The sequence below is a fragment of the Talpa occidentalis genome, unplaced genomic scaffold (genome assembly GCF_014898055.3).
Source record: "Talpa occidentalis isolate TD23 unplaced genomic scaffold, MPIMG_talOcc4v2.1 talOcc4.11, whole genome shotgun sequence".
Lineage (NCBI taxonomy): Eukaryota > Metazoa > Chordata > Mammalia > Eulipotyphla > Talpidae > Talpa > Talpa occidentalis.
Window position 1 is genome coordinate 42,415,244 of NW_023601104.1, and position 70,531 is coordinate 42,485,774.

A 70,531-nucleotide genomic window follows, 5' to 3' on the forward strand; every position below is an offset into this window, starting at 1 on the left:
ATAGTTGTGTGTGTGTTTTATTTCTGTGGACTTAGAATATAATTTGGAGAATGTATTGTAAACTTTTCTGGGGCTGACATCCCCCTCCCCATGCCAGGTCTAGCAGGCAGGAGGGAAGAGTCGAGTCCCAGTCTCCCGGGGTACAGGTTCTGACCCAGTGGGTTGTGTGGTGCCTGGGGCTCTGCATTTCTCATGGGGTCTGAGATGCTGCCTGGGCCTGGGCCCACGTCTGGGGGCAGAGGCATCATTACCTGTTGTGCAGGTGATGCGGCCATTCAGGGCCTTGAAGGGGGATTTTGTTAGGGGGAAAGGATGTCCTGCGCTAATCCCATACAGGCTTTGTGGACTCCACCCCCACTCCAGACCAAAGCCATCAGGACATTGGGAAAGACAAATCCCACCAAAGGGATCACCACCAAAGGGAAGGTGGCTGGGACCTGAGGGTGGAGTTAAGCAGCCAGGTTGGGTATAAAAACTAAACACGTGGGCCTTGGGGGCTCTCGCTTGCTATCGCTGGCCTCCTGGCTTCACGGCTCCTGGCTTGCGGCCAGTTCTCAGAGTGCCATTTGGGATTCCTGATCGGCGGATCGGGAAGGACGCATTTAAAACTTTTGTCTCCCACTTTTCTCCCTGAGCTGTACATTTCCTTATTTCCCCTTCCCTTGAAAATAAACCTTTTATTAACCTTTCGTGTGTGCCTGCAGTAGAGCATTGATAATGCCTTTAAAGTGCGCGAGTGAGGACCCACAGTCAGGCACCCCATTTTGTATCGGGGCTGCCCTATAACAGTTTGACCCTGGAAACTGCCTCATGAGGCGATTTCTGAATAACCCTTGAATAGAATCCAGACTTTCCTGAGCCTTGAGTGACCAGGAGCCACACGACCTGCCATACTCTGGCTACAAGTCTTTGGTTTTCTAAAATGGGTTATTATTGACTGATTCAGTGTATTGAAATCAGTGGCCCTCTGCATCACTGAAGGACCAACCTGAGAAACCTGCAGCTGTGACAGCTGGGCGCCATCACCAATCGGGGTGGAAAGTTTCTTCATGGGGAGTATGTGAGATGCTGAAGGGCCCTTTTCTAAGCTCTTGAGATCTTTTCGCTATAGATAGTGCTGAGAGGATTCCTCCTATTTTGGGGATTGTGTGAACCACAGTGACTCATGTGGGAACTGGACATTTTGGAGATAATCCACTTTATCTTTCTTTTTTAAAGCTTTTATTTTTTTCATAGAAGAACTGGTGTGCAGGCCAGAGGTGTGGGATGGTGAGATGATTCACCAGAGACACAGCAGGGAGTAAAACAGGCAGATCTACTGAGATACACTGCTGAGGGGAGCATCAGGCGAGATAGGAGAGGTCTGCTGCACTATGTGGGTAGCTCCCTGGCCAGGATTGAACTCAGACCATTTTGGTGACAGCACTGAGATTTAACCACTAAGCCACTTGGGGGTGGGGGGAGGCTGCACTTTAACTTTAATGTGTTAAACTGATGTTACCTCCTTCCTTGCCAATCCCTCTGTTATGCTCGCTTTGGAAAGAAGTTGAATTTCTCTGGAGAGGAGAAAGGAATCAGCATTTATTGAGCACCTGCTGGAGCAACAAGTTCATCACTTTAGGTACGTGATCTGCATTAATGGACGCTGTAGAGATATTATTCCTACCCTGTCGTCATGGACCCTGAGGTCCAAAAGGGATCAGTGACTTCTCTGAGATCCAAAAATAAGCACAAGGGCCAGATATATTTGGACTCCCAAATCTTTGTATTTTGTACTGAACCAGAGGTTTTAAAATGAAGGTAAATTGTAAACCTCTTGGAGGCCAGGGGGAGGGAAGGCGTGTGGGCATCCCCACCCATCCTCAGAACAGGTCCTTGGGTGCTGGGCATCCTCCTCCATGAGGAAGGAGCTTCGGCCTAAAACAAGACAGAACAAAACTTTCACGTTTCATTGTACCACGTGAAGATTCTGCCATTAACATTGAACTTGAATGACTTCATAGTTTTAGAATGGCTCTAATCCCAAACAGGATTGCTACTTGCAAGAGACCGCAGTTAAAAATAGCCTTTTTCTAATGATTCCCACGAAGCAGGCTTAATTGCTGCACCTACCAGAGAAAATTCCCAGAGATCTAGACAATTGGTGAGGAGGGGATGCCTCGGCAGTGCCTGCAGCATTGTTCAGGATGAGACCCCCTTTAGGAACATTTATTTATTTATATTGCCTTAGGGTCTACCCCTTCCTTAAAGACCATCTCTTTTCTTCTTCTTTTTTTTTTTTTTTTAAAAAAAGATAGATTTATTTATTTATTTATACAAGAATGGGGTATAGGCCAGAAGCGGGGGAGGGTGAGAGGAGTCACCAGAGACAGAGCGGGGAGCAGAACAGGCAGATTGACTGAAATACACTGATGAGGGGAGCAGTGAGGGAGACAGGAGAGGTCTGCTGTGCCATATGGGCATCTCTGTGGCCGGTGGGGATCGAACCGGCACTGCAGAGGCTGCGGACAGCTTCACAGCGCTGTGCTCCACCACCCATGCCACCAGGGAGGCCCTTCTCTTCTTTTCTTACATAGTTGTTCATTTTTGTCTAGTTGTTGGTTTCTCCCCTCAGGGGTGGTCCCCATAGTTCTCCCACCACCATAGCGCCCATGTGCTCTTCCCTCCCCTCTGTTCACCACCCTCCTTCCCCCTCCCTGCTAAATGCCTCAGGTCTTGGCCAGCCGGCTAGGGTTGTCTTTTTCTTTATCTTTTGTTGTTTCTCTATATTTCACACGTAAGTGAAACCATCTGATATTTACCTTTCTCCTGCCTTATTGTGGCTAGCCTCATCCCTTCCAGCTCCATCCATATCACCACAAGCGGCATGAATTTGTCTTTTTTGATTGCAGAGTAATATTCCCTGGTGTAACTATACCACAACATTTTGATCCGTTCATCTGTCTTCTGGCATTTGAGTTGTTTCCATGTCATGGCTATTGTAAATAGTGCTGCAATAAGCACAGGAGTTCAGGTTTCCTGTTTGTTTGTTTGTTTTTTTTTTAATATTTTTTGTATTTTGTTTTTGTTTTTTGTCCCTTAGGTAGATTCCTAGGAGTGGAATGCTGGATCATATGTAGATCTGTTTTCAGTGTTCTGTGGAACCTCCACACAGCTGCCCATAGTGGCTGGACCAGTTTGCACTCCCATCAGCGGTGTCAGAGGCTCCTTTCTCTCCGCCGCTTCTCCAGCATTTGTTGTTCCCAGTTTTCCTTTTTTAACGTGGAGCATTCTCACTGGAGTGAGGTGGTCGCTCATTGTGGTTTTGATTTGCATTTCCCTGATACTAGTGATGGTGAATGTTTTTTCTATGCCTGTTGGCCATTTGTATTTCTTCTTTGGAGAAGTGTCTTTCTACCTCTGCCCCTTTTTTGGACTGGGTTGCTTGTTTTTGTTGAGTCGTGTAAGCTCTTTGTAGATCTTTGATATCAGTCCCTTAGCTGTCATGCGGTGTGCTGATATTTCCCCCCATTCGGCAGGTGTCTCTGTGTTGACCGCCTGTGGCTGTAGCCCCAACTGTCTACATTCTCTCTGGTTTCCTTGCTTCTGGAGAAGAAGCCTCAAAGACGTTTCTGAGGATCATGTCATTGAGTGTTGGCCTGTGTTCACTTCTGTATATTCTATGGGGCCAGGTTTCACATGAAGTCTTTCATCCACTTGACTTGGTTTGTATATGGTGTGAGGTAGTGGTCTAGTTTCATTCTTTTGCATGTTGCAGTCCAGGTTCCCCCGCACCATTTATGGAAGAGGCTATTCTTGTTCCAATGTATATTCTTTGCTCCTGTGTCATTGGTTAGTTCGCCATTGGTCTCTGTGTCTGTTTTTGTTCCAATACTGTTTTCATTATATATCTTTGTAGTATTCTTTGATGTCTCAGAGTGTAATACCTCGTGGGTCTGCTGCTCCTAATGTTACAGGGCAGGGAGAGGGGCAGCCCAGAACCCCACAAACCTGCGTATTCTATATAGGGTTCTGCCATCCGCCACATTAACACAAAAATGAGACTTTAATGGGAAGGAACTTTAATAAAATTAGGAAACAATACAGGAAAGGCAAAGAATCTAAAAGTTTCTAAATCAAGTACCCAAAGTTACCGGTCCCCTCGTGGGTAAAACTCCATCCAAATGGGATTGGCCCAGAGCAAGGCCCCAAAGCATGCCACAAGTCTAAAGCTTCTTCCAGTGGGGATCCATAGAAAAGGGTCAGAAACAACCAGAACCACTGATACCATCAAGCCTAAACTGAAGCCTTAAACAGGAGAAAAACAACTCAGCTCCACCCAAAACAATTTTGTTCCACCTAAACCTGTCCCCCCTGCCAACCCAATTTTCCTGCCTAACCTCTCCTCACCCTATAAAAGGGACATCTCTCCTCACAACGGGTGTGGCTTCACGGACCCCCACGTTAGGTCTGTGAGGTCTGCCCGGGGCGCAATAAATTTTTCCTTTCTTTGAGAAATTTAGCCTGGCTCTCCTTTTCTTTACCGCGCCGAACCTTTCACACCCCATGGCAGGAAGGACCCCGTTCGTCTAACTCAACCACGGGCTAGCTAGAACACATCTCGGCACATACCAGAGGTTTCATGAGCCCATTGTTGTTTTGAAGGGTTGAGTGGATGAAAGATGGTCTTTAATACAATCAATTATTCCGTTTTATTTTCTTAAAGATTTATTTATCTATGGTTCTGGTGTCAGGGTCATCTTGTCTTTTTCTATGTGGGCTTCCTCATTCCTGGCCCCTGCATCGACCTTTCAGGGGGTTAATTCTAGAAGCTTCTTTAGAGGAGCTGGAATGTCAAAGCCCAGTGGCCACAGCTCCATGAGAACATAGAAAACCAGGGAAGAGCCTGATCGCAGCAGCTCAAATCACAGCCTCAGAGCGTCCTTCCCCTGCGGGATGTGAAAATCATCCTCTTTGGGGAGAAGGCTCAGCCATCCCAGCTGTCCCCTGCAATATATAGCACATAGTAGGCTGGTTATAAAAGTGTCTTGAGCGATGGGGACAGTTGTGACCAGATCTTTGAGAACAAACTTGTCCATTCTTTCATTCATTCATTCAACAACCCAAGAGTGGGCAGGTTTTATGCCAGGGGCTCACAAAAAGTGTCTTATCTAAAGCGATACTGGAAACAGCAAACCGCTTATAATTTACACAGCGGATTATATTTAAAAGCATGGCTTCTTGTCATTTAAAAAAATGTCACCCACAGCTCACTTTTCAAGTGTTTATAATTCCAATTAGTGTATAACACAGCCATTCTCTATTTGTGTGCATTTCTGTAATATCCTTCTTGTTACTCCACCTCACAACATAAAAGCCAGGGCCTGACAATTACATCCCCCTACCACCCCACATATACCTCTATGTCACCCCGCATCACCCCTGCTTCCCCCAGCCCGGGAGCCAGCTGGGGGGAGGGAGGGAGGTCCCTGCAGACTGTTCCAAGCAGCTCTCGGCCATTTTGTCAACGGAACCGACGTGCCCGGAACAGCCGTTTCAAGCAAAAGCGGCTGTTTCTCGCGGATCCGCGAGGCCGGGTGCCCCTCCGCCAACGTGACCCGCGACCCTCGATGGGCCCAGCCTTGGCCGAGTTTTCTTGGTCGCCTGGGGATGTTTTTCATGGCAGGTGAAAAAACCTGCTCGCGCATGCGCACCGCCCCCAACACCCCAGTGCCCCCTCTCCTCCCCCTTCCCCTCCCCTCCCCTCCCCTCCTTTCTCAGCTTGCTGATCCTGGAGCGCGTGACACTCCTAGGCGTCTGTGGGCGCCCCCGGAGGGGACTCCAGGAGAGCAGGGGGCCGCATCTCCGGCACCTGGAAGTGCCTGCCGCGGGGGCGCGGCGAGCGTTTGCCGAATGACTACATGTTGCTCCGTCCTCAGGTTTTGACCCGGCCCTGGGGCCAGGGAGGCGGCCTGGGCGCCCGCCTTGCAGAGCCTCGGGCCCGCCCACGCGCGCTGCTGGAGCCCGAGCGCCCAGACGCCGCCGCCCCGCGACGGCAGGGCCCGGAGAAGCTGGGCGCCCCGCCCGGGACTGGGGGGCCCTGGAGCGGCGGCCCCAGCGACGAAGGTGAGGAGAAAGGTGAGGAGGCCGCGGGGAGTGAAGATGGCGGCGTCCCCCCACGGTCCAGTGCGCGAACATTGTGGGGGCCGTCCGGGCGGCCTCGCTGTGGAGGGAGTCACCCCAGACCCAGTGGCTTCAAGCAGCGCCCTGCTCCTGCGTCTGCCGGCCTTGGGGGTGTTAGGGGGAAAGGATGTCCTGAGCTAATCCCATACAGGCTTTGTGGACTCCACCCCCACTCCAGACCAAAGCCATCAGGACATTGGGAAAGACAAATCCCATCACCACCAAAGGGAGGGTGGCTGGGACCTGAGGGTGGAGTTGGGCAGCCAGGTTGGGTATAAAAACCAAACACGTGGGCCTTGGGGTCTCTCTGGCTCGCGATCGCTCGCCTCCTGGCTTCACCGCTCCTGGCTGGCGGCCAACTCTGAGAGCGCCATTTTGGGATTCCTGATCGGCGGATCGGGTAGGACTCATTTAAAACTTTGTCTCCCACTTTTCTCCCAGAGCTGTACATTTCCTCATTTCCCCTTCCCTTGTAAATAAACCTTTTATTAACCTTTCACGTGTGCCTGCAGTAGAGCATTGATAACAACCTTTAAGCGCGCAGGTGAGGACCCACAGTCAGGCACCCCGTTTTGTATCGGGGTTGCTCTACAACGGGGGATGGGTCCGGGCCCTCGTGCTACCGGGCGCACGGCGGGGTTCCCGGCACCCCTGGCAGGTCCCGGCCGAGCTCACCTGCGGCTCCAGCCAGGACCGCCCCCCCCCACCCCGCGCCCTCCAGGCGGCCGGCCTGATGGGCCCACGGGGCTGCGCTCGCTGCTGCCTCGTGGGCGGGGCCCGAGGGGCGCTGGAGCCACGAGGCAGGGCGGGAGCCGGGCGGGCCCCGGTCCAGGCCGCGGCGCGGGGGACTGGGTCGGAGGGGGGGGCGGGGGGGGCCGCCGGGCGTCCGCGGGCAGCGAGGTGCAGGCCGAGTCCCCGACCCACCGACACCGCGGAGTCCCGAGCAGTCGGCGGGGTGGGGGGGGGGCGCGGGGTGGGGGGGGGCGGAGGGGCGGGGTCTGCGGCCGCCCGAGGTCGTGGTTTGCGCTGGGCACCCGGGGCGTCTGAGGGAGGAACGGGCTCCCCTGTTTCAGACTCTGGCTGGGCGGCCCGCTGGGCCCACTGCAGCCTCCCCGAAACTTGGGCGATGTCTGGGGAGTTTGGGGGTTTTGCGGGCGGGGGTGCCCGCGTCTCTGCGGGACGCTGCTGCCCTCTGGCGGTCGGGGGCGGCAGAGCGCGGGCGTCCTCGTGGGCTGCGGCTCGGGCTCCAGAGGGAGGCGGGTAAGTGAACCCGAGAAGCAGGGTCCCCCCCCCATCTGCTGATGGATGTGCTGGCTGAGGCCGCTAGCGGGGCGCCGACCCCCACGAGGGCAGCGCCATTTGCGCCGCGCGGGGCCCATCAGCCGCGGGGGCGGCGGGGTCCATCAGGCGGGGCGTGAGCGTGGGGTGTCCCCATGGCCTGACCCTGTCCCGCGCAGGCCTGCGTGGTCACAGGCTCTGGCTGTGGGGCGTCTCCGGGAGCCGGGAGGCCCCCGCATCGCCGAGGTGTCCCGAGGCCTCCTTCTGCCCGTGGGTGTGCTGGGGGCGCGGCGCGGCAGGGAGGGGCTGTCCCCGGAGGTGAGGGGCATACACGAGGGCACCCAGGTCCCCCGCGCTCCTCCCAGCCTGCTCTGGACGCCGCGTTCCCCCAGGCCCGGAGCTCCGTGGAGGAAGACCCAGGCCCTGTCCTGAGGACTCCCAGGTAAGGTGGCTCCCTCCTCTCTGCCCAGGGCTGGTCCAGGAGGCCCCCATGGGACGGGACGCCGGCTCCGGTCACCCGTGACTGATGCAGCGGCCTCTTCCGTCCCCGCAGCCCTCACGCACGAGGGCACCGCACAGTAGCCCCCCAACCCCCCAGCCCATCATTTCTGCACCCGGCCATCCCTCGCCCATCACCACTACCCGGCTGTCCACTTCCCCGTCCCCTCACCCCAACCTCGTGCTCCCCGCGCGCCCCCCCCCCAGTGTGGATGCAGTTTGTTCTTCCTCAGACGCCCACTCAAGGGCTCTCAGCCCGCCCACTGCCCGCTCACCCACTCACCCGGGCACCCTTGCTGACTGGTGAGGCGCTGCCAAGCCCGACCTCAAGACTGTCTTGGGGCCACAAGCCCTGGGCACGAGGCAGGGACGGGCTGCCCTCAGGCGTGTGTCCACCCCGTGCACCTCAGGCCCTGTCCGCTGGCCCAGAGCAGGTGTTCCTTGCCTCTTGCTGGACCAGACTTTCATGGTTCAAGTCAGAAAGGGACTTGGGGGCAGGGAAAGGCCAGCTCCGGTGCAAACGTAGATGACTCCAGGGGGCAGCTCCAGGCCATAGGCTTGTTTTGGGGGGGGGGAGTGCAGGCAGAAGTGTGGGTGCTGCGGGTTGGAGGGGGGAGGGTGTGGGGGGCTGATGGGTGTGGGTCTCCTTGGCGCTGAAAATATGGCCTTTGCTGCAGGAGGGCCGCGGGGATGGGGCGAGGAGGGTTGTCCTGGCTGCTGCTTCCAAAGGCCCCTCGCTGCCTCCTGTGCATGCCGGGGCCCAGGGGAGCAGAAGGGGGCTGAGGTGGCTCGGGTGAGGAGCGAGGGCTGGAGGAGGTGGAGGGAGAGGGCTGGGGCTATTACCTGAGCTCTGAGGGATGAGCAGCCCCAGCACACCCCACCCCGCACAGGAGGGTGCGGCAGGGGCAGTGCTGGCCCTGTGAGGTTGGGTCACCAGTTCCGTCCACCAGCCCAAGGTGCAGCCACCCCCTGCAGGCAGCCTCCTTCCAAGAAATGGGGGGGGGGGGGAATCTGTGGCCATCCCAGGCAGGGTGGGTTCTTTGAGGGTTCAAACAGCTGGAGACTCGGAGCCCATTGTCACTTTATCTGTCACCCAGTCGTGTCATTCTACAGCTGAAATCGCAACAGCTAGGCACGTGCCAGGCCGAGCCATCCCTGGGCCTAAAACCCTCCTCCTGCAAGCGCCCCCCTCCCCCCCATTGTCACTCCCTCTTGTGTCTCAGGGCTTCCTGGAGTTGCCCAGAGCGCCCCAGCAGATGACCATCATTCTGGTGGTGTGTGTGCTCTCCGTTTCTGGTGTTGACCGGGATGCCCATGGTACTGTTCCCCTCACCACAGTGCTGCCGCCACCGAGGGTTCTGGGCTAGCAGCAGGAGAGGCCACTGAGGCTGACCAAGCACCCTCCCAATATCCATCGGGACATTTGTTGCATTTAACCTTTTGGTGAGGCTTTGTGCCTGTGTCCCTGAATGAAGCCCCCGTCTGATGCAAATGTTTTTGATTGGGGGGAGGGCAGAGATTCGCCAGTGCCCCCTGCTGGAGGTGCCGCCTGACCTCGCAGAAGGTGGATGGAGGTAGCTCTGGGGGTGGACAGTGCTAGTAGCTTCCTGACCTGTGTCCTTGGGGTATAGGATACGTCCCCAGATACTGAACCCCATCATGATAGTTTCCGGAGGAGTCTCGGTGTTTGTTGAGTTTGGTGTCAGGGCTGAGGACTCACTCACCCTTTTATCAGCTTGTAAAGAATTGGTTCATTTGTAAGCGTTTGACCAGTTTACTCTTGCTTTTTCCAAAGAAACAGCATCAGGATGGATTTATATCCATTTCTCTTCAGCTTTGTGATGTGTTTCCCATTAGGTCTTGGGTTTGAAAAAATTTTCTACTCCTCCTGTCAATGTTGAAGTTGAGTCCTTTGTGTTCTCTGACTACAAATTATCCAGTGGTAGAACCAGCCTTAAGTTGGATGACCCTTTTTTATGTCACACTGTCTTGTAACTCGCAGTGACTGGACTTAAAAATCATTTTCTTGATTTCCGGCTCTGTGAACGCACTGTGGCCTCTAAGCTGCTTTCCCAAGCTTTCTGGAAGCCTTGGCTGCAACCTGCCTACTTCACGACCAGTGTGTGTGTGTGTCTTGTGGACATTTTAGGCTGATTTTCCACTTGTAGAATTCCAAATTCAGCTTATTACAGTGTGTGTGCCTATTTTTTGGCCCGCCCCTATCCGGACCCCATGAGGGTTATGGGAAAACCTGCGAGAATGAGTATTTTTCTAATCATGCGAGAAAACCCCAGATAAATGGTAAAACAGAGTCCCTTCATGTCGCTTGACCAGGATTCCAAAGCCTTTTCCTGGTTTGCCAGAAGAGCACATGCAAATCTGAAATGGGTTCTCTCCCCCTGGCTCTCCTGGGGAGTGCACCCCAACAAGAAGAGGCATCTAAAGGGAAAGGACAGAAATCTGAATGGGGGCGCTGTATTCCTGTCCCGTCCCCGTAGTGCCACCTGCTGGCGAGTGAGAACGGGCCATCTGGTCGACCCGGCTAAGCGGATGCGGTCTGGTCGTCGCCTTGTGGACTGGGGTGGTATCGTGGGGAAATCGAGGCCAGAAACGCGAGCTGGACCAGAAGTGGCCACGCCAAGAGCGGCTCCCGGCAGCAAAATAAAGCGGCGAGAGGAGTGAGTGTCGCCGCCTTGTGGACAGGGGTGGAATCGTGGGAAAATCGTGGCCACAAATGGCAGCCTCCGGGAGCTGGCTGCGCCGAGAGTGGCTCCTTGGGGTCGAAATAAAGCGGCGCGAAGAGCGATTTTCGCCCCCTTGTGGACCGGGGTGGTATCGTGGGAAAATCGAGGCCAGAAACGCCAGCTGGACCGGAAGTGGCCCTGCAGACCAGCTCCCTGCGGCGTAATGAAGGCGCAGGTGGAGCGGGTAGCATTGCCTTGTGGCCCGGAGGGGTAATGTAGGGGAAACGCAGAGTGATGATGGCAGTGGGACGGGTAAGGTAAAGCGCCAGGAGGGGTGAGAAAGGTGGAGAGAAAGGCGGGAAACGGGAGGAGGAACGAGGTAAAAGGGCCAAGCTCGGAATAATGTATGGGCTGGACTGTGAATAAGATGCAGAGAAGTGTTTCAGGGAATAGAAAGGGTGGTGAGGACCATGTGAAAATAATGGGGAGGGCGCCCCCTGGTGGCCATCAGTAGTGAGACAGCAAATCCCTGACAAATGGCCAAAAGGGGACAAAAGGCCGAGGAGGCCAAGCTCGGGTACCACGAGGGGTCCTGTGGGGCAGAGTCCAGTGATGGTGCGGAGAACAGCCATGACAGCCCACGGGGAAGGGGCGGGCCCAGTGCAGAGGCAGGAGCAGCAGAGCGTGGTGGGAATTTGTGTCCAGAGCCTTGAAGGGGAGAACTGGATAGACTAAAATGTTAGTGAGACTAGGAAATCTGCCTCACTATTCCTGAGAAATAAGTTCACAACCCCTCTGCAGGGAGCTTTGAATTTAAAATACTTACATTTTCAATGGAAATAATTTTATTTTTGGAAATGACCTAAGGAAATGTTTTCAAATTCAGATAAAAATCTTTATGTGTAAAAATGTTCACCAACACTTTATTTACAGTAAAATGATTTGAAACTATCTAAATAAAAAACCCCAATATATACAAAATTAAATGTAAAAACTAGATAGACACAGTAACACTGAATAGTTTTTAATGATGTGGAAACGAGTTATATTGCAGTGTTAAATGATGAAGCAGCACTGACAAGAGTGCTTACACTGCAGGGAAGTAAATTCTGGGCCTGAAAGTAATACAGATTCCTCATAGGCATGATCGTTCAGTACAGAATGTGTAAATAAAACATGAAATTTTGGTGACTACCCAGAGATGATCCTCATTCCTGCTCCCAGCGTCTCCTCCCACTCTTGTCCTGTGTCTTCAAAAGATGCTGCTCCTCTAACAGAAGTGGGCCTGGCTGTCGGGCTCAGCCTGGTCTCCATCGCCTGCTGTCCTGCTGGGCAGCGTGGGGGCTGCTGTTTGCTGATGCTTCTGGTCACGGGTGCAGGAGCCACAGAGGCTGCATCTAGAAAAAGAGTGCAGGAGTGCACATGTGTGTGTAGGTAATTCCTGTGGTGGTTGGTAGCAAGTATTAAGAGAATGACAATATTGTCAAAGATGTATTCTTGATTAAAATTTTGATGATAAATGGCTTACACTGAATGTTAGGCAAATGATTTTTGAATAAGAAAAAACCATGTAAGAATGGTCAAATACACCAAAGCATCTGTGTATAGGCAATTGCACTTCATAAAATATGTGTTCAATGACTAATCCATTTAAGCTATTGGAAATTGCATAGTTTAGATCGTACATGTCACCCTGCAAGGAATGATTAACGTTTTGATAGAGAAAAACTTGCCAGCTCATTCTGTATAGTTGCTCTAAGAAGGTGTTGGCAGCATTCTAAATTATGCAACTTTGGTAATGTAGTTCAATATAATAGTGATGTAGATAGTCATGGGCTAATTTTTAGGGTAAAAAGTCATGTTTATTTAGTCAGTATTTTGCATGGATTTTGGTATAACTTCAGAGTATCAAAGTAAGAAGCATTACACCAAAAATGAGAACACAGGTATGTAGTTTCTAGGGTGCGGGTGGCATGAGGGGCGAGGACGAGGTGCTGGCTGTTGATGGACCTGAGTGGCTTCCACCTTTTTGTTGTGGTGACTAGTGCTCTGGGTGTGAACTTGGGTGTCTATTAAATATTTTCAAGCAAGAAATTTTCTTTTTTCTAGTACTTTTATGGTTTAATTTTTTTACATTCTGATCTCTGATACATTTGAGGTCAGTTTTGGATTATGTTGTGAGGAGCTGATTCAATATTACTTTTTCCCTCCAAATAACTATGTAGTGTTGTAGCACCATCTATGAAAAGTTCATTTCCCTTCCGAAATTTGAGATGCTGGGCCTCCCTGGTGGTGCAAGGGGTTAAGACACAGCACTATGGAGCTGTCTGTAGCCACTGCAGCACGAGTTCAATCCCTGGCCAGGGTGGTGACCCACATGGTACAGCAGACCTCTCTTGTCTCACCCACTGCTCCCCTCAGCAGTGTATTTCAGTTGATCAGCCTGTTCTGTTCCCCACTCTCTCTCTGGTGAATTTTCTCACCCTTGCACCTCTGGCCTGTATCCCAGTTCTTGTATGCATAAATAAATAAATCTTAAAAAAAGAAATTTGAGATGCCACGTTCATCGTGTATTAAGCTGGGCCTTGTGTGATGCTTCTATTCTGTCCTCTGATCTGCCTGTCCTCTGCGAGGCTACAGTGGCTAGGGTTTTAGAATATTCTTTACTACCTAGTGTCCCTGGGGAGATGTGTGTCCTTCCATTGTTCACCAGGTGGTGGGAGAGGGAGGAGACCAGGGTATGGATGTCTTTGAGGAGGGAATAAGAAGTTCATCCTGAGCATGGGGTGCAGGGTCATTTGTGTTGGGGAAGAGACCCCAGTCTTTTGGAGGCACTCAGACTCAGTGCTGGCAAACATCTGTTGTACACTGAATGACGTTTAATGAACAAATGAAAAACTTGTTATTTTCACTTAGACATGGACATTTATTAGGGCTCTGGCAACCCCCCTGGAGCTGGCCTCTGCCCCAGAAAAGAAGACTCTATCATGGGAGTGGCAGGGTGGGAGGGGGTGTCTCAGTCTGACTGTTTGAACCGTCTCATTGTTCTCCTTATCCAGGGCATGAAGCTCGAGACCCTGGTGAAGACAGCTGGAGGAGTCCCGTCATTGCTTCCATAGGACACAATGCCCTGGCCCACACCGTTGCACATCAGTGGGCCCCCGGAGTCTCCCTGTGGGTGAAGAGATAAAGGGCCACTAAGCCAGGCCTCCCTGCTGCTGCTGCCCTAAGGCCTGGCCCACAGGTGGAGGTGGTGGTGGGCTCCTTCAATTTAGCTTGGTGTGTGCGAAATGGGAGGGTGGTGGATCATAGAGTCAAGCTTCTGAATCTTTCATTGCTGGAATTCAGTCCTGGCTCTGGTTACTCTCTCCAGTTTAAACCAAGTGAAAGTGCCTCATCTTCCCCAGCCAAACACTGCAGAGGTACAATGTGTGCCCAAAGCTTCTCCAGTTCTCCCAGAGACAGGAATGCTGCGAAAAGCCCCCAGCTCTCCCTGGCCCCAGCCGGAGGTCATGGGGCTGTGGTCTGCTCCCACTGCCCAGTCCACCCAGGCCCCTTTGTTGGGCAGTGTTGGCGGTTGCCCACGGCCTTACCCTGAAGACAGACTTCCTCTCCCGGGAGTTCCCCACACAAATCTGCGTTTGGCCTTTGTAGATACGAAAGCGCCTGCTTCACTCCTGATCCCTCTGCACTCTCAGCTGCGCCTCCTAGAGCTTCTCAGTTTTCCTGTTCAGGCCAACCCGGCCCCAGCCGGCCACCATACACTGGGTCCCTGGACTCAGCCTGCCCTGGGACCGAGGCAGGCCCAGTGTCTGCACGGCTTGGTTCTTTTTGGCTCTCCTCTCCAGCTGTCAGGGAGAGGGTGGGCCCTCAGGGACCATGGGCCTCTCTCACCTTCAGAAACACCTCCCCACTCCTCCTGTCCACGAAACCCCACGAAGGGAGGGAGCCAGCTCAGCTGGAGAACCAGAGGGCCAGGCAGGTGGTACCTGCAGTAACATGATGTCATTCTCGTTCTGCGGGTTATAGGCAGGGTGGCGGATGACTGCGCACTCTTATGTTCTGGTGGGTCCTTTCTTGCTTCTTGACGTTGTGGGCCCATAGCTTAATGGTGATAGACCTGCAAAGGAAAGCCGGCTGAGAGTAGGTGGGAGCTGCAGGAGCTCTAGGCCCCCAGCAGGTGACGCTATTGCTGAGAGAACTGAAGAACCCAGAGGGCTCCAGGGCTGAGCTCTCTGCCTTCTGCTTCTCTGTGCCTTGAGCTGGTGCTTGAGGGGACATGGTGACGAGAAAAGGACTCTCACACTCTCCATATGGGGGCACAATGGGATGCCGTTCCTCCATAAAAAGAAAGGAGCTGTTGATATGCACAACAGTATGGATGACGCTCCAAATACTCACACTGGGTGAAAGTTCAGACTGGAAATACATACTGCGTGCTGCCACACTACAATACAAAACACACAAGTACTGTCTCCTCTAGAATAACTGGAGGAGTAACTTGAATTCATGGTTGGAGCCCCAGTGCTCGCCTTCCCTCTCCTCTGCTTGGTCTTTTTTAGGTCATGTTCTCCTTTCTCTTTATTTACACTGGCCCATTTCCTCGTCCTCAAGACCTGCTTGGTCTCCTGTCACTACTGTCACCCCAGAAGACCCTGGACTGGGGCTGGGATATGGGCATTGCCTGCAGGGTGACCCCCACTCTAACACAGACCCTCTGCTCTTGGAAAATGACCCCATTCGCCAAAATTTGTGTTTAGGCAAGTGCTTCTTCAGATGTGAGCACCTGTTCAATCCTACCATGTAAACTTCCTTTTGGTGATAACCTAACAGTTTCAATAAAAAAGAGGGAAGCAGTGGAGTCTCCTGAAATACATAGTCAAGAGCCTGGCCATCCATCATGTGTTGGTGAGTTCAGACAAGCAGAAACTTCTGGGGGTGGGTGAGGAACAGAGACTCCACTTGAGGTCGTGTGTGGGCCAGGCCAGGTTCATCCTAAGGTCAGTGTTGCTCTGAACTTGTTGCTAGGTCAAAGGTGTAAGGTCCCTGTATGAAAGTAGTTTTGGGAATAGAGGCAGAGTCTGAGCAGGAAAACAACTTTGTCAGTCGTTCTGAGTGCTCCAGGTCACTCCTGTCACTGGCTGAGGTACCTGGGGCTCAGTGAATGTGTGATGTGGGCTAAGGTTCTGACCCCGAGGCCCCACCTCTAGTGAGGACCCCAAGTCTCTGCACAGGCGCTTGAGCACTGTCAGCTGTTGCCTGGAAAGATTTCAAGGTGTGAATGTAGTTGGGATACACGTGATCACCATACAGTTTACATTACTTCTCTGTGTTCTTCTAATTTAATACGGATTTGAGAAGACTGCTGGACTTGTATCTCAGTCTGTACATAATGGTATGTTTCTTTGCAGCTCTGAAACACCATTCGACAGATTAGGAAATGTGAAGTGTCTTCTCATTCTCATTCCTGTCTTTCTTTTCTGTACACAGGTACATGAGGACATTTCAATTTTGAATCTCCTTGGAATACATCCATCCCCATAGAGTTTACATTACAGTACATTGCGTTACTCTGTCTACTTTCTTAAGTTAACATAGATGGGTGAAGATCACGATCTTTGAAAGTGGACATCATTTTTCTTTTGCATCTCCTGATGACCTATTCCCAGAGCTGAAACATGTAAAGTGTCCTCTCATTCTCGTTGCTGTCCCCGGTGTGACTGTGTGTTAATGGCTTGTCACTGTCCTGCTCTTTTGATGGTTTTGTCTCTCCCCATCCCCAACTTGCAAACCCCAAGTGTATTCAGCAAAGTTGGGGTGGCTTATTAAGTGTCTGTGTTGGGCACATTGAATTAAGTACCCAGTAGATCATATTTGTGAAATTTTGGCAACTTAGAAAGTCAATGATGTAGCATATAATTTTGACTTAGAGCCGTTGGTTATCATTTGAAGGCATCTTGTCACAAACCTCGAGGGTTTTCACAATTTCCATAGATGACATCTAATCTTCTGGGCAGCGTTATCATTTTTTCTGATAGAGAATTTTCCTTGAACTCATGGGACACAACCTGGGGCTCCCCCTCCACCCCACAGGCTCCATCAGAGGATGGCGGGAGGGACCATTCACAGGCTTAGGCCCATCCTGGGGCAGGCATGTGTGCGTGTGACACCGGCCCAGCTCCTGAGCGCCCTGTGTCAGCTGCCCCTGCCTGCTCCTGATTCAGCTGCTCTGACCTGGGACAGAGGCCTGGGCTTGAGCTTAGTAAACGCGTCGGGAGATCAGCTGGTCTCTGGTCTTCATGAATGAATTTGTAATTTCTCTGTACTTTTCAGTAAATAGAAAGAAAAAATTGGAAAGTGCATGAAGCCCGGAGAATTGGAATAATGCACAGATGTATAGTATGAGCCCAAGAAGATGCGGGAGAATGAAGGAGTGAAAGTATGGAGGCAACAATGACTGGAAAGTTTCAATTTTCATGGAACAAACCCAAACCATTAATGTGGACATTAGGAAGCTTAATGATCTCAAAGCAGGACAAGGGTCATGGAAATGGGCAGGATTCCCTCCACCCCGGACAACAGGGCAGAAAAGTGATTAAAGATACAGTCGCTGAAAATATCTCCACTTAGTAGGAACAAACAAACAACAGACAAGCAAACAGACCTAAACCATCAGTGTAGACACCCAGACAGCTCTGAGAACTCAGAGTGGGACAAAGGAGCATGAAATGGGAAGGGTCCCCCACCCCCGCCCTTTACACCCAGAGCTCCTCCTCCCAGTCCAGCTGCGCCCCTTCAGGTGCCCCACTGGGCCCAGCTCACACGAGGGCTTCTGCCTCAGGGTCACGTTCACAGCGGGAGGGTGAGGTGGAGATACCAGGGGTTGAACAGAGACAGACACGGTGCCTTTTCTCCTTGCAGACACCCTAGTAGCTGAAGGATATGTTGCTCCAAGCAGGCCTGGCGAGTGCAAGGAGGTCGCTGCCCACTTTCTTCAACAACTTCTCGACCATGAGCACTTAGTTCCTTTGGGGCACAGAGGAATCTTGCATTTTTGTGACTACATGTTATTGTGGTAAAGTACACAGGACATCAGCTTTACCCATCACCATGATGCGGTGAACAGTGTGGGGGCACGATGTCCACACCCCTTGTCCTGTCACCACCTGCACCTACACCCCCGAACTTCCTCTTCTTCCCAAAGGGAGTCTCTGAGCCCCTTCAGGTGTAATCCCCATTGTCCTCTGCCCCACCCTGGGGAGATGGCCTGCTGCTCAGTGTCTGTAGTGTGGAGAGTCCTCCATATACACAAGCATCGCCCATGTCCCTGTCTTAGGCCTTACGCCTACTTGTCAGTGGGACGTGACTGGGTCTGGGGCGAACGCTGTGGGCACACAGCCTGGAGGGCGCATGTAAGACAGAGTGAGGGTGGGAGGGCAGGAGGCCACACACCAGCTGCCTGATGTGTCCTTTGCCGCCAGCCTCAAAATGAACCGAGGTCCTCCCACCGTCTCCTGAATGTGCTCTGGTGGGATGAGAGGCCTGGCCTTCCATTTTAGGATATTTTGCAGATAATGAAGGAGCTGAGAAGCCAGAGTCTCCATCTAGGGGTACTGATGTCCTCAGGGCAACTGAGAGAGGTTTGAAGCTTGCTGAGCACCTGTGTCCTTGTTCCTAAGAAAGAACAGCCCCAGTGAAGAGTGAATGTCCTCACAGGCGTCCCTCTGTGTCCTTGCTATAACACTCACTGTCCAGGACAATAGTGGATGCAGCAGCAAGTGTGAGTCACACCACAATTTTTGATTTTCATTGTAGCCGCTCACTAGTAGGGAGAGTGTCTGCACACACTGGGCAGATACCCTCTGCCCACACTGCTCACAGTGTTTGCCCATACTGCCACACAGAGCCCCTCTACCTGAGAGTTTGGCTCAGCCTGAACCATGAGGAGGATCCTATGGGGATTCAGTCAGAAAGTCCCAGCACTGAACTCTGAGGACAATTTCCCCAAGAGGTAGAAAGGATATGTGTTTGCGATAGACCATCTAGAAGACCTGGCATTAGTCTCCAGTACCCCAACTTCTCACGACATGGTCCCCCATGTCCTGCCCAGTCCAGGTATGGTCTAGTAACCAACCTGAACACTTGGACCCCGAGCAGCGAAAACTCTGGACTCCTGTCCATCCTGTGTCAGGCGAAGTACACTGCTGAGGGGAGCAGCGGGCGGCAGGAGAGGTCTGCGCGTCATGTGGGACTGTCGCTGGTGGCCGGGGATCGAACTGGCGCTGCAGAGGCTGCGGGTAGCTTCGCAGCCCAGCACTCAACCACTGGGCCAACAGGGGAGGCCCTACTTCTCTGTGTTCTTCTAATTTAATATGGATTTGAGAAGACTGCTGGAATTGTATCTCAGTCTGTACATAATGGTATGTTCCTTTGCAGCTCTGAAACACCATTCCCCAGATTAGGAAATGTGAAGTGTCTTCTCATTCTCATTCCTGTCCTTTCCTGTACACAGGTGCATGAGGACATTTCAATTTTGAATCTCCTTGGAATACAAGGTAGCCCCAATTTTACATTACAGTACATTGTGTTACTCTGTCTACTTTCTTAAGTTAACATAGATGGGTGAAGATCACGATCTTTGAAAGTGGACATCATTTGTCTTTTGCATCTCCTGACGACCTATTCCCAGAGCTGAAACATGTAAAGTGTCTTCTCATTCTCCTTCCTTTCCCAGTTGTGACTTGTGTTAATGGCTGGTCATGTCCTGTTCTTTTGATAGCTTTTGTCTCTCCTACCACCAACTTGCACACCTCAATTGTGTTCAGCAATGTTGTGAGTCAGTAAGTAACTGTGTTGGGCACATTGAGTTAAGAACCCAGTAGACTGTATTTATGAAATTTTGGCATCTTAGATAATCAATGATTAGCATATAATTTTGACCTCGAGCCGTTGGTTATCATTTGAAGGCATCTTGTCACAAACCACGAGGGTTTTCACAATTTCTATATTGACATCTAATCTGCTGGGCAGCGCTATCATTTTTTCTGATAGAGAATTTTCTCGAACTCTTGGGACATGATCTGGGGTTCCCACTCCACCCCACAGGCTCTTCAGGGGAAGGTGGGAGGAACCACTCACATGGTTAGGCCCATCCTGCAGGGCAGACATGTGTGCATGTAACACTGGCCCAGCTCCTGAGCACCCTGTCTCAGTTGCCCCCGCCTGCCCATGATTCAGCTGCTGTGACCTGGGACAGAGGCCCGGTGACCTGAGACATGCCCCGGAGCTGTTGTACTGCGGTCAACATAGCGGCTTGGTGATGTTGACATGAATGATTTTGTAAACCTTTGATTCTCTGGTGAAATGAGAGAAAAAATAGGGAAACTAACCTCAGAGATGTAGGACACTAAATTCATGTATGTGTAATGGGAATCCTGGAAAAAGAGGCAGGAGAGCAGAGTAGAAAAATTTATTGAGGAAGCAATGGCTGAGAATTTCTGAATTGTTGAAACCACCCTCCCACCCATCCAACACATGAATGAAGATACACCAGGAGCTCAGCTAACTCTGTGTAGGAAAAAGTCCATCAAAGACATAATGGGCAGGATTCCCCTCTACCTCCTTCCTCTAAGTGGACCACAGGACAGTCACCACGATGTGGTGCAGAAAGCTTCAGAGGACTTGGAATTCACAAGGATACCAGGAATATATTAGGTTTTCCCAAAGGAGCTTAGACTTGTGTGAAGACTTCTGTGCAGAAGTTAAACACACTCTGCAGCTGCTGCAGTGTGGATCCCGGTTCCACTGCTGCCCAAACGCAGCACCCTGGGAAAGGTGCTTATGCAGGCTGTGCCTCAGTTTCTCCAACTATAAAATGGCAATAATACTATCCAACCTCTTGGGATCACTGTAGGAGTAAGGAAATTTGTTTAAAGCAGTACCTGATGTAAGATACATACCTGCCTATCCTGTTTGCTCATCCTGACCTCATTCCCGCCACAGGGAGCACACAGTGGCTCACAGCTCACCTCAGTGGGGTGCTGGTCTCCCCAAGGCTGCTGTGAGAGAGGAAGTCAGAGGACAGGAGGGAGGCCTTGTCCTCTTCAGCCTCAATCTATCAACACACATCTCCTCACCTGCACACAATCTCCATATAGGTGTGAGAGGAGAAAGGAGAAAGGATAGAAAGAGAGGAGGTTCATATGGGGCAGGAGAAGAACAGAATGGACAGGACTTCATTTTTAGTTTCTTCAGAATCACACTCCAGGTGAGGTGGTGGCTGTCTTCTTCTTTTCTCCCCCCCTTTTCTACATCTTGTTTTACCCAAAGATGCCAAGTTTCTGTGAGGCAAATTATTTCTGATTAATGCTGCATTTCTTTTCTATCACTGGTTAACACATCACCACAAATTTGGCAGCTTAAAATAACACCCATTGATTACCTCATAATAAACGGTCAGAAGTCTGGCACACAAGAGTGCTGTCTACTCAGGTCTCCAAAGGCCCAAGTCATGGTGTCTGCCAGGCTGGGCTCTCATAGTGGGGTGGGGGAGGGTGCAGGAAAGGAGTCAGCTGCCAAGCTCCCTAGGACTCTGTTCCTGGAAGTGGGGACCTCACTTCCCATTTTCTTGCTGGCTATAAGTGAGGGGCAGCTCTCAATTCTAGAAGCACCTTCATTCCTTGCCATATGTCTCCTCCTCGTGCCAGCAATGGTGGGTCACACTCTCCTTAGCCTAAGGGCTTTTATGATTTCCTCTGCTGCAATCAGCTGGAGAAAACTCTGCTTTGAAACGTACATGTGACTTTTTGTAATAGAAGTTCAGGCAAAGACAGAAGTAAATTCATAATCACAGACCCCAGCCACATTCACAGAGGAGGGGATTCAATAAGATTGAGGCTCACAGGGGATTTTAGGATCCATCTACTGCAGAGAGTGACAATCACAAGCTTTTAAATGGAATGCAGGAGAAACTGGAGAGACAATTCAGGGTCACCTGAGGAATGGAATGTGGGATGTTAACCTCCTGGGAGGTTAGACCTTCTCTCTTTCAGGTTCAAAATGACCTCAAGGGCTCCTAAACCCAGGAAACTTGAACCCCAGCCCATTTAGAAGGCGGCGCACGACCTTGATAGAGCCAGAGACTGCAGAAGGGTGGGCAGGGCAGGGACTTGGTCTGACCTGGGAGGCCATGACACGGTGGCCCAGGCCTTAGGAGTCACCGGGTGTCAGCACAAGTCAGGACCCTCAACAGGCATTCAGTGGATTAAGAAAAGGAGTATTGTCTTTCCCTTGGCCTTCTCTGAGAAATTTGTAGATAGGATCAGCTTCCAATGGGAAAGGATATTTGAGGCTAGTTGAAGGCAGTGAAGAGGGCATGAGTGAGAGAAGAGGGGCAGCTGGTTGCGTGAGAGCCCGTCTGATGCTGAGCATTTCTCCTCAGCTTGGGGGCCTGTGGGAGGGTCAGTTCTCATCACAGATCAGACACCAGAACCCAGAGGACTCAGGGGTCCCATTTTGGGCACCAGCTGATTAGCTTTTTCATTACCACAATGCAGACAACAGATTTTAGCAATGCACCGTGTTCCAACTCTGTGACTTGAGGAAGGAGGAACATTAAGAACAGCCCGAGTAGTCGGATGCCCAGAGGCTGCCCAGGTTCGTGGTGAGGGGGAGGGAGAGCGGGGACTCAGTACCCCAGCCCTCTCTGCTCATGTAGGTAGCTGCTATGAGCTCACTGCTCCTTGCTGTATTTTTCTTCCCTATTGTCTCTACTGTCAGAAGCTTGTGCCAGTCGGCGCAGTAGCTCAGGTTTGGAAATCCTGGGAAATTCAGTCTGGGGTGAACAAATAATGAGCCATCTGAGTTGGAGAAACAATGAAGGGAAAAGTAAGCTGGTGGGTCTTCATTTTGTCTATCTGAAACTTTTAAAAACTGGTCAGACCTACACCAGCTCTCTGCAACCTTCTCCTTATTCAACATTTTAAAAGGGTAGTTGTAATATTTTTTTAAGAAACGTGTTTACCGGGTGTGAAATTTAGGTTCCAAAGCATAAAAATTAAAAATCCTCCTCTCTCCTCTGACTCCTACTCATGTTTGTGCCCTGGGCATCTCAGCGCATAAAGCGGGGGCCAACCCTGGGCAGAATGCCCTCCCATTAAGGTGCACTCACACCCCACCCCAAGACTGGGTTCATTTAGACACCCCAGGAACCCTAGGTGCACATTTGGGGAATGTGGGCGGAAGCCGGGTGCAAGGAGGAAACCCTTCCTGTGACAGGGAGACGTTGCAAACTGCACACACTCAGGGGCCCTGCCCTGAGAATCAATTTTTTTTCTCATAAACATTCTAACAAAAAGCAGTGATGTTGTTTGAGGTCCTACGATGTGTGTCCGGTACCTTGCCTGTGGGATTGCTCCATCCTGCACAAGTCACTGTTCTGATTAATGCCCCCAACAGTACCCAGGGTCCTAAGGCTTCATGTTTCTGTTGTCTACTAGGTGTGAAATGGAAAATCATAGTGGTTTCTATGACCACTTCCCTGACGCATGGTGAGGTACATTAACTTTTCAAATATTTACTAGACGTTTGATCTTACTTTTCTGTGAATCATCATACCCCTTGCAGTTACATTTGAGTTGTTTTTCTTAATGATTTTCAAGAGTTTTGATATAATCTAAATTCCAGATTTTCAGCAGATAATTGTAAATATTGTCTCCCACTCAAAAGTTGTCGTTTCACTCTTATGGTGCCTTTGGTTATTTAAACAGATGATTTAAATTTGCAAAGACTCCAATTTATCCATTTCTCCATATTGTTTCTGAGTTCCACAGATATTCTGAAAAAAAAATTAATTTTTCAGCTGCATTCTCCATTGTTCCTCATTATTCTCAGGCACCTCAAGGCCTCAGGCTGTGTGACCCCCTGAAGACAATTCCTAGAACATTAGAGAACACTTTTCCTCTTTATTCATTTGATGTGTAACTAGCAAATAGTCCTTCCACGGGAAGCTCTTTCCCCAGCCCCAAAAGAAGTAGCCTCACCTGTCCTGGGCTATCATCCTCCCCTCGGAGAACTCGCCACCATTCATAACCATGCAGTGTGTGTTTATGGGCTGATGAGGGTCTCAGTGCTCAAGAGTAGGAACGTGGTCAGTTTCACTGCTCACCAGCTGCATCCCCAGAGCCCGCTGGGAGCCTCTCACAGGGAAAGCACTACATGGCTTGGAAGGAAGAACTGCCCAGACTAGAACTCCATCTCCGTCTGGATTGCATGAAACTCCTTCTCCGAGAGACGTTCTCTGGTGTGCCTGTGCTGTGGCTGCCCTGTCAGCTCTGAATGTGCAGGAAATAGCATCTCTGTCTGTTGATCCAAAATCTTCAGTGGTCTTCTGCTCATAAGCTTCTCATTGTGGCTACAGTAACTGTAAAGAATCAATGATTCTTTCAACACAGTAAACCCTACTGTGGTAACCTGTAGTTATAGCTGCTAATTGTAAGTTTGTGGTTATTGATGAACCGGAATGAGTTTTGAACATCGCTCATCCCCCAGGCTTTTTGAAGGAGTGGAGGTGGAAGGCAGATGGGTGTGGGTATTGGTGGAAGCTAAAGAAATGTTTAATTAAAAAATATATAAAAGAATTAAGTACCAAAGAATAAACTTATCCAAAGAGGTGAAAGACCTGTACAATGAAATCTATAAGACACTACTAAAATTAAAAAAGAAAATACAAAAATGGAAGGATGTCCTTTAGACATGAATTAAATTATTTGACCTTGTTAAGGTGGCTGTTGTAAAAAGAAATATACAGTCTTGGCAGCTCTTCTGCCCACCAGTGACTAGCAGTGCTCTCTGTTAACCTGTCCCTTTCGGGGCAGCTCTTCCTGCCTGCTTCTGTCTGTGCAATCGTCCTTTTCTTTCCTTATACAACAAACCTACCTTTATGGAAAAAAAAAAGAAAAGAAATATACAGACACTGCAATCTGTATCAATAGTAGTTTGAAGTCTGGAAGCATAACACCTCCCTTCTTCGTTTTTCTCACAATTGCTTTGGTTACTCAGGGCCTTTGTGGTACCATACACGTTTCAGTAATGTTTGCTTTATTACCTTGAAGAAAAAGCTATTGGGATTTGGGGTGAGCAGGGGGAGAGAAAAGAGGGTAGAGGGGAACCTGGTGCACAAATGGTGTCCAGAGAAATATTCAAGGACGAGAGAGAACACAGACCCTCCCACTGGGAGATGGCCAAAGAGAGGCTCCCACAGGTAGGTACTGTGACTGCCCCAAACAAGTGACAAAGGTCTAAGCCGTGAGTTTCATTGTTCTGTGGATCCAGGGCACAAAGCTGGAGATCCTGGTGAAGACCCGGGGAGGCCACTTGTAGGCATAGCTGACAATGCCCTGGGCCACACCTTTACACACCAGTGGACCCCCAGAGTCCCCCTGTGGAAAGGAAAAGGACAAATCTCAGCCTCGGCCCTTTGGCCTCCCTCCTCTCAGCCTCATCATCCCTCCAGTCCTTTCTGCCTCACTCTCAGGGCTAAGGTGTCCCAGGGAAGGGACTGAATGGTCATCAATCACCAGGCCTTGATTGTAGGGGGATGAGCAGCATCCAGACCTGTGTGACTCCCCCCACCATTGCCGATGCTGGCTGTGTCCCCCTCAGCTCAACCCAGGCCTAGGCTCCTTCTTGTTGGCCCAGGACAAAGGCCCAGAGGTTGATGGAGGGAGAACCTGGCCCTATGTTGGGAAGAACGTGTCTCTACCCATGAGTGGAGCCGGCCCACTGTACATGGTGATATGGGAGAAGCCTGGTCATGCATCCCAATGTCACAGACACCCTGGGGCAAGACTGGGAAGGGGATTGTCTCCTTACATGTCCAGTGGCCTTCTTGGACTTAGGGTTTCCCACACACAGCTGGGTGGAGTTGTTGAACTTTGGCTGGAAGTTTTTCTTGCACTTCTTCTCCACCTGCACTTGTAGATCCACCTCCTGAAGTGTGTTTGAAAGTTCGCCGTCAGCCATTTTTCCCCAGCCTGCCGCGCTGCACACCTTCCCCAGCTCCACCATGTCCTGATGACACGGCAGGGGAATGGTCTGCACGTTCCGGTTCAGTTGTGCCTTGTTTTCCAGCTGGTCAGAGGGAGAGAGGAAGTAGTTCAGGTTCTGGCCTCCAGCTGGGCTCAGGCCTGTGGGGAGGCTGCCTGTACCCACCTTCCACCCACACCTCACTGAGTCACCAAAGCCCCCTCTAATCCACTGACCTGGGATGAGCATCCAGTTGGAGGGAGGTGGGAACTCAACCATTGTGGGGTGCTCGTTCCCGTGACTTGTGCAGTTGCCCCTGCAAGTCAGCAAGACGGTACCTTCAACAGCATGATGTCATTGATATGTTTCTTAGCATTATAGGCCTGGTGGGGGAAGGCTCTGAGCACAGGGATGTCCTGCTGGGTGTTTTCCCTCTTTCTGATGTTGTGAGCTCCCAGCGTGACAGTCATATTTCTGTAAAACAAGGAGGATGTGAAGTCAGGAGCTTCAGCGCAGTCTCTGGAGGGCAGGTTGAAGTGCAGCCTCTAGACCCCCAGCTGAGTAGACTGGAAATAGGGGAGGGTGGGTGTTCCCCTTCCTTGCTGTGCAGAGGCGATCCAGGCTGTGATAGTACTTCGGTAGCCCCCCCTCCCACTGATGCTCCAGGAACCCCATACTCGTTCTGCCTGGCACTCAGGACACAGGGCTCCTCTGTGTGCTCCGTGGGCTCAGGAACCTTCCTGATTGCCTGGGGCCATGTAGGTGGTCCTAGGAAACGAGGCTTCGTTTGTTCTCCTCACCTTCCATTGCAATGAGCTGCTGTCAACACGAAGTTGTCTTGTACCAGGAAACCCCCACATTGGTACCGACGACCATTTTTTTTCCCATAGGAACTCACAAATGCCATGTAGGGCCGGGAGTGTGGTTTGGCCTCTCCCCTGAAAAAAAATTCCTTGGATCTCCTTGCCCACAGAGGAAAAAAACAAAAAGAGGACAGGAACTGCCTGATGGCCTAAAACAACAAATGGGATGGTCCACCATGGAGGTCTTCAGGGACCCGTCACCCTGGGATACAGACGTAGGGACCCTGGGTAGCATTGGGAGCAGTGTGAGTATTTCCTTGCCCAGTTCTCAGTTTCTTGTGTAGAGAGAGGAACTTAACCCTATTGTGAATAATCCTCAAATACAAGGATCTGTGTTCAAGGTAGAACATTCAGAAGACCTGAAAGTAGTTTTTCTCCCCCCAGTATCTCAGGCCTTGTGTCCTGCCTACTCCAGGCTTGGTCTACTTAAAGACCTGAGCAACTGAACCCTGTGCAGCAAAATTGCAGGTTTCCTTATCCGCATCCTGAGTCAGGCACTTAGAAATATCCCAAAAAGTTTTGCTGGGGACACAGGAACAGTGTCCAAATTTGCTTTTATCAGCAGTAGGTAGGCGTGATCTTAAGGCGATAGAAGCCAGCACCGCTTTATCTGTCTTCCGTACTGACCTCAGGTACTAGAGGGCAATTAGATAGGACCGGAAATCAGAGTGAGATGGGGAAGGGGTGGGTAGGAGACAGTGTCCATTAGTGCCTGGGACACTACGGCCACACTGTCATGGCTCACTCAGGTTCTGGGTTTGGCCTGGTGGAGCTCAGTGGCCTGCAACACGGGGACAGCAGGAAAGAGCACATGCGGCACTTAGCCCAAGCGAGCTTTCTCATCTTGTCCAGATGACAGTTCCAGAGATAGATAACTTTGCAGAAAGGAAAATTTTATGAATTTCAGCCTTCCCCCTCCACAAGCACCTGCACCGTCCTAGTAATTGGTCCCTGTTCAGGTGACAGGAGTGAGAGCCATGAAAGGGAGATGACACCCCAGGTCTCGTGGGAGTAGTTTCCTTTGCTGGAATTTCTGTTCTGTATATTCAGACAGGTCTGGGTTTCACCAAGTTTCTGGGAGTGGACTGAGCGAGGAAGGCTCACACGAGCCTCAGTGGACACTATGGAAGTGTCACAAGTGGGCTAAACCTGTATGTGGAGGTGGAGCTGAGAATAAAGGGTCACTTACCTCCTTCAACCCCGGAGAGCAGACACTGGCCAACAACGACAGGAAGGGCAGCATCTTTCTTAAAAAGGGTGATCAAGTCTGTGTGGGGCCTGATTTTCCCCTCAGGTTTTAAATAGTAGACGTGAAGTCAGAGGGAAGACTCAGAGACCACACACTTCCTGCTTTTGCTGATTCTCAAGGCACGTGCTATGCCCTCATGGCTCTTTGGTTCACTCAGAAAGGTCTGTGTACTGAGGGTTTAGAAGAACCACAATCCATATGCATTGGTAGGGGGTCACATTCGAGTGGAAAAAATCGTGACTCTTAAGAGAGGAAGGGGCTCTGGGAAACTTGGGAATTACTAGGCTGAATGCTGTCTCCTTACCCTATGGCAGACCCTCCAGAGATTGAATGTGACCCCCCATGCCTGAGTCTGTGATGAGGTGGGTAACTGTCTGCTTCTTTACACAGCAAGTGTCTGCTCAATCTGACTCTGTGGAGCTTCTCTGGTGATAGCCCAAGTGTTTCATTTTTTGGTTATTGGAGTTTATTTTGTTTCTTTTTTTCTCCTGTACTATACAAAAGTACTGAGCACTTATCTCTCCTAACACACAATCAAGAGTCTAATTATCCATCAAGTTTGTGGCAAGTTCAGGCAAACAAAACTGTTGGGGATGGGGTGATGAGCAGAGATTGTGGTGGAGTAGAAGCGGGATGTAGCTGAGAAAAAGCAAGGAAAAAACAGAAGAGAAGGGTTTGTGAAGAGGGGCATGGCTGACAGAGGCGCTTGAGTTCATTATATGTGGCGCAGGCCCAGGAGCCCATCTCCGAGTTGCTGACATGTGTGCCAGCACTGCTAGGATTTGTTAAATAACTGTATGTGGACACACTGGGTTGTAAGTATCTAGTAAATAATATTGGGGATGCTTAGAATGCTTAGAAAACAAATAATGAAAGAATATAACTTTCAATCAAGATAGTGGTTTGATCACCTGTCACATAACCTTGTCACATAAAACTTTAAGGTTTTTACAATCTCCACTGCTGATTTCTTACATGTGCAGGACTATCAATTTTTCCGTAGACAATTTTTCTTGAGCAATTGGGGTGCTACACACTGATCCCTCTGTCTCACTGGCCCCACCTGTACATGACACAGTTGCTCTGACCTGGGGCAGAGGCCCCTTGTCCTGAGCTTAATTCCTGTCCTGGGAGACATGATTGCTCTGTGAGGTCTTCATAATGAAATTGTAATTGCTTTGGACTTTGGGGGGAATAAAGAGGACAAAAGAAACCTGAGAAAACCCTAAGAGATGGGACATGAAATGCATAAAGGTGTAGAGGAATTCCCAGGAGAACAGGAGAGAGACAACAGGGCAGAATGTGGTTGAAGATATAATGGCTGAAAATATCTCAACTTAGTAGGAACAAACAACAGACAAGCAAAGAGACCCAAACCTCAGTGTAGACACCCAGACAGCTCTGAGAACTCAGAGTGGGACAAAGGAACGTGGAAATGGGCAGGGTCCCCCACCCCTGGCCCTTCCCCCAGAGCTCCTCCTCCCAGTCCAGCTGTGCCTTTTCAGATGCCCCTCTGGGCCAAGCTCACACCAGGGCTTCTGCTTCAGGGTCATGTTCACAGGGGGAGGGTGGGGTGGCGCTACCGGGGGGTGAACAGAGACAGACACGGTGCCTTTTCTCCTTGCAGACACTTCAGTTGCTGAAGGAGAAGTTGTTCCAAGCAGGCGTGGGAGCGCGAGGAGGTCGCTGCCCACTTTCTCCAACAACTTCTGATCATGAGCACTTAGTTCCTTCTGGGCACAGAGGTGTCTCGCGTTTTGTGACTACATGTTATTGTGGTAAAGTACACAGGACATCAGCATTACCATCACCATGATGGGGTGCACAGTATGGGCACACCAAGTCCACACCCCTTTTCCTGTCACTACCTGCACCTCCACCCCAACCTTCCTCCTCTTCCCAAAGGGAGTCTCTGAGCCCCTTCAGGTGTAATCTCCATTGTCCTGTGCCCCTTCCTGGGGAGACGGCCTGCTGCTCGGTGTCTACAGTGTGGAGAGTCCATACATACAAGCATCGCCTATGTGTCCCCTTCTCAAGAGTTACGCCTGAGAGAGGCGAATAGAGGCCGGGAGGCTAACGTGGAGGGGCAAGGGAAAATGAGAGCGTGGCTGAGTGCACGTGAGGAGCGGCTACTGCTCCTGGCTGTGACCCACCTCTGGCATCTCGGGTCCCTGAGCGCCTTTGCTTCATGCCAGGGGCAAGAAATACTAGTTCTCCACACCAGAACTAGGGTGTCCTGGCCTTGTAGGGGTGTCAGTGGAGGCTGTAGCAGCACAGCTGAGAGTTCAAGCCAAGAATGAACGACCCTCTCGCCCTGGTCAGTGCTGGAGCTTGTGGGGACAAAGGCACAATGAACACCACCTGCCCCCCTCCCCCCAGCCCCGGCCTGACACACCCGCTCCCCCATAGTCAGTATTGACTCAGGGTACCTTTCTGTTTCCCATCTGTCTCATTTTCAATTATTTGTAGAATTAAAAAAAAATACAACCATTCACATAAGCACACACAAAAATATGTGTACACATATATACATAAGTGTAATATACACAATTTGCATAGTAAATACATATCCCGTGTCCACGTATGTATATGTAGGTACACACCGAGGAGTAGGTACAGATACATGGTTTCCAAGAGCAGCCTTGACACATAGTTCACTTGAGGGAGCCTTCCTGGGTAACAAGGACTAAGGAGCGTCTACTGTGGCCCTGTCCTCTTTCATGGGGGGTGGGGAGGCCCAGAAATGACAGTGGAGCCACATAACCCCCAGGTCAGGTCTTTTCCAACTGGGAGATAAAGCCTCACAGCTCTCCTTCTGCCCAACCCACCATCACCGCATTCCCCGAAGATGTTTTTGGGCCCTTGTTGCAACGATTCCCTGAGAGACAGTAGCGGAGTCACGTGAACAGCTGTTCTGGGAGAACTGCAACTGTGAAAACACTGTTGTGCTCACAACATCTGCCTAATGTGGCTTCTGCCACTTCTTAGAGTGCATAGAGGGAAGTCTGCAGCTTGGAAGCCTGCGTCGTGTGTTTGTGTGTGTGTGTGTATTTGTGTGTGTGTGTAACCGTGTGATCTTGGGCTCAACACTTAGTATCTCTGAGTCTGTTTCACTTTTAAAGGTGATTATGGTCAATCCCCTGAAGAAGGTGGAGAATTCAGTAAGATAATATAAATACAAATTATGAAGGCTTTGATCTTGGCAAGGTGTGGGTTAATAGCAATGCCCGGTGTCTTCCTCACTGCTGATTCCCCTATCCTGCATTTGGTCTCAAACAGGTACAAAATTATAACCTCAATTATTTGAAGCCCATCTTGGTCTGACCCCCACCCCAGTGCACCCTTCTACTTGCATCAGATGGGACTTCACTTACCTGGGAGAGCCCTCTGCTCTGGGACACTGTCCAGAGTCCAGGGATGCCTTCTTGAGGCAAACCTTTCCTTTGGCCTGTTATGTGATCTAAGGCTCAGGAAATAATAGTCTGACTGCCCTGCTGCTATGAGGCTGAGGCAGAGATGAGATTTCTGGGAGAAAAGGACCCAGCTAACCCCACTGATGTGCCCCGTGATTTCCTCAGGACTCACTGAGCACCACTTTCCAGTAGGGATTTCTGTGAAAGTAGTTGAGACACTGGCAGCTGCACAGCCAGCTGTGGCGCCAGGAGAGGGGAGTGGTGTGAATGGCTGGAAGCTGAGTCCTCAAGTCCAAGGGCAAGGGCAGTGCCTTGGTGACTGATACCTGGTCCAGTCACAGCTGGACCCTCAGTTCCCAGGCATAGGGACCAGAAACAAGGGGCCATTTGCAATCTTGTGTTAGAGGTTCTGGCCAATGATTAAGCAAGGAGAGTACAGCTGCCATGAAAGGTTGCTGGGTAAAGTGGATGGTGAATGTGAAAATAAGAGAATGGATGAAAGTGAACATGAGAGAAGTTCTTGCTCTTGTTGTCAGCCCAGCTCTGGCCTCTCCGGTCCCTGTTGTCTCTTATGTTGTCCTGTCATAGTTGCTTTGGTAAGAGGCTCCCAGAGACCTAGCAGCTTTCTGCAACACCTGATTTCTCATGGGCAGACTTTGAATGGTCCAGATCTTCTATTTTGTTCACATAGAGTTCTATGGCTGTTTCCTGGCCTTGGTCAGAAACAGAGGAACTTAATAGCAGGGAGCATTTACAATAAGCAGTGTTGTACCAAGACTGGAGGGCCAATAGAATATATGACAAAAGAATTCTGAGGAAAGAATTAGAATTTCTAAACACATTATGTGTTATATCTCCCTGAATATTATTTAGAGAAACAGCAAGTCTATGCACTCATATACTGAGAGGTTCTGCAAATGATTCAGCAGCAGCCCTCTCATCTACCCCAAACCCAACCATCTGCCACATCCCGTAGAGACTTGATAAGATAGTGCACACTCCTAACCCTAGGTGTGAGGGGAAGAAAGAACCCCTTTCAGTGAAGGTTAAGATGTGACCTCCTGGGTAAATAAATGACCTTAAGAGGCAAAGTTTCTGGGTAAAGATCCTCAGGTAGTGGTTAACAAGTGTCTTGAGTGTGGCCCAAGAGCACATCAAAAGTGACAGATACCACAACCTAGATGACTCCCTTCCAAGTGACTCCCTTCTCCAAGTGCTGAAAAAAAAAAAGGAATTTTCTGAGTCTGTAATGATACACTTGCCTCCAGATTGGAAGAAGTGGCCACACGGTTCCCAGCCTCACCTTCTTTCCTGTCTTCCTCTAGCCCTCTCATCACTCCAGTCATTTACTCACGCCATGGTTTTGCTGAACTGTCCCCCACCTGACATCCAAGCTTTGCTCCTTGTTGGTGACTGGGACTTAATCATTGACAGATTTGGCTACAAGTGGAAGTTATAGGGTGACTAGTATATACCAAACCTCTGAAAATGCCACAGCTGGATCTCTTTCCTGTAGACTTTTCTCTCCCCACCTGCCTTCTTGCCCCCATTCTCACCAGAGGCAAATGGAAGTGTGACCTTCCCACTACAGCACACCGCTTCGGTTCTCTTTCCCTGACATAATCTCCCTCAAGGCTGTTTTTGATAACTTATAAGCACCCCAAAAATTCTGGCTCTCATCCCAGCCTCCTATAGGAATGCACAGATAACTCCTAACTGAGGCAATAAATCTCTCAACAACATGGCTGAGTGTTGTGGTTAAATGAAACTGACCATGGCCAAGTTCTGGACACTGATGCCTATAGATTCTGATTTCAGGCAGAACATAGAGAGTGACAGGACTTAGGGAAATCAGTTGACAGCAGTAGAAGCAAATGCCATGTGTCAGTGTGGGCATGTCATGTTACTGTGCTATTGTCGCTATCTAAAAGGAATGGTCCTGCCCACTTCCGATAGGGACTGGCTGTGACTTGTGAGAGGTTACGGCGCTAGGGAATGCCCCTCATGGGCCAGGCTCAATATTCTGTGGGGAATGTGGGGTAATAACATCAGGAAAAAATGAAGAAAATAGTTTTTAATATACTTTAAAATATTTTTAAGTAACTGTGATCCAAATGAACAATATAAACAGAAACTTATATTCTTTAGTAATCCTTTATCTTTCCCCAGATTCCTTGGCAATGTAGGAAGCAGTTCATTTGCAGAGCTATGGAAAAGATCTCCGACTCTGGAACCAGACTCCTACATGCTAATCCTTGCTCCTTCTCCACTCTTACGACACGAGCAAAGAGGAAATGTACTTTCCTGTGTCAGGATCTCAACTGTCTCATCTGTGACATGAAGAAATGTCAGTAGCTCCCTCAGAGGGTAGAGTGGGGATCTATGGTCAGGGATCAGTGTTAGGCAGCATTATGACGTGGCTGATATTTTCTCATTTGCTCAACAAACTGATTAATCCTATCAGTGCTCCAAGTATATGGAGTAAACATTGAGAAAATCAGGAGGGGATATAATCAATTCTCCAAAATTAGTTTGAAAGCTGAATAACACATTTTAAATAGTGTGTAGAACCTTTAGGCATAAAATTAATAAGGAAACCAGGAATTTGAACAACACTATAAACCAATTAGACCAAACACATATATGGAACACTCCAGCCCCAGCAGAACACATATTCTCTCAAGTGCATGTTCTCTCAGGAAGCATTCTCCAGGATAAGTCATAGGTTAGGTCATAAAAAATTTCTCAGTAAGTTTTAAATACTTTAAATTAGTTAACTTTATAATAACTCAACTTGGAAAAATACAATAAATCTTCTCCAACTGTAACGAAATGGAACTAGAGATGAGTAATTCAAGGAAAACTCACAGACTTGGAAATCAAGCAACACACTCTTAAACAACCAAAGGGTGAAAGAGAAATGATAGAAAAATTAGAAAATACTGAGACAAATGAAAATAAAAACACAACATAACCAAAATTTGATGGATGCAATAGTGCTCATAGTGAACTAAAGAAGTATAAATGCCTACATTAAAAAAGGAGAAATATATCAAATCAATAGCACAACACCACACCTAAAAGAACTCGAAGGAAGAGCCTAAAGGATTTTAGAATTTTCTAAAGGCACAATATAAAAGAAGATCAAATAACTCAAGGCAGCAAAGGTAAAAAATAGTAAAGTTTAGAGAGAGATCAACAAAAGTGATAATTTTAAGTAGAGCAAATGATAAAAAAAGATTTACAGTATTAAAACCAGAAAATAAAATGAGGACATTACTACCAACCTAGAGGAATTGAAAGAATTTGTGGGAATGCTATCTACATTTGTACACCAAAGTAGATTATCAGAGTGAAATGGGCAAATTACTAGAAAAACAGAAAATTCCGAATCTGACTGAAGATGAAATAAAAATATGACTAGAACTACAACAAGGAGATTGAACAAGTAATCAGAAACCTCCCAACACAGAATATCCCAGGCCAAATGGCATCATTGGTAAATCTAACTAAACTTTCCAAGAATTATCACCAATCTCACTGACACTCTTCAGTACAAATTGAACAGGAAAGAATATTTCCTCACATATTCTGAAAGGCCAGCATTCCCAGGTACCAGCCAGACAAAAATACTGAAAGAAAAGTGGAACGCCAATGTCCTTTATGAAAATAGATGCAAAGTTCCTCAACATGACACTATCAAATCGAGTACAACAACACAATAAAAGGATTGTAGTCCATGAGCAACTGGGATTAACCCCTGAAAAGTTAAGGTGGTTCAACATTAGACATTCAATCAGTGTAACCCACCACAGTAATAGAATGAAGGAAAAATACATGATCATCTCATAGATGCAGAAAATTCATTTAACAAAATGAAGATCATTCATGGTTTTAAGGGAGAAAAAGTTTCAGCAAACTAAGAATAAAAGAGAACTTCGTAACATCATAAATTGTGTTTACTTAAACCCAAAATCTTTCATCCTACGCAATGGTAAAAGACTGATATTAGGAACCAGATAAATATGTCTACTTCACCACCACTATTTAACATTGAATTGAAAGTCCTGGACAGAGCAATTCTACAAGACAATGAAATAAAAGGCATAAAAATTGGAGAAAATGAAGTAAAACTACCTATTGGCAGATGACATGACTATATATAGAAAATCCCACCCCAATAGCAAAATAAATAAATTAAGTAAATTCATGGCAGGATACAAGTTCAGTTGTCAGTCTACACATCAGAAATAAATAATCCAAAAAAGAAAATTAGTATGATTCCATTTGTAATAGCATTCTCCCAAATAAAATGCCCACTAACAAATATAACTAAGGAGGGGAACAAATTTGAACTTGCTCTGTAGTGGAACTTATTTAAAAATAAATTACCTTCTGATTATTGTGTTAATACATGTTCATGAGGAAAATGGAAACTAGGAAGGAAAAGTGTCATTCATTTCAATCTCCCACAGACAGAGTGTTACATAAACCCTGAGTTTTAAATCCTGGGCTCATATGAGATCTACACCGCCATTTTCTTTGATGTCACTAAACTCAACAACTGAAGTCTTTCCTCCATGTTCAAAAATGTATGTCATGGCCAGTAGGGAGTAGAAGAACCACACGCAACCTAGCAACTCCCCAGGGAAAAAGCACACCACAAAAAGAAAACCAGCCCCCAGATTGCAACGACAGTAACTAGGAAGAACTTCTGAGCCTTCCAGAAAGAGAATTTAAAATTGCCGTGATTAAAAAACTGACAGAAGTCATAAAGGAAAACAATGATAAGGGAAAAATAATCAACGATCAGAAGAATGCAATTGAGTCCCTAGAGAGGGAAAACAATGGTCAGAAGAATGAAATTGATTCCCTAAAGAGGGAAGTAAAAGAAATGCAGGAGATCAAAGAATTAATGAAAGAACTAAAGAATTCTGGGAAAAGCAATGAAAGCAGAATAGATGAAATGGAAGAACGAATAAGTACTCTTGAAGACACAGAAATAAAAAGAACCAAAACAGAAAAGGAAAGAGAAGTATGAAGGACAAAGAACGAAGAAAGACTTCGGGAACTATCTGACTCCATGAGGAAAGGAAATATAAGAGTTATAGGAATACCAGAAGGAGAGGAGAGAGATGTAGGAACAGAGAAAATATTCAAAGAGATAATTGAAGAGAACTTCCCAAATGTGAAGAAGGAGCTGAAAATTGATATACAAGAAGCAAGAAGAACACCAAACTTCCACGACGAAAGGAAAAATACGCAAGACACATAATAGTAAAGCTCCCAAGAATCCAGGACAAGGAAAAAATAATGAAGCTGGCAAGAGGGAAGAAACAGATAACATTCAAAGGAAAGCCAATCAGGCTGACATCAGACTTCTCCGAAGAAACACTACGGGCAAGGAGAGAGTGGAGGGACATAGTCAACAGACTCCAAGAAAACAGATGCCAACCAAGAATACTCTATCCCGCAAAGCTCTCCTTCCTCTTTGAAGAAAGAATATGGACCTTCCCAGACAAACAGAAACTCCGGAATTTCATTACAACTAAACCCCCACTCCAAAAAATACTACAAGGAGTCCTAAAGCCAGAACCTCAGAGGGACGAATAACAATGAAAGAAGGCCAAAAAAAAAGTTATTAAAAGAATAAATAAATAAAATCAAAGGAAAGACAATCACAATGGCAAATACAGATGCTAACATATCAATATTAACTCTAAATGTAAATGGACTAAACTCTTCAATAAAAAGACACAGAGTTGCAGCCTGGATTAAGAAACAAAACCCAACCTTTTGCTGCCTCCAGGAAACACATTTAGCTACAAAAGATAAAAATAGGCCCAAAGTTAAAGGATGGAAAACAATCCTACAAGCAAATGGACCAAAAAAGAAAGCAGGAACAGCTATACTTATATTAGATAAAACAGATTTCAAACTCAAAAAGATAAAAAGAGACCCCAATGGTCACTACATTATGATCAAGGGGAAAATACTTCAAGAAGAAATAACACTCATTAACATATACTCACCAAACGAAGGAGCACCAAAATATATCAGACAACTGTTGTCCTCTCTGAAAACAGACATCAGAGAAAACACATACGTAGTGGGAGACTTCAACACACCACTATCAACAATGGATAGATCAACAAGACAAAAAATAAGTAAAGAAACCAAAGCTCTAAATAAGGACCTAGAGCAATTGAGCTTAACAGACATCTATAGAACACTAAACCCCAAAAAAACGGAGTACACATTTTTCTCAAGCGCACACGGATCATTCTCCAGGATCGATCACATACTGGGGCACAAGACAAACATCAACAGATACACCAAGATTGAAATCATATCAACCATCTTTTCTGACCATGAAGGCATCAAACTAGAAATAAACCATAAAAAGAAGGCAAGGAACTTTCCTACCTCATGGAGATTAAAAACCACACTACTGGAAGACCACTGGACTAATGAGGAGATCAAAGAAGAAATTAAAAAATTCTTTGAATTGAACGACAAGGAGGACACCAATATCCTAACTGTATGGGATGCAGCAAAAGCAGTAATAAGAGGAAAATATATAGCAATAGAAGCTCACATCAAGAAACAAGAAAGAACTCAAAGAAACAACCTAATCTCGAAGCTCAAAGATCTAGAAAAAGAACAACAAAAAAACCCCAAAACCAGTAGAAGAAAAGAAATAATAAAAACCAAAGCAGAAATAAATGAAATTGAAACTAAAAAAACAATCCAAAAGATCAATGAAACCAAGAGCTGGTTCTTTGAAAAAATCAATAAAATAGACAAACCCCTAGCCAGGCTCACAAAGGAAAAAAGGGAGAAAGCACAAATAAACAGGATCATCAATGAAAGAGGAGAAATCACAACGGACACAGCAGAAATCAAAAGAATAATCAGTAACTACTATGAACAGTTATATGGAAACAAGTTTAACAATCTAGAGGAGATGGACAAATTCCTACAACTCTACAATCACCCAAAGCTAGATAAAGAAGAAATAGAACACCTAAACAGACCAATTACGAGCAGCGAAATTGAAATGGTAATCAAAAACCTCCCCAAAAACAAAAGCCCAGGACCTGATGGATTTACAAATGAATTCTACCAAACATTCAGAGACGAATTAGTGCCTATCCTCCACAAACTCTTCCAAAAAATTGAGAAGGAAGGGACAATACCAAACACGTTCTATGAAGCCAACATTACACTAATACCAAAACCGAACAAGGACAACACAAAAAAGGAAAACTACAGGCCAATCTCCCTAATGAACACTGATGCAAAAACCCTCAATAAAATTTTAGCTATCAGAATCCAACAATGTATCCATAAGATAATTCACCACGACCAAGTAGGATTCATTCCAGGGACACAAGGATGGTTTAACATCCGAAAATCAATCAACATTATCCAACACATCAACAAAAAGAAATATAAAAACCATATGATAATATCAATAGATGCTGAGAAAGCTTTCGACAAAGTGCAACACCCATTCATGATAAAAGCCCTTGAAATTCTTGGGATACAAGGAACATACCTCAACATCATAAAGGCCATCTATGACAAGCCAACAGCCAGTATCATTCTCAATGGTGAAAAGCTGAAAGCAATTCCATTAAGATCTGGAACAAGACACGGCTGTCCATTCTCACCACTGCTTTTCAATATAATACTGGAAGTCCTAGCCAGAGCAATAAGACAAGAGAAAGACATCCAAGGAATCCAAATAGGAAAAGAAGAAGTCAAGCTATCACTATTTGCAGATGATATGATAATATACATAGAGAACCCCAAAAACTCCACAGAAAAACTAATTCAACTCATCAATCAGTTCAGTAAGGTGGCAGGATACAAAATCAACACGCAAAAGTCAGTAGCCTTCCTATACACAAACAATAAATCTGAAGAAGAAGAAATCAAAAAAACCATCCCTTTTTTTATTGAAACAAAAAAAATCAAATATTTGGGAATAAATCTAACAAAAGAGGTAAAGGACCTATACAAAGAAAACTATAAAACACTGTTAAAAGAAATAGAAGAAGACACAAAGAAATGGAAAGACATCCCCTGCTCATGGATTGGAAGAATAAACATTATTAAAATGGCCATCCTTCCAAAAGCAATATACAGGTTCAATGCTATTCCAATCAAAATTTCAATGTCATTCTTCAAAGAAATAGAACAATTATTGATGAAATTCATATGGAATCACAAAAAACCCCGAATAGCCAAAGCTCTCCTGAAAAAAAAAAGAAGGGAATGGAGGCATCACACTCCCAGACTTCAAACTATACTACAAAGCCATAATCATCAAAACTGCATGGTATTGGAACAAGAACACACACACACAGACCAATGGAATCGAATAGAAAATCCAGAAATAAACCCACAGGTTTATGGTCAACTAATCTTTGACAAAGGAGCAAAGACTATGCATTGGAGCAAAGAAAGTTTGTTCAATAAATGGTGCTGGGAAAACTGGGTCGCTACATGCAAAAGAATGAAGCTTGACCACTACCTCACACCATACACAAAAATCAACTCAAAATGGATTAAAGAACTAGACATAAGACCTGAAACCATAAAATATATAGAAGGAAATTTAGGCGAAACACTACGTGATTTGCACATCAAAGACATCTTTACAGACACATCACCCAAAGCAGTGATAGTGAAGGCAAAGATAAACAGCTGGGACTACATCAAATTAAAGAGCTTCTGCACAGCAAAAGAGACAATAACAAAAACAAAGAGAAACCCCACCAACTGGGAGAACATTTTTGCACCCAACACTAATGATAAAGGACTGATCACAAAAATCTGCAAAGAGCTGATGAGACTCAACAACAACAAAGAAAATAATCCCGTCAAAAAATGGGCAGAAGAGCTAAAAAGAAACTTCTCTGAAGAGGAAATGAAAATGGCCAACAGGCATATGAAAAAATGTTCAACATCACTTGTCATCAGGGAAATGCAAATCAAAACTACCATGAGATACCATCTTACACCAGTGAGAATGGCACATATTAAAAAAACTAGCAACAACAAATGTTGGCGAGGGTGTGGAGAAAAAGGAACTCTTCTGCACTGTTGGTGGGAGTGCAAACTGGTCCAACCACTAAGGAGAGCTGTGTGGAGATTTTTGGACCTACTAAACATAGAGCTTCCATATGATCCAGCAATTCCACTCCTAGGTATTTACCCAAAGGACACAGAAACATCAATTCCAAAGAACACCTGCACCCCTATGTTTATAGCAGCACTGTTTACAGTAGCTAAGCTTTGGAAACAACCCAAATGCCCAAAAATAGATGACTGGATCAAGAAGATGTGGTACATATATACCATGGAATATTACTCAGCATTCAAAAAAGATAAACACATGCAATTTGCAGCAACATGGATGGCGCTGGAAGGGATCATGCTCAGCGAAATAAGCCAGAAAGAAAAAGAAAAATACCGGATGGTCTCACTCATAGCAGGAATCTAGAAAACTTAAATAAGGGACCAGGAAAATGAATAACTATAAGAAAGTTAAAATCAAAATCAACAAAAAACTATGAACCAGAGACACTTTTAGGGGGGGGGGGGGGGGGAGGGGAGGGATTGGGGTCAGAATGGGGGGGGCTGCAATTGTATGGGGAATATAAAAATAAAATTTATTATTTAAAAAAATAAAAAACAAAATTAACAGGCAATATAAATCAGAGACATTCTGCAAGGGAAGGGGAGAGAGAGGGGTCACAGGGGAGGGAAGAGCATAAGGGACTATGGCGATGGTGCACGGATGAATTGGTGGTGGGAATTCTACAGGGACTATACCTGAGAGGAGAAAGCATAGAATGTACAAAAAGAATGATGTAAAACATACACAAAATAAAATAAAGTGATGTCATTAAAAAAAAATGTATGTCATGGCACTCTAGCATCTCTTTCCTAGTTTTTAGAATTTTTACTTGCAATTAATTTCTACAGTTTTTCAAAAATTTTAAAAAGAAAACAAAATTATAAAGTCATTTGATTTCTCATTACTTGTTAATAATCATCTTTAATGTCCTGAGGGATGACCCAACATTTCCCTCATGTGTATCTGTAGCCCTGCTTGTTCTATTCTGGTGGGAGGAGCACAGAGGAACCTTGCACTATGTGGTATGTTGTGTTCGGCTTCTTTCATTAGCTCAATGATTCTGAGGTTTATCCAGAGGTCAGAGATCACCAATAGGTCAAGTTCTGGTCTCCGGTGCCCAGCATGCTGCCCACTTCACATGGCATTGGCAGCTTAGCAATCTAACTTCCTTGGGAGATGCCATCCCCTGCCAGTCTTAGCCCATGTGCTTGAGTGGGACCCACCCTCGTGCCCCCAAAGCAGGAAAGACCAGGCTTGTCAGCCCATGGACTCAACTTCTAGGGCCATAGAGACTTGCTATTTAGGTCAATCAATATCAAGGACCAGTTTTGGTAAAAACAAAGGTCGAGAGAGATGGTCTCAATCTGAGCATTTGCAATTTTATTTATTTATTTATTTTTAAAGATTTATTTATTTATGCATACAAGTGCTGGGGTACAGGCCAAAGGAGGGGGGGTGAGAGAATTCACCAGAAACAGAGTGAGGAACAGAACAGACTGTTCTGACTGAACATACAATGCTTAGGGGAGCAGTGGGCGAGACAGGAAAGGTCCGCTGTACCATGTGGGTTACTCCCTGGCTGGCCAGGGATCGAACTTGTGCTGCAGAGGCTGCGGATTGCTTCATAGATTGTGCCACCAGGGAGGACCTGAGCATTTGCAATTTTAAAGGGTGTGAAATACCCCAAGGAATGAAGCTTGGATGAGGCAGGGCTGCTGTCTGGATAAAGTGGCTGTGGCTGTCACTGACTTGTGCTCCATGGCCTGCACTGCTGTGTCTGCATCTGGTGGCAGCACAGCAGGGACTGCACCTGCCCTGAAAAAACTATCCTGAAGGACTTGGCAGGATGGAGATGAAGGGCGGTGTTTCTGTCACTAGGGACTTGATTTCTGGGGCTCTGGCACCTCTACCGTCAACACCACCTCCTATTTCCCAACTTAGCCTCGGGTTCCTGTCAGGGTTGGAACAAGTGATCTTTTTTGAGTCATCAGCTGTGGGTACCTATGTGGCCACTGTGGGCCCTCATACCCCCCTACCCCCCAGGGAGCGTCACTTGACAGCATGTGTGGGGGCGGGGCAGCCTTCATAGAAAACCTTGTAGGATGACGCACCACAGAACCAGAAAGGAGCCCCAGCTCACTGTGCCCACCTGCTCCTCCATCCTCTCCGGGGAAAGGACGCCCCAGTGGCTCCACTGAGCAGCCTCCTGGGAAGATGCAGCCACTCCTGCTCTCGCTGCTGCTGGCCTGTTTGCTGGCCCCCATGGCAGAGGCAGGTGAGTGACCTTCCCCATCTCAGAGGCCACAGGTCCCCTGCCCCTTCTGCATACGTGGGACCCACCTGCCAGGACGTTCTGACCCCCGGCTCCTGTCCCATATCAGACCCCAAGATGGAGCTGGATAAGCTGCCAGCAGGACCGGCCAGGCCAGGGCTGTTCTCAAGAAGAGCCAGTGGTGCTGTCTCCTCTCCCAGTGCCACCAGCCCCTGCCATCCGGAGAGTGGAGTCTCCCTGGAAGTGCATGCAGAGGGTGGGACACTGGCAATGACAAACAGTAAATCCCCCTGTCAAGGGCAGCAAGGGCCTGGCTCTGGGTCTGGGACCAGACACCTGCTTAGGAGAGAAGACACCAGACCTGGTGACACTGTCCCCAGAAGACTGCTTTGCCTTTGCTCAGCCCAGGGCCCCTCATTCCCTTTTTCCAACTCTGCTTTTCTTCCCAGGTCCTTAGCAGCTCCCCTCTTTCCAAGGATGGGCCACTCTTTGGCAGACCACGGCTTCTCTGCTTTCCAGAATCCCCCAGCACTAGCCCCTCCAACCCTTCTTCAGCCACATGGGATTCCTGCAGTCAATGATCATGGGCACCGCTGGGTGTCAGGCCCAGGAATCAGGCTAGACAACATCTAGGCTCTGCACCTCAGCTTGGGCTCTAGAAAGCAGCACTGTCAGAGATGGCACAGACTCACAGGGGCCTGGAAACTACATGACATTAAAGAAAACCAGGAGAGGAATTTTCCAGAGCCTGGAGCACTTTACTGTCCTGACACAGCTCTGCTCACCTCCAGCTTTGGGTGAAGGCAGAGCACAGGCTAAGCAGAGGGGCTTCCCTTCTCTGGGAGGGGAAAATGGAGGAGTCTTGAGCACCCCCACCGGCCCCAGGCCACCCTGGCTCCCAAATTCCCTGTAGTGTGAGCAACAGGGCGGGTGCAGTGAGTGGATGCACAAGCAGACCAGACATTTCCTTCAGGAGAGATCATCGGGGGACATGAGGCCATTCCCCACTCCCGACCCTACATGGCATTTCTATGGATATCAGGTCAGAAATCTGAGAGCTGGTTTGGTGACAAATTCCAGCCATTTCACAACAAGAGGCGTGTTTGTGGTGGTTTCCTGATTCGAGAGGACTTTGTGCTGACAGCCGCTCACTGTAAAGGGAGGTGAGGAGCAGCCACAGCCCACACCCTCCTGAGAGCCCCACTTCTCCCCAGGAGCTCCCCAGCTTCTAGGAGTACATGAGCCAGAAGAGTCCCCAGAGGTGAGAAATGTGTAGGCAGCTGGTGGGGAGGAGCCAGGGTAGTGCCAGCTGGAAACCTGCAGGGAAGAGAGAGTGCTCAGCCCTGCTGGCTTTAATGCTAGGCCCAACTGGGCATCAGATGCAGACTAGTGCAATTTTGCACACCTTCCTGAGGTAACTGACCTCTGTGATCCACGGCGCAGTTACCAATAGCTCTAGAATACTCCTTCAGTTACTGAGAAGCAGAGGGCACAGACAGATGAGCCCTGATTCCTCTGTTGCCTCCATTTCCCCTCAGATGCATCCCTCCCTGCCCCGCCTGTTCCTGCCCTGCCAGACCTTGGGCTGTATCTCCTGTGACTTCTCCCTCTGCTCTGTGTGCAGCTCAATCACCGTCATCCTGGGAGCCCACGACATCACCATGCAGGAGAGGACCCAGCAGGTCATCCCTGTGAAGAGAGCCATCCCCCACCCAGATTATAATCTTTGGACCAAAGCCAACGACATCATGTTGCTGCAGGTTGCAAATCTCTCCGTTGGTCCTGACATTTAATCCTGGGCTGTTCGTATCCCCTGTGACCTCATTCCCATCCTCTTCCCAGTTATGACCCTTCAGTGACCCTTGTGAGAAGGCAATGACTGTCTTGTGGGTCAGCAGTAGATAAGGTTTCCTTTCCTTTTCTTTCTGTCAGCTTCAAGGGAACGCCACGTTGAACACCAATGTGAAAACCATCAGGCTGCCCAAAAAGAAGAAATCAGTGAAGTCGGGGAAGCTGTGCACTGTGGCCGGATGGGGGCACTCAGGCGTCAATACCCAGCTTGCACATAAACTGCAGGAGGTAGACCTTGCAGTTCAAAAGAACAGTGTTTGCCTCCGTTTCATCAAAGACATACCTTACGACAACAGCATCCAGATATGTGCCGGAGAGCCAGAAACAACTAAGTCTACATTTGAGGTGAGCTCACCAGCACTGACCATGCCCAACCCTGGGTGCAGCCAGGCTTTGAGGAGCCCTGGGCCTGATCTCACCCACAGCCCCTATCAGAGACCCCCACCCATGGGGCAGTGGGAAGGTCAGGACCAGGAGAAGGCCCCGCTCAGTTCTTCCTCCATCTGCCCACAGGGTGACTCCGGGGGCCCCTTGGTGTGTAAAGAGGTGGCTCAGGGAATCATCTCCTACGGGTCCCAGGATGGGACGCCTCCATGTGTCTTCACCAGGATCTCAAGCTTTGTGCCCTGGGTAGAAGAAACAATGAGACAAGTCACACTGCAGGGACCAGGCTGAGGTGCCAGGGACTGAGCCATCTGTCCTCTCTGGGACAGGCTGGAGCAGCACTGGCCGGTGGGGGTGGGGGGGCTGCCAGGGGCTTCACAAACTTTCATTTCTAGAGGGAATCATTGACTCCTCCTGTTTCTCAAATTGCCCTACAGCTTATAGCTTCATGAGTAAATTTTTTCTTCTATTTTTTCAAGAACCTCTAAATCCTTTCCCTAAGAACGTAGTTAGAAAGTACCTCTTTTGAAAGCCTCCGCCTTAGAGAAGATTGGAAAGTAGAAGAATGCTGAATTGTTTGCACTGACGAGAGTGCTTACACTGCGGGGAAGTAAATTCTGGGCCTGAAAGTAATACAGATTCCTCAAAGGCGTGATCGTTCAATACAGAATGTATAAATAAAAACTTGAAATTTCTGCAACTACCTGGAGATGATCCTCATTCCTGCTCCCCGTGTCTCCTCCTGCTTTTGTCCTGTGTCTTCAAAAGATGCTGCTCCTCTAACAGAAGTGGGCCTGGCTGTTAGGCTCATCCTGGTCTCCATCACCTGCTGTCCAGCTGGGGAGCGTGAGGGCCGCTGTTTGCTGATGCTGCTGGTCACGGGTGCAGGAGCCTCAGACATACGGTGTCAGGATGGAGGGGTCTAGTGCCCGTGAGGGGAGCATGACAGTGTTCACCCCCCTTACCCGGCGCACTGGCAGCTTTTCTGCAGGGGAGCCCTTCCTGTGTCTTGGGGGGACAGGCCCCAGAGCCCGAAGGGTGCTAAGTGACCTAAACGCAAACCAAGCAGATCACTTCAAGGGACCCAGGGGTGATTGGCTTCTGTCCAGTGACTGTCAAGTCCAGGACTTCTGTTCAAATCTGTGGGCTAAGAGAAGCTCTTTGTCACAGAACACTTAGATTTGGAAAAGGGAAATATGAACCTTCTCAAAGTATGAGTCCGGAATGGTGATAAGACAGGAAACAGGGCTATTCAGGTGTGTCCAGCTCCACTGCTCATAAGGCAAACCCAGTCGACCTCTCACCCCAGCCAGGACACCCCATGTCCTGACCCCCGGGCCCTCTAAGCACAGGCTCTTTGGCTACTGCAGCGGGGTCAGCTGCTCGGGGGCAGGAGCCGGCTCTCCCAGAGGCCTGGAACTTGCCTGCTGAGCGATCACTCGTGGTTTCGTGAGAATGGAAGAGAGCCAGGAGCGGGGGCTGCTGGGGTCCCAGCCTGTGCTGGCTGCCACCCCGGCCTTCACTTTCTTGTCCTTTCCTGAGCGTTCACCTCAGACTCAGCAGGCCCTGCACACACTGTGACACATTTAACTCTGTTCACACCTAGCCCACGCACCTCATGTGATAACACCCAGCATTACTGAGCTGTGTGGGTACAGGAGGCTGTGAGGCCTCTGAGCCTTGGTTCTCCTTCCCTGACAGGTATCTCCCTTAAGAGTGTTTTGATATCTTATACCATCCCAGAACTTCAGGCTCTCATCACAGCATCCTAATAGGAGTGCACAGATGACTCCGAACTGAGGCAAGCATCTTCTCAACAACATGGCTGAGTCCTGTGGTGAAATGAAACTGGTCAGGGCCAACTTCTGGCCCCTTATGCCTATAGATTCTGATTTCAGGCAGGACATAAGACAGTGATAAGACTTAGGGATATCAGTTGACAGCAGTAGAAGCAAATGCCATGTGTCACTGTGGGAATGTCCTGTTACTGTGCTAGTGTCACCACCTACAAGGAATGGTGACATGTGAGAGGTTATCATGGCTCTAGGAAATGTCCCTCATGGGCCAGGATCAATATTCTGTGGGGAATGTGGGGAAAGAACATCAGGACAAAAAGAAGAAAATGATTTTTAATATACTTTAAAATATATTTAAGAAAAGGAACTGTGTGATCTAAATGAACTTTTCCATCAGGATAGGGAACCTTTCTTCTCTAAGAGAATGAACTGCTTACATTAGCAAGGTAAACAGAAACTATATTCTTCAGCAACACTTTATCTTTCCCTAGATTCCTTGGCAATCTTGGAAACAGTGCATTTGCAGAGCTTGGATAAGATCACCGATTTTGGAATCAGACTCCTACATTCTAACCCTTGCTCCCTCTCCACGCTTATGACATGAGCGAAGAGGAAAAGTACTTTCCCATGTCAGTATCTCACTGTCTCATCTGTGAAATGAAGAAATGTCAGTAGCTCCCTGAGAGGGTAAAGTGGGGATCTATAGTCAGGGATCAGTGTTAGGCAGCATTACGATGTGGCTGACATTTTCTCATTTGCTTTATAAACCGATTAATCACACCAGTGCTCCAAGTACATAAAGCAAACATAGAGAAAATCAAGGGGAGAAATAAACAATTCTCTAGAAATTGTTGGAGAGTTCAATAATACACTTTCAATAGTGTGTAGAACCTTTGGGCAGAAAATTAACAAGGAAACCAGGAGTTTGAACAACACTATAAATCAATTAGACCAAACACATATACCAACACTCCAGCCCCAAAAGAATATATATTCTCTCAAGTGCATGTTCTCTCAGGAAGCATTCTCCAGGATAAGTCATAGGTTGGGTCATACACATTTCTCAGTGAGTTTTAAATACTTTGAATTAGTTAAATTTATAATAACTAAAATGAAATAATACAAATAATCTTCTCCAACCTTAATGAAATGGAAGTAGAAGTCAGTAATTCATGGAAAACTGGAAAACTCACAGACATGGAATCAAGTAACACAGTAACACTCTCTTAAATAACAAAAGGGTCAATCAGTGTAACCCACCACAGTAATAGAATGAAGGGAAAATACATGATCATCTCATAGATGCAGAAAATTCATCTAACTACATTAGTTTCAGCAAACTAAGAATAAAAGAGAACTTTGTAACATCATAAAATGTGTTTACTCAAACCCAAAATCTTTCATCCTATGCAATGGTAAAAGACTGATATTAGGAGCCAGATAAGTATGTCCACTTCACCACCACTATTTGACATTGAATTCAAAGTCCTGGACAGAACAATTCTACAAGACAATGAAATAAAACACATATAAATTGGAGAAAATGACGTAAACTACCCAATGGCAGATGACATGACTATATATAGAAAATCACACCCCATTAGCAAGATAAATTAAGTAAATTCATGGCAGGATACAAGCTCAGTTTCTGTCTATACACCAGAAATAAATAATCCGAAAAAGGAATTAGTACAATTCCATTTCCAATACAATTCTCCCAAATAAAATGCCTAATTCCAAATATAACCAAGGAGGTGAACAAATTTGAACTCGCTCTGTAGTGGAACTTATTTAAAATTAAATTACCTTTCTGATTTGTGTTAATATATGTTCATGAAGAAAATGGAAAGTAGGAAGGAAAAGTGTCATTCATTTCAATCTCCCACAGACAGAGTGTTACATAAGCACTGAGTTTTAAATCCTGGGATCGTATGAGATCTACAGTGCCATTTTCTTTGAGCTCACTAAACCCATCAACTGAAGCCTTTTCTCCATGTTCTTAAAAATGTATGTCAATGGCACTATAATCTCTTCCCTATTTTTTTAAATTTTACTTGCAACTAATTTCTACAGTTGCTGGAAAATTTTAAAAACAAAACAAAATTGTAAAGTGATTTGATTTCTCCTTACTTGTTAATAATCATCTTTAATGTCCTGAGGGATGATCCAACATTTCTCTCATGTGTATCTGCAGCTCTGCTTGTCCTATTCTGGTGGGAGGAGCACAGAGGAACCTTGTACTATGTGGTATGTTGCTCAATGATTCTGAAATTTATCCAGAGGTCAGAGATCAGCAAAAGGTCAAGTCTTGGTCTCTGGTACCCAGCATGCTCCCTACTATGCATGGTAATGGCAGCTTAGCCATCTAACTTCTTGGGAGAAGGCGTCCTCTGCCAGTCTTAGCCCATGTGCTTGAGTGGGATCCACCCCTGTGCCCCCAAAGCAGGGAAGACCAAGGATTGTCAGCCCATGGACCCAACTTCTAGGGCCATAGAGACTTGCTATATAGGTCAATCAATATCAAGGGCCAGTTTTGGTAAAAATGAAAGGAGAGAGAGAGAGAGAGAGAGAGACCACCTCACTCTGAGCATTAAAGGGATGATAAATAACCCTCAGGAAGGAAGCTCAGAGGAGGCAGGGCTGCTGTCTGGATGTAGTGGCTGTGGCTGTCACTGACTTGTGCACCCACAGCCTGCACAGCTGCGTCTCCATCTGGCCGTAGCACAGCAGGGCCTGCGCCTTGGCTGAAGAAACTATCCTGAAGGATTAGCAGGATGGAGATGAAGGCGTGTGGGCCTGTCACTTGATTTCTGGGGCTCTGGCACCTCTACTGGTCCATACCACCTCCTAGTCCCCACCTTAGCATCAGGTTCCTGTCTGGGTTGGGACAGTAGTCTTTTCTGCGTCATCAGCCGTGATGTGGCCACTGTGGGTCCTCACACCGCCCAGGGGGTGTTACCAGGCAGGAGGTGTTGGGGTGGGCAGCTTTCATAGAAAACCTTGCAGGATGACAGGCCACAGAAGCAGAAAGGAGCCTCACTGGGCCCACGTGCTCCTCCATCCTCTCTGGGCGAAGGATGGCCCAGCGGCTCCAAAGAGCAGCCTTTCTGGGAAGATGCAGCCACTCCTGCTCCTGCTCCTGCTGCTGCTGGCCTGTTTGCTGCCCCCCAGATGGTGTCTTTTGAGGTGGAAATGATTCTCAACTTTGCATGGACTTCGTTGGGCTTCCCTTGGAGGCCGGTCCGTCCCCCCTCCCTGTGCCGGGACCCCCTTCCGGCCTCCTTCCCTCCTCCCTGGCAGGGAGGCAGAGTTGGGGAAGCAGGGCCTGTGACTGTGGGCGCACTGAGGAGGGCAGCGTCTCGCGTCTGCTCACCCCGTCCTGCTCTTGGGCCGAGGCCCGGGGTTTGTAGACAAGGGGGTAAAAAGGGGGAGATGGCGAGTGTCGGCCAGGGGGTGCTAAGAGGGTTCGGGGAGTCCTGGTGATGCAGCAGCTGGAGCTCGGGGGAGGCCGGGCAGGGTGCGTGCGCCCCAGCTGTGCCTGGAGCTCCCCCTGGCGTCCGCTGGTCGCAGGCCGGGCGGGGGCCTAGGGCGGCCAGAGAGGCCTCTGCTGGGGGCGGTGGGGGAGAGAAGCCCTGGCCTGGGGCGGCGTCCAGACCGGCGGGCAACCGCTGTCCTCGCAGGGAGGGAGCTGGTGGTCAGGGGCTGCCCTGAGCCGTTCTCTCCCTCGTGATTCCAATGGCGCCCATCTCTCATACAGCTCAGGCTGTGCTCAGCTTCACAATGAGAACTGGGGGACCGTTTCAGGTCATCTTCATGGGTGGGCCCGGGTTGGGGGCGGGGGTGGGGGGAGGTGGGTGTTACAGAAGGCGCTCTCGGGCTCTGGCCAGCCCCTGCAGGACGAGTTCCACTCCCCCAACACCCCCCCCCCGCCCCCCAGGGAGACCTCCGTGGTCTCCCTGCTGCCCCCCTCAGCTGTGGATTTCAGTCCGTCTGCCAGTTCTGCTCCCCACTCTGTCTCTGGTGAATCCTCTCACCCCCACACCTCTGGCCTGTACCCAAGTTCTTGTATGCATAAAGAAAGAAATCTAAAAACATCAAGGAGGAAACGTGTAACTAAAGAAGCGTTTTATGATGAATCTGATGTTTTGGTTTGAGCCGCTGGAGCACAGCTGATGCAGGTACCAGGCACTGGTCTCTCAAATAGGAATGAAGGAGTGGGTCTCCCCCAGCTCTTGCAGTACCCCCCTTGTTTGACAGGTTTGTCTTCTCCCATTCCAAGGAGTTGAGAAAAGCAGCCTAGAGCTCACCCATCTCATGCAGACCCTTTCCCTTCCCCTTTGCAGACCCTCCTCTTCCCCATATTTGTTTCACCTGTGCCATATTTGTGCCACATTTGTTTCACCTTTGCACGAAGACCCCTGCCCTCTGCCCAAGACAGGACGGTGGTCTGTCAAACATGAGTCTGCTGCCCTTCTCGTTGGTCCACAAATTCAACCACTTGCCTATTCCCCAAACTTGGTTTCCTTTCATTGGCTGAGGGAAACTGAGGCTGGTGTTCAGTACCAATGGGGCAGGCCAGAGCCAGGAACTGGATGCCACTTGTGCTCTGCCAGCCTCAACTCTGACTTCCCAGGGATGGAGCAGTTGCCCCCGCCGCCAGGCCACCCTGTCATCGCCTGGGCATCCAGGGTGGCTTCCTGATCCCCTTGCTCCGAGGGAGCGCCCTCTCTTCAGAGGGAAGGAGAGTCCCAGCAGCTGTGGGGTTTCTCCTCCCGGGGAACTTTCCAAGTCCCCCTCAGGAGAGGCACAGCTCTTCTCTGCCCCCTTGGAGGAGATGGAACCTGGGTTGAAAACCGCAGTGGGTCCCCTGGCATTTGGTGTCAGTTCCTTGGGTGCATGCCAAGCCCCTGGCCTGCACACATTTGGGAAGAATCAGAGTCCCCCTCAGGGAGGGAGTCCAGTTCCCCTCAGTTTGGGAGGGAGTCTGTGAGTCTTCCTCAATTTGGGGCTCCTTTGGAGTGGAGTGGGAATTGGGAAACATTGGGTATTTTCCTTGGTATTTGGAGTTTCCCGTTCATTTTTGGAAGCCAGGGATTTGGTGAAAATTGTGTGAGGTGCCATATTTGTTTCATCTGAAAGCCCCGTGGGGACAGTATTAACTGAGTTGGGGACCTGTAGCTGCCAACCCATGTCTAAGAAGCAGCTCCTGTCACTCTTTCCCTGCAGGAGCCCAGGAGCAGCTGACAGTGGGGAACAGACTGATGCTTTCCTGCGGCAGGCTGCACCTCCCATGCTGTCTCTTGACATGGTCCCGGCATTGGGGGAGACTCCCGAGAAGTGGGGAGTTCCTGTGCCCCGCCCCCAAAGAGGGAAAGTTATACTTCCCAGAAGAGGGGAGTTCTTGCACTTCCCAAAGAAGATCTGAACTAGGGAGTCTCCATGGCAATGCCTTCTAATGCTCTCCTCTTTGTTCTTGGTTAATGCAAAAGTAAGTTAGTTAATAACTGGCATGTGAAAACCTAATTCGGACCCAGGTGACAATTGGTTCATTGTTCTTATGCATGAACTATCACAAAAGAAGTAAAAATTGTTAAAGATATAGTTAGGAAAGAAATGTTTCGGCCCTGAGAACTATGGAGAACAAGCTGCCCTGAACCAGCTGTGCTTGGAAACTATAGCCTATCCTTGGGGGTACCTGTTTGTGGCAACAATACATCTCCTGGTGTATGCGTAAGGCCAACAGTTCGCAGGGTGTGTGGAGGTTAGGAATATCTAGTTAAGAGTTAGACTTCAGTAGAACTTACATAGATTTGATAAGTTGTTTTAGATCACTTTGAAGTAATTGATAATAGGCTAGATTAATCTAGTGCTAGAGAATGGGTTGATTTTAGTAATATAGCATAACAATGGACTTTCATGTCTACTCCAAAATCAGGAAGGCTTGACAGGATGATTGATTGTTACTAAACATTGTACTGTCTTAGACAATGGATGATGCTAGAAAAAGAGTTGTACCTAGGAGAGTATTTGTCTCTGCTGATTTACTTAATCAGATTAAAAAAGTGTCCTTTTGTAGTATAAGATCAAGAGGGTCTTTGTATATTCATGAGAAAATATGTAATGATGGTTTCTGTTCTGCTTTGCTGATGTAATCTCACCGCTTGCCTTAAGGTATAAATAAAGACCTGCTGAGACCCTCAGTAGGAGATACTTGTGCGAACTAAAGTGTTTGTGTCTTCCTCACTCCTACCTCGCTCCACTTCCCCTCAGCCCTCCGAGAGAAAACTTGGCCAATGCCATCCTCTCCTCTCTGAGACCCCTGACACAACTTCTAGCTGGGGCTGGTCTCCAGCACTTTCCTAACACACAAGCCAGGCAGTAAGCGCTCCTTTTCCACACTGGCTGGCTCAGGCCTGACTTCCTTTTGACTCTCCTCTTCTACAGTCTCCCCCTGACATCCAGGGTGAGTTCTGGCGCTTTGGCTCTAGGCACCCTAGAATAACCCTGGCTCTGTGGACACTGGCAGGTGGCTGGAAGGGCTGGGTTGTCCCCATGAGAGCAGTGGGCCTGGACCGGGCCTTCTCCTTACCTTACTTGGCCCTCACTTTGTGCAAATAGCTTTGTGAATATGAATGTTGTGCCCATGTAAGGAATTCAAACAAGGGTCTGCAATCAGGTCTTGGTTATTTAAAAATTTGGTATTTTTTCTTATTTTTATGTGTTTAATCAGAAAGCTACTTCAGCATCTACCAGTCACTGTAAGTAAGCTGAAGAGTGTTCTCCGCTTGAAGGAGGCCTTTTCTTCCTCTGAATTTGCTGGCCTCTCCGATCACACTCGGGGACTTCTGGCATCAGGCTCAGTTGGTTTTGTCAAAATTACTTGGACTTTCTAGTCAGCTATAAAGGAAGCTTGCCAGTTGGTTGGAAAATTTCTAAACTTCTTATTGGCCATTAAAAGTGACAGGTTTCATTAAAAATCTAAGTTTCTTATTTAAAATAATCAATTTAGTCATCTAAAACTACATAGTAGGTTTCTGTAAGCGATATTCCTTGTCAAATTTCTGGTAAGAGTCTAAGAACAAACAAAATGCAAAGTAAGATCTTAATCTGTCTCTTCTCCTGTCCTTCTCATGCCCCAGGTAGAAGGTATCTTTTATCTTGCCTAGGACCAGGCCTCCTCTGAGGTCAAACAGAAACCAGCACTTTGCAAAGCAATTTGAATTTTCTATGCTTGTCTTTAAAATTCCAATCTTGGGCTCTAGAGGTTTTAAAATGATTGAAATGGGATACTTATTAGAACATGTAAGGACTTTAGTTTCCCTCTCATATTAGAAACCTCCTTGATTACCAAAAACAAACAAACAAACAACTTAAATGGCTATACCGACTGAACTTGAAAAACGTAAGTTGTTTTAGGAATTAGTCTGTCTTCGTATTGAAAAGGGATGTAGTTTTGGTCAAACTGTCCACTCATCCAAAAACTCTTCTAGGGACTTTAGGAAAAAGGTGGCCATAATAAGTGATAGGGAATTTTCTGCCCCACTATCTTTAGAACCTAGGGGCATTATACAAATATAACTTGAAAAATGTTTTCATATCTGAAGGAGTTAGTTCAAAACGAATATTTAAAAGTAAATTAATTACTGCTGTTGGTAATATTGGTAAAATGACTATCTCTAAAAATGAGTGCAAGTGGCCCAGATTCTAAATGAAAGAGATCTCTATGTCTGTGTCTTTGCCTTTATGTCTTTTGTCTCCAGAGGGTTGCTGTGTTAAAATTATTATAAATTGAGCCTAGATAAATTCTAATTAAAAAAGAAACAATTTTTGAGATGGAGATCTAAAATTTTTGTAAACAGAACCTAGTTCAAAATGTAATGATTTAGGGCCTCCCCGGTGGCGCAGCGGTTGAGCGCTGGGTTGCGAAGCTGCCCATGGCCTCTGAGGCGCCTTTGGATCCCTGGCTGCTCCCCGGCCACCGGAGGAGGGTCCCACATGGCGCACAGAACTCTCCTGCCGCCCGCTGCTCCCCTCAGCAGTGTACTTCGGTCCTTCTGCCTACTCTGCCGCCCCCCCCCCCTCTGGCTCTGGTGAATTCTCTCACCCTCCCGTGCTTCTGACTGTACCCAGTGCATGTATAAACAAACAAAACAAATAAATAAAAAAAAAATGCCTTTAAAAAAAAAAACATGTAATGATTTAGGGCCTCCCTGGTGGCGCAAGGGGTTAAGATGCAACCCATGAAGCAATCCTCAGCCTCTGCAGCACAGGTTCGATCCCTGGCCGGCCAGGGAGCAACCCACATGGTGCAGCAGACCTCTCCTGAGTCCCCCGCTGCTCCCCTCAGCAGTGTATTTCTTTTTTATTTATTTATTTATTTATTTATTTATTTATTTTTTAATATTAAATTTTATTTTTATATTCCCCCATACAATTGCAAATGCCCCATTCTGACCCCAATCCTTCCCCTCCCGCCCCCCACCCCCCAAAAGTGTCTCTGGTTCATAGTTTTTGGTTGATTTTGATTTTCACTTTCTTATATTCATTTTCCTGGTCCCTTATTTAAGTTTTCTAGATTCCTGCTATGAGTGAGACCATCCGGTATTTTTCTTTTTCTTTTTGGCTTATTTCGCTGAGCATGATCCCTTCCAGCGCCATCCATGTTGCTGCAAATTGCATGTGTTTATCTTTTTTGAATGCTGAGTAATATTCCATGGTATATATGTACCACATCTTCTTGATCCAGTCATCTATTTTTGGGCATTTGGGCTGTTTCCAAAGCTTAGCTATTGTAAACAGTTCAGCAGTGTATTTCAGTGAGTCTGTCTGTTCTGTTCCCCACTCTGTCTCTGGTGAATCCTCTCACCCCTCCACACCTTTGGCCTGTACCCCAGTTCTTGTATGCATAAATAAATAAATCTTAAAAAAAATGAAGAGCGTGTGTATTGATTTCCTGAAAGACTGCATACTGCGCATGCTCCTGCACTTCTTCCCACTTGACAGCATAGGGAACACGGCATGTCTAGAAAAACATACTGTCTACCAAACCTGACTAACCTTCCGGAGACCACATGGGCAAAGAAAATGTAAACAAATGAAATACTCACTCAGAGAGATGACTAGCCGGAAAAACTGTGATTTTCAGTGGGGAAAGGTTAGCAATAAACTGCAAGAAAAACAAACTCTACAATCTAATTTTATTTTTTAATTTTAAAAATTTATTTATTTATATACAAAATTTATTTATTTATTTATTTATATTTATTGATTTAAATAAAATTTATTTATTTATATTTATTTATTTATATTTATTTATTTATATACATACAGAAACTGGGGTACAGGGCAGAGGTGAGGGGGGAGGTGAGAGGATTCACCAGCGATAGAGCGGGGAGCAGAACAGATGGACTGACTGAAATACACTGCTGAGGGGAGCAGCGGGCGAGTGAGGAGAGGTCTGTTGTGCCATGTGGGTAGATGCCTGGCCGGGATTCAACTTGTGCTGCAGAGGGTACCGACTGCTTCATAGTGCCCCGTCTTTACCCCTTGTGCTACCCAGGAGGCCCTTCAATCTAATTTTATTTTTTTTTAAAGATTTATTTATTTATGCATACAAGAACTGGGGTACAGGCCAGAGACAGACTGGGGAAGAGAACTGGCGATTGACGGAGATACATCGCTGAGGGGAGCAGCAGGGGAGAGAGCTGCGCCATGTGGGCTGCTCCCTGGCCCCAGGGATCAGGTGGCTGCAGGTGCCTTCATAGTGCTGCGTCTTAACCCCTTTAGCCACCAGGGAGGCCCCTAACGTTCAATTTTAGTTGGGAGAGTCCAGGACTTCGCCTGGGTACTCTCTACTTATTATTATTATTTTTTTTTAATACACGCACAGGGTACAGTCAGAAGCGCGGGAGGGTGAGAGAATTCCCCAGAGCCAGAGCGGGGAGCAGAGCAGGCAGAAGGAGCGAAGTGCACTGCTGAGGGGAGCAGCGGGCGGCAGGAGAGGTCTGCGCAACCTGTGGGGTCGAACCGTCACTGAAGAAGCAGCGGGCAGCTTCGCAGCCCAGCGCTCAACCGCTGCGCCCCGGGTACTCTCCACTTTCCTAGCACCGTTGTGGAAAGCACCCCGACCACGCGCATGTGGGGCGTGGCGTATGTAGATGAGCAGCGCGCGGAGGAGGCTGGGCCTGCTGCGCTGGGCCCTGCGCGAGCTGGTGTGGGGGCGCCCGTGCCCCCCGGAGCGCTTTCGGGCCGGGCGAGGTCGGGGCGAGGTCAGGGCGAGGGCCGTCGCGGGCGTCGGGGCGGGCGGGCGGCGCGAGGCGAGCGACCGTGTGTGAAGAGCGAGGCGAGGGGCGGGCTGCGGGTGTCGGCGGGGCGAGCAGCTCATACTTACCTGGCAGGGGAGATACCATGATCACGAAGGTGGTTTTCCCAGGGTGAGGCTTACCTATTGCACTCCGGGTGTGCTGACCCCTGCGATTTCCCCAAATGTGGGAAACTCGACTGCATAATTTGTGGTAGTGGGGGACTGCGTTCGCGCTCTCCCCTGGTTATCTGTGACTAAAGTAAGAGTTTCGGTCTGCGGTTTTACTTTTACTGTTTTCAGTTGTGTTGATTATGGCTCTTTCCATCTTAAGGTTCTGGCTGTCTTTTTCAGGGCGGGTGGGATTCTCATGAAACTGTAAAATACTTTCTGCGCTTGTGTTTCCTAAATTGCGTCACGTTGTTTTTGTTTAGTGGTGTTTGAAATGTAGTTGCTGAAAGAAGCAACCTCCGCAAAGTTTTAAGGATACTGTTCTCTAGGTTTCTCATTTTTTGCAGGATTCGTGATTCACAATCAGTGTTTCAACAACATGCCCAGTAAACAATACGCCCATTGAAGTCTCTGGAGCTCGGGTTACAGCATACTGTTAAATTTTTTATTTTTAAAGATTGATTTATTGGCCCTCCCTGGTGGCACAAGGGGTTAAGTCGCACACTGTGGAGCTGTCTGCAGCCACAATAGCACAAGTTCGATTCCTGGCCGTGTATTTCAGTCAATCTGCCTCTTCTGCTCCCCACTCTGTGGTGAGCCCTCTCAGAAACCCCAAACCTCTGGCCTGTACCCCAGTTCTTGTATGCATAAATAAATAAATCTTTGAAAAAAGAAAAGCCACCCCACAGTGCAGGCTGGAGCACACACTAAACCCCTCATGGTTGTGAAAACGAGAAGCAGCGTCAGGAACAGCTGCCAAAGAGAAAAGTCGATCAAATGGAAGATGATCTCACCCAGTTGGAGCAGGCGGTGACACTTGAAATGGATTCTAACATGGGAACCAAGATGATGGGAACCAAGATGATTTATTTTGGGGGGTGATGTGCTAGATCCCTGGAATATTTTGCTTAACTACAAAACGGAATGTTGTGATGAAAACACATGGAATGTTTCATGTGAAGTTAAATATACGGTAAAGCAGGAATCTCAGCATAAGACAGAGAGCACTTGAGCTGCCCTGAAAGTTTCTGTGCATTTCAAGTCACTGTTAAGTCAGTTAATTTCTCAAGGTCTCTCCCGAAAAACACAAGACACTGCGATCCTTTGCGGGGCGGCCCCCAGCAGATCCAGGGCACGCACGGTGGGGGGCTCAGGGCCAGAGCCGGGGTCTGTGGCTTCCAGACAGCCGCTCAGGCTCGGGCGCCGGGGCCTCTGCGGCATCACCTGGGCCTGGAGCGCGGCAGGCGCTGGGGCCTGGAGGGCGCACACCTGGGGCGCAGGGCGGCGCATATAAGGGGGCGACTCCGCGAGCCGGCGGGCTCCTGCCCTGCAGCAGCGAGAGGGAACCCGACTTCGCGGGAACGCCAGCGAGAGCCCAGGAGAGTCCAGATGCCCCGGGGTCTGCCCGCCCTGCGGTCCCCCGCCTCACCCCGGATCCCGGCCCCTCCACCTCCGCCCTCCCGCCCTGCAGCCCCCACCTCACCTCACCCCGGATCCCGGCCCCTCCGCCCCCGGCCCGCCCCGAAAGTCTGGATTCGCAGGGGCCGGGAGCCTCTCCCCGGGGCCTCCTGCCCGCCGTGCCCCCGGGCGCCGAGCTGCGCTGTCGGGGAGAACGCGAAAGTCCCAAGCCAGCCCCCGGGAGCCCCAGGACCCTCTGCCCGTGTGCCCGGAGCCCCCGGAGCCGGCCCCGCAGCCGCCCCACGGCCGGCCCGGGCGGCAGGACCCGGCGCAGACGGGCACGCGGCCTCCCAAGGCCTCGGGCAGGAGCGAGGGGCGCGGCTCCTCTCTGCGGCCCCCGGACCCGGCGCCACGTGGGACGGTGCACCCGCCGGGGGCGCCGCGGACGGACTTAGCCCGGCTCAGAGCAGGGCTGGGGTGAGCGTCCCCCAAGCTCTGCCCGTGGGGAGGGGACGACCCTGGAGGCGCCGCGGGCCCCCAGAAGGCGGACGCGGCCCGGGAGCTGCCGGAGGAGGCCTGCGGGGAGGGAGGGAGCTGCCGGCGGGGACCCACCCGCTCCCCGGCGCACCCCACGGAGGGCGGGGGCTCACGGCCACGCCAGAGGCTCGGGACGGGGCGGGGGGCGCCTTCTCATGGCGCCGGGGACAGGGGGAGCGAGGGGCCCCACTGTGCCCCCGGAGAGGAGAGTCGGGGTGCCTTAAGCGGCGTGGGGCGGGGGGACGGTTTCCGCAGCAGGCGGGAGAGTCTCAAAAAGCCGCTCAGACCAGCCAAGGCGGGCGCCGAGGCCGGAGCCCTGCCCGTGGGGCGCGAGCCGCGGGGCTCCAGGAGCAGCTGCGCCTCCTCGCGGCACCTGTGGGCGAGGCCCGGGGCTGGAGCCTGAGGGTGAGGGCGGAGGAGCCTCCGGGGCGGCGGGGGACGTGGCCTGTGGGGCGCCCGCGGGGAGCTGGTCTCCAGGGCCTGGCGCGGGGGCCGCCGGCCGCGGGGTGACGAGACCTGGAGCGGCGGGGACGGCAGTGAGCACCCCTGGGCTGCGCGGTCACCCCAAGAGAGCTGAGTGTCTCAGACCTCAGAGTGCGCGCAGCTGGGGGTGGGGTTTGGGGTGTGGCTGGCGCTGAGCCCGCAGCCCCGAGAGGCCGGAGCCGGGCGCCCCGGCACGGGACCGCGGAGGCGCCCAGACTGAGCGGCGGTTCCCCTGCGGGGAGCGGGGCTGTGGGGGGCGGTCGGGAGCGACCATGGGCGGGGCCCGCACCCGGGCGCCTCGTTCCGCCCTCGGGGGCGCCCTGTCTTAAGGACGGTCTCCGCTGCGTCTGCGGTGATGTGGTGCTCGGTTGCGCCGCTCGGCTGTGCGGGCCACGGCCGCAGGGTCCCGTGGCCAAGAGAAGCCAGGTGGGGACCGTCCAGAGACAGCAAACGGCGGGGTGGAAGGAGGGCTACGGGAAGCTTGCTTCCTTTTGGGGTTTGCGCCAAACGCCTTTGTGGCAACCTGCAGCTGGGAAAACTGGGGGCCTTGGGAGTGTGGGCTTCGCCTCGGCGGCCTGCGGGTGAGCGCCTGGGGAAGGGGTGGGCGTGCTCGCGCGGGCACCTGAGGCTGGGGGCTGAGATAATAAAGGCTGCAGTAGGGAGCAAGGAGCGAAGGGGAACAACCAGAGCATCGCCGCTGGAGATAAGGTCCCGGGAATGGGGGTGGAGGACCCCGGCCCCCCCCAAGGGGTGCGCCCCCTACCGGCGGTTCTGAAAATGTCACTTGCGCCTGCGCAGTCGGGTGGGTGGCTCTGGCTCACCTGGGGCGGAGCCTGGGGCTTCTCAGCGCTTCTGGGCCAGGTGAGGCCTCTTCCCCTTCAGTGATGCGGGTTGCCCAGGGCTTGCGCGCCGGCCTATTTTGAGATTTTGGCAGGGGGCGCGGTCATCGCTTGTCTGTGGCTACAGGGGGTGTCCTCCCTGAGTGACCTTGCCCCTCCGCCTAGGGCGTCTTGGGGGCACAGCCTGACCCTGGGGGTGTGAGTGCGAGCGGAGGGTGCAGGTGTCCCTCTACCCCCCGGCTCGTGTGGCCAGGGCCAGGGGGTGCTAGGAGGGTTTGGGGAGTCCTGGAGATGCAGCAGCTAGACATCAGCGGGCGGGCCCCCCCTCTCTGCTTGGAGCCCCCCCTGGAGTCTCAGGGTCGCGGGCAGGGCGGGGCCTTGAGCGGCGCTGCCTCTGCTGAGGGCAGTTGGGCAGAGGCTCTGGCCGGGGCTGGCACCCGCTGCCCGCGCTGGGGGGAACTGGGCGTCAGCGGCCCCCGCTCCATCCCGGGGGCAGGAGGACGCTGCCCTGAGCTCGGTGTCTTCATCGTGATCCCCAGGGCAGCTCAGGTCGTGCTCAGCTTCCCCGTGAGAACTGGGGACCATTTCAGGTCTTGACATGGGCCTCCGGGGGTGGGGGGCAGGGGGATGCAGATGGAGATCCCCAGCTCTGGCCAGCCCATGCAGCACGAGTCGCCCCCCCACCCCCCGCGGGCCAGGAGCAGCCCACAGGTCGCAGCAGACCTCCCAGTCTCCCTGCTGCCCTCCTCAGCCGTGGATTTCAGTCCATCTGCCAGTTCTGCTCCCCACTCTGTCTCTGGTGAATCCTCTCACCTCCTGCTCCTCTGCCCTAGACCCCAGTTCTTGTTTGCATAAAAATAAATACATCTTTTAAAAATAGATAATTTTAAGAATTAGCTTACTTACTCATAATTTCCAATATTTTGAACTATGAACTATAATACCCGTGTTTACAGTAAGGGCAGAGACTATACAGGTGAAAATTTAGAATTACAAAATGAACTCCCATTAACTGGGTGAAGAATCCTAAGACCACACTATACCATAATCTTCCTCCCCAAGTAAGCAGGAATATGTGGCTGTCATAATTATTTCCCTTGCCCTTCATGACAGTTCATCACCTAAGTGTGTATCACTAAATGCATACCGAACACATGATTTTCCATTTTGTCTGGTATTTAAAATTTAAATCAATCCTATTATGTTCATTTTATATCTGGAATAATGCTATGCCTACAATCTATCTTTCCTCCTTCATTTAACATAATACAAGTATTTTCTAACTCATTTAAAACTATTCAGAATGAATTGCTACATTTGTTTCATGTACATAGTGTACTATATTTCGCTGTTTCCTAGAGTTGTTTTTTTTTAAATTGCAAACCAGCAACTTTTTTTTTTTTAAAGATTTATTTATTTATACATACATACAAGCACTGGGTACAGTCAGAAGAGCGGGAGGGTGAGAGAATTCACCAGAGCCAGAGTGGGGAGCAGAGCAGACAGAGGGACCGAAGCACACTGCTGAGGGGAGCAGTGGGCGGCAGGAGAGGTCTGCGCGCCTTGTGGGACCCTCCTTCGGTGGCCGGGGAGCATCTGGGGATCGAACCGGCGCTGCAGAGGCTGCGGGCAGCTTCGCAACCCAGCGCTCAACCGCTGCGCCACCGGGGAGGCCCCTATTTCCTAGAGTTTTGACTTAGATTGTTTCCAGTATTTGTAAGTATGAGAAAATGCTGGTTAGCATTTTTACAAAGTGTATGTGTGTCAAAGCGTTTCCTTAGGTCATGTCTCAAAACCTGAATTACTATTTCTTTTAATACAGACACACACATATATAATATCCCAAATGCTAACAGCTAGATTCAGAAGGGCGATACCAACTTGTTTTCTTCTCCGAATGAGCGAGGATCCCTATTTCAGCAGGTTCTTGCCCCCACGTCATTCTATCTCCCCATCTTCAGGGCTGTGACATGACACACTCCGGCTTCCTGCTCCCCCTCTGCGCGGGCCTCCCGCTGCCCTATGACTCTCCGGGCTGTGTCCCCGCCCTGGCCCGGCTGAGCCCCCCCTCAGCAGAGGCTCCTTCCCTCCCGCCAGTGTCCCGTCTCGGCCGCACCGCCCCTCCGCGCCACGAGGCGGCGCGCGCCGCTGCTCCGCCCCTGGTTTACCCCGCGAGCCTCTCCTTCCTCAGCCTTGCCCCGCCCCCTGCGTGTGGACGTCCCGTCCCTGCGCGCTGACGCGAGCGTGGTGGCTGGAGCAAAAGTGGCGGAGCCACTGACGCCAGGAGCGCCCGCCCCGGCGGAGCGGGTCCGGGGGCTGAGGAAGGAGAAGCCCCGGGGGCAAAGCAGGGGGGGGAGCGCGCGCCGCCTGGTGGTGAGGCGGGGAAATGCGGTCTCGCGGGGAATCATGAGGAGGCACCGGGGCGGGCAAGGCCGGGGCGGGCGGAGCGGGACGCCCGTTCTCTCACTGTGGGGGGGTGGGGCAGAGGGCTTGGGGGGGCCCTCTGTGGCCGCGGGTCAGTGTTCCCCAGCGTGTCTTTAATGCACATGGACACGATCTGCTGTTTTAATGGCTGCTAAAATTTTAGGTTAATAGCATTTTCAGAGATGTGGGCTCTTCGCCTCCGTTTCCGTTTGATTTTGTAAACTTCATCCGCAGCAGGACGGGCGAGGGCGCCCCCGTGAGCGCCCCGGGGCTTTCCCGCTTGCCCCTGGCCCTGGAGCGCGCCCCCCTGCACCCGCACCTGCAGCCCCACCCCCTCCCCGAAGCCCCGCCCCTCCCCGCAGCCCCGCCCCAGCCCCTGCAGCCCCACCCCTGCACCCCCTGCCCCTGCTGCCCCTGCAACCCCGCCCCTGCCCCTGCAGCCCCCTCCCTGCCCCAACACTGGCTCCTGCCTCCCCAGTAGCGGGGCTCGCCTTGGCACTTGCTTCTCTGGACTTGGGGTGAAGTCCTGGCCTGTGAGAACCCAGTTTCTTCAGGAACCACCCCAGAGCAAGGGAAAGGTAAGGACATCTCCCTGCTGACTGCAGAGCAGTGAGTCAGGGGACCCAGGGCTGGGCGGGCTGGCTGTAGAGAGCTCTGCGCGGGTCATTTTGGGTCCTGGAGGAACATGGGGGTCAGGACATTCCTGAGTGTGACCCTGTGGGTGCCCAGCGCCCCTGAATGAAAGCGCATGCCCCGTGTTTGCTCCCTGCTCCTCCCTGCTGCACTGATCAATCCCCGGAATGTGTTTTCTGGGCTCTCCGTTCTGTTCCATAGATGTGTGTGCGTTTTATTTCCGTGGACTTAGAATATAATTTGGAGAATGTATTGTAAACTTTGCTGGGGCTGACATCCCCCTCCCCATGCCAGGTCTAGCAGGCAGGAGGGAAGAGTTGAGTCCAAGTCTCCTGGGGTGCAGGTTCTGACCCAGTGGGTTGTGTGGTGCCTGGGGCTCTGCATTTCTCATGGGGTCTGAGATGCTGCCTGGGCCTGGGCCCACGTATGGGGGCTGAGGCATCACTACCTGTTGTGCAGGTGATGTGGCCATTCAGGGCCTTGAAGGGGGATTTTGTTAGGGGGAAAGGATGTCCTGCGCTAATCCCATACAGGCTTTGTGGACTCCACCCCCACTCCAGACCAAAGCCATCAGGACATTGGGAAAGACAAATCCCACCAAAGGGATCAACACCAAAGGGAAGGTGGCTGGGACCTGAGGGTGGAGTTAAGCAGCCAGGTTGGGTATAAAAACCAAACATGTGGGCCTTGGGGGCTCTCGCTTGCTATTGCTCGCCTCCTGGCTTCACGGCTCCTGGCTTGCAGCCAGTTCTCAGAGTGCCATTTGGGATTCCTGATCAGTGGATTGGGTAGGACACATTTAAAACTTTGTCTCCCACTTTTCTCCCTGAGCTGTACATTTCCTCATTTCCCCTTCCCTTGAAAATAAACTTTTTATTAACCTTTCGAGTGTGCCTGCAGTAGAGCATTGATAATTCCTTTTAAGTGCACGAGTGAGGACCCACAGTCAGGCACCCCGTTTTGTATCGGGGCTGCCCTATAACAGTTTGACCCTGGAAACTGCCTCATGAGGCGATTTCAGAATAACCCTTGAACAGAGTCCAGACTTTCCTGAGCCTTGAGTGACCAGGAGCCACACGACCTGCCATACTCTGGCTACAAGTCTTTGGTTTTCTAAAATGGGTTATTATTGACCGATTCAGTGTATTGAAAGCAGTGGCCCTCTGCATCACTGAAGGACCAACCTGAGAAACCTGCAGCTGTGACAGCTGGGCGCCATCACCAATCAGGGTGGAAAGTTTCTTCATGGGGAGTATGTGAGACGCTGAAGGGCCCTTTTCTAAGCTCTTGAGATCTTTTCTCTATAGATAGTGCTAAGAGGATTCCTTCTATTTCAGGGATTGTGTGAACCACAGTGACTCATGTGGGAACTGGACATTTTGGAGATAATCCACTTTATCTTTTTTTTTTTAAAGCTTTTATTTTTTTCATAGAAGAACTCGGGTGCAGGCCAGAGGTGTGGGATGGTGAGATGATTCACCAGAGACACAGCAGGGAGTAAAACAGGCAGATCTACTGAGATACACTGCTGAGGGGAGCATCAGGCGAGACAGGAGAGGTCTGCTGCACTATGTGGGTAGCTCCCTGGCCAGGATTGAACTCAGACCATTTTGGTGACAGCACTGAGATTTAACCACTAAGCCACTTGGGGGTGGGGGGAGGCTGCACTTTACCTTTTAATGTGTTAAACTGATGTTACCTCCTTCCTTGCCAATCCCTCTGTTATGCTTGCTTTGGAAAGAAGTTGAATTTCTCTGGAAAGGAGAAAGGAATTGGCATTTATTGAGCACCTGCTGGAGCAACAAGTTCATCGCTTTAGGTACGTGATCTGCATTAATGGACGCTGTAGAGATATTATTCCTACCCTGTCGTCATGGACCCTGAGGTCCAAAAGGGATCAGTGACTTCTCTGAGATCCAAAAATAAGCACAAGGGCCAGATATATTTGGACTCCCAAATCTTTGTATTTTGTACTGAACCAGAGGTTTTAAAATGAAGGTAAATTGTAACCCTCTTGGAGGCCAGGGGAGGGAAGGCGTGTGGGCGCCCCCTCCCATCCTCAGAACAGGTCCTTGGGTGCTGGGCATCCTCCTCCATGAGGAAGGAGCTAAGGCCTAAAACAAGACAGAACAAAACTTTCACGTTTCATTGTACCACGTGAAGATGCTGCCATTAACATTGAACGTGAATGACTTCATAGTTTTAGAATGGCTCTAATCCCAAACAGGATTGCTACTTGCAAGAGACCGCAGTGAAAAATAGCCTTTTTCTAATGATTCCCACACAGCAGGCTTAATTGCTGCACCCACCAGAGAAAATTCCCAGAGATCTAGACAATTGGTGAGGAGGGGATGCCTCGGCAGTGCCTGCAACATTGTTCAGATGAGACCCCTTTTAGGAACATTTATTTATTTATATTGTCTTAGGGTTCTCCCCTTCCTTAAAGACCATCTCTTTTTTTCTTCTTTTCTTTTTTTTTTTAAAAAAAGATTTATTGGGCCTCCCCGGTGGCGCAGCAGTTGAGCGCTGGGTTGCGAAGCTGCCCTCAGCCTCTGCAGCACCGGTTCGATCCCTGGCTGCTCCCTGGCCACCGGAGGAGGGTCCTACAGGGCGCGCAGACCTCTCCTGCCGCCCGCTGCTCCCCTCAGCAGTGTACTTCGGTCCTTCTGCCTGCTCTGCTCCCTGCTCTGGCTCTGGTGAATTCTCTCACCCTCCCGCGCTTCTTACTGTACCCAGTGCATGTGTAAACAGAACAAACAAACAAACAAATAAATAAATAAATAAACATGCCTCTATAAAAAAAAAAAGAGATTTATTTATTTATTTATACAAGAACTGGGTATAGGCCAGAAGCGTGGGAGGGTGAGAGGAGTCACCAGAGACAGAGCGGGGAGCAGAACAGGCAGATTGACTGAAATACACTGATGAGGGGAGCAGTGAGGGAGACAGGAGAGGTCTGCTGTGCCATGTGGGCATCTCTGTGGCCGGTGGGGATAGAACCGGCACCGCAGAGGCTGCGGACAGCTTCACAGCGCTGTGCTCAACCACCCATGCCACCAGGGAGGCCCTTCTCTTCTTTTCTTACATAGTTGTTCATTTTTGTCTAGTTGTTGGTTTCTCCCCTCAGGGGTGGTCCCCATAGTTCTCCCACCACCATAGCGCCCATGTGCTCTTCCCTCCCCGCTGTTCACCACCCTCCTTCCCCCTCCCTGCTAAATGCCTCAGGTCTTGGCCAGCCGGCTAGGGTTGTCTTTTTCTTTATCTTTTGTTGTTTCTCTATATTTCACATGTAAGTGAAACCATCTGATATTTACCTTTCTCCTGCCTTATTGTGGCTAGCCTCATCCCTTCCAGCTCCATCCATATCACCACAAGTGGCATGAATTTGTCTTTTTTGATTGCAGAGTAATACTCCCTGGTGTAATTATACCACAACATTTTGATCCGTTCATCTGTCTTCTGGCATTTGAGTTGTTTCCATGTCATGGCTATTGTAAATAGTGCTGCAATAAGCACAGGAGTTCAGGTTTCCTGTTTGTTTTTTTTTTTTAATATTTTATTTTATTTTTTAGAGGCATGCTTTATTTGTTTATTTTATTTGTTTGTTTGTTTTGTTTATACATGCACTGGGTACAGTCAGAAGCGCGGGAGGGTGAGAGAATTCACCAGAGCGGGGAGCAGAGCAGACAGAAGGACTGAAGTACACTGCTGAGGGGAGCAGCGGGCAGCAGGAGAGGTCTGTGCGCCATGTGGGACCCTCCTCCGGTGGCCGGGGAGCAGCCGGGGATCGAACAGGCGCTGCAGAGGCTGAGCACAGCTTCGTAACCCAGCGGTGAACCCCTGCGCCACTGGGGAGGCCCTCCTGTTTGTTTTTTTAAATATTTTTTGTATTTTGTTTTTGTTTTTTGTCCCTTAGGTAGATTCCTAGGAGTGGAATGCTGGATCACATGTAGATCTGTTTTCAGTGAGCTGTGGAACCTCCACACAGCTGCCCATAGTGGCTGGACCAGTTTGCACTCCCATCAGCGGTGTCAGAGGCTTCTTTCTCTCCGCCGCTTCTCCAGCATTTGTTGTTCCCAGTTTTTCTTTTTTAACGTGGAGCATTCTCACTGGAGTGAGGTGGTCGCTCATTGTGGTTTTGATTTGCATTTCCCTGATACTAGTGATGGTGAATGTTTTTTCTATGCCTGTTGGCCATTTGTATTTCTTCTTTGGAGAAGTGTCTTTCTACCTCTGCCCATTTTTTGGACTGGGTTGCTTGTTTTTGTTGAGTCGTGTAAGCTCTTTGTAGATCTTTGGTATCAGTCCCTTAGCTGTCATGCGGTGTGCCAATATTTTCCCCCATTCGGCAGGTGTCCCTGTGTTGACCGCCTGTGGCTGTAGCCCCAACTGTCTACATTCTCTCTGGTTTCCTTGCTTCTGGAGAAGAAACCTCAAAGACGTTTCTGAGGATCATGTCATTGAGTGTTGGCCTGTGTTCACTTCTGTATATTCTGTGGGGCCAGGTTTCACATGAAGTCTTTCATCCACTTGACTTGGTTTGTGTATGGTGTGAGGTAGTGGTCTAGTTTCATTCTTTTGCATGTTGCAGTCCAGGTTCCCCCGCACCATTTATGGAAGAGGCTATTCTTGTTCCAATGTATATTCTTTGCTCCTGTGTCATTGGTTAGTTCGCCATTGGTCTCTGTGTCTGTTTTTGTTCCAATACTGTTTTCATTATATATCTTTGTAGTATTCTTTGATGTCTCGGAGTGTAATACCTCGTGGGTCTGCTGCACCTAATGTTACAGGGCAGGGAGAGGGGCAGCCCAAACCCCACAAACCTGCCTATTCTATATAGGGTTCTGCCATCCGCCGCATTAACACAAAAATGAGACTTTAATGGGAAGGAACTTTAATACAATTAGGAAACAATACAGGAAAGGCAAAGAATTTAGTTTCTAAATCAAGTACCCAAAGTTACCCGTCCCCTCGTGGGTAAAACTCCATCCAAATGGGATTGGCCCAGAGCAAGGCCCCAAAGCCTGCCACAAGTCTAAAGCTTCTTCCAGTGGGGATCCATAGAAAAGGGTCAGAAACAACCAGACAAGCCCAGAAGGAAAAGAGCAAAATCAAAATCAAGATAAAAGCCACCATTGTCACCTCCCCTCGGGTCTCTCACCCACATCTGTGTCACCCAGTCCACAACCAAAAGGCAAGCTCAGTTTCTTCACATGTCTCTTGGCCCCATGTGCCTCCTCCAGGTCTCCTTCTGGATCTCCATCCTGCTTCCTTCCTTCCTCAGTCTCTTCTGCAGCTTCTTCTCTTACTGCTCAGCTCCACCCTCCCTTGGGTGGGGCAGGAAACCTGGAACCTCCCCCTTTCCTGGGGACCACCCTGTTACACTAAGTGGATTGTTTAGCCACCGTTTTGTCACCTATAGTTCTAAGCAAGGTCAGAATGGCCTGGTCAGTTAGGTGCAGAGCCCAACCCTTTAAGGTGCCCTTTCAAATCAAACAAGAATGCAAAGCTGAATCACACTGGGAAGGCTATGCATCACAAGGTAAGACCAGGAACACCCGGGGCAGGGTGGGGGTGGGGGCTGCTGAGGACCAATGCATAACAAAGGATCCCAGAAGCTGATCAGTGGTGGAAGCCCTGTTGATCAGATTAGAACTGTGGCTGGGAATTAGGGTGTGACCTCAATGATAATACCAAGTCTTGAAGCAGATGAGAAGTGCCTGGAGGGCAAACTCACAATCCCTGATCTTCTACATTCTTCCCCTTTCTTTAATCTCCTATCCCTTACTCTCCTCCCCCTTTCCTATTTTGCTCCTCGCCATTACTATCAATGCTGTGAATCAATGAAAAGGCCAGGATCTTGTGCTTCAGCAGCATCCTGCATTGTGTCGCCTGCTCCACGACTCCCCTTTCTTTATCTGTGTGGGGTTGTTTTGCCCAACGCAATGATACCTCCTTTCTCCCCCACCCTTTTAGTCAGAAGAACTTTTGCTACTAGAGGTTTTTGTGATCCCAGCCAGGGAGCTAATCCACATGGCACTGCAGACCTCTCATGACTCACCCACTGCTTCCCTCAGCAGTGTATTTCAGTCACCCTGCTTGTTCTGTTCCATACTCTGTCTCTGGTGGGTCCTCTCAACCACATCTCTGGCCTGTACCCCAGCTCTTGTATGCATAAATAAATAAATCTTTAAGAAAAAAAGCTGGAATAATTGATTGTATTAAAGACTATCTTTCATCCACTCAACCCTTCAAAACAACAATGGACTCATGAAACGTCTGGTATGTGGCGAGATGTGTTCTAGCCCGTGGTTGAGTTAGACGCACGGGGTCCTTCCTGCTATGGGGTGTGAAAGGTTCGGCGCCAGGCTAAATTTCTCAAAGAAAGGGAAAATTTATTGCGCCCCGGGCAGACCTCACAGACCCAACGTGGGGGTCCATGAAGCCACACCCATTGTGAGGAGAGATGTCCCTTTTATAGGGTGAGGAGAGGTTAGGCAGGAAAACTGGGTTGGCACGGGGGACAGGTTTAGGTGGAACAAAGTTGTTTTGAATGGAGCTGAGTTGTTTTTCTGCTGTTTAAGGCTTCAGTTTAGGCTTGATGGTATCAGTGGTTCTGGTGTCAGGGTCATCTTGTCTTTTTGTATGTGGGCTTCCTCATTCCTGCCCCCTGCATCGACCATTCAGGGGGTAAATTCTAGAAGCTTCTTTTGAGGAGCTGGAATGTCAAAGCCCAGTGGCCACAGCTCCATGAGAACATAGAAAACCAGGGAAGAGCCTGGTTGCAGCAGCTCAAATCACAGCCTCAGAGCGTCCTTCCCCTGCGGGATGTGAAAATCATCCTCTTTGGGGAGAAGGCTCAGCCATCCCAGCTGTCCCCTGCAATATATAGCACATAGTGGGCTCGTTATAAAAGTGTCTTGAGCGATGGGGACAGTTGTGACCAGATCTTTGAGAACAAACTTGTCCATTCTTTCATTCATTCATTCAACAACCCAAGAGTGGGCAGGTTTTATGCCAGGGGCTCACAAAAAGTGGCTTATCTAAAGCGATACTGGAAACAGCAAACCGCTTATAATTTACACAGCGGATTATATTTAAAAGCATGGCTTCTTGTCATT

The 70,531-nt window shown here is 49.3% G+C and overlaps 2 protein-coding genes and 1 non-coding gene across 3 annotated transcripts; 2 read left to right on the top strand and 1 right to left on the bottom strand.

Moving 5' to 3' along the window:
* Window positions 1-24,916: 24,916 nt before the first annotated feature.
* On the bottom strand, window positions 24,917-32,530 carry LOC119238085 (mast cell protease 8-like). The gene is made up of 5 exons (XM_037501827.1): window positions 32,526-32,530; window positions 26,447-26,608; window positions 25,985-26,120; window positions 25,494-25,751; window positions 24,917-25,060 (listed from the first exon to the last, which is right to left on the bottom strand). Exons 1-5 carry the CDS (start codon window positions 32,528-32,530, stop codon window positions 24,920-24,922), a joined length of 702 nt encoding a protein of 233 aa, XP_037357724.1. The 3' UTR covers window positions 24,917-24,919.
* Window positions 32,531-42,462: 9,932 nt separating this feature from the next.
* On the top strand, window positions 42,463-58,975 carry LOC119238086 (mast cell protease 3-like). The gene is made up of 6 exons (XM_054692870.1): window positions 42,463-42,597; window positions 43,568-43,757; window positions 44,219-44,354; window positions 44,527-44,790; window positions 44,959-45,096; window positions 58,568-58,975. Exons 1-6 carry the CDS (start codon window positions 42,537-42,539, stop codon window positions 58,973-58,975), a joined length of 1,197 nt encoding a protein of 398 aa, XP_054548845.1. The 5' UTR covers window positions 42,463-42,536.
* LOC119239672 (U1 spliceosomal RNA) lies at window positions 57,008-57,171 on the top strand. The gene has a single exon (XR_005123949.1). It is a non-coding gene; the product is annotated as a U1 spliceosomal RNA (small nuclear RNA).
* Window positions 58,976-70,531: the final 11,556 nt, after the last annotated feature.

What these genes read in the sequence shown, in the direction of transcription:
- LOC119238085 (XM_037501827.1), bottom strand. An exon ending in GCAGCTCATTGCAATGGAAG is followed by an intron (nt 26,121 to 26,446) that starts GTGAGGAGAACA and finishes CTTGTTTTACAG; the next exon opens with AAATATGACTGTCACGCTGG. An exon ending in ATGACATCATGCTGTTGAAG is followed by an intron (nt 25,752 to 25,984) that starts GTACCGTCTTGC and finishes CCCTCTGACCAG; the next exon opens with CTGGAAAACAAGGCACAACT.
- LOC119238086 (XM_054692870.1), top strand. Translation starts at nt 42,537, where the DNA reads ATGCAGCCACTCCTGCTCTCGCTGCTGCTGGCCTGTTTGCTGGCCCCC. An exon ending in GCCGCTCACTGTAAAGGGAG is followed by an intron (nt 43,758 to 44,218) that starts GTGAGGAGCAGC and finishes CTCTGTGTGCAG; the next exon opens with CTCAATCACCGTCATCCTGG. An exon ending in ACGACATCATGTTGCTGCAG is followed by an intron (nt 44,355 to 44,526) that starts GTTGCAAATCTC and finishes TCTTTCTGTCAG; the next exon opens with CTTCAAGGGAACGCCACGTT.